The sequence below is a fragment of the Miscanthus floridulus genome, chromosome 10 (genome assembly GCF_019320115.1).
Source record: "Miscanthus floridulus cultivar M001 chromosome 10, ASM1932011v1, whole genome shotgun sequence".
NCBI lineage: Eukaryota > Viridiplantae > Streptophyta > Magnoliopsida > Poales > Poaceae > Miscanthus > Miscanthus floridulus.
This window is the reverse complement of record NC_089589.1, coordinates 114,829,126-114,901,214: the sequence shown is the minus strand read 5'-3', so window position 1 is coordinate 114,901,214 and position 72,089 is coordinate 114,829,126. Positions and strand designations below refer to the sequence as shown.

Sequence of the window (72,089 nt, the reverse complement as noted above, 5' to 3'; positions counted from 1 at the left end):
GACTTAATGGTTATTACCTTTGTGCAGGTTCTTGCAGATGGGTCACCCCCTGGGGCTGGCGCCCAAGAAGAGTCTCGCCCTTCAAGCGGGATAGACGGCGTCGCCCGGAGTCACCCCCATTTTGGGCAGGAGTGGTGCCGACGTCGGGGCCGCGTTGGCCGACCCGACGGCGCCCGTTGTGGCTCCCACGCCCACGGAGGTTACTGAGCGAGCGGCCTCCTCCATGGTGGACGTGGAACAGCCGGCCGAGGGCCGCATATCGCCGGTGGAGGTGGTTGTGACCGCGCCAAGCCAGGATCAGCCGGGCGCGGTCGTGGTGGTGCCCGAGGGCGTAGTGCAATCCGCGTCACCAGGGGCCCAGGTGGATCCGCCTGTGGCGCTCGAAGTGGCCCAGACGGAGGAGGGTCTAGCCAAAGGGTCCTCGAGTGCAGCGCTGGTGCCGCACAGGGTCAGGAGGGAGCCGCCCTCGGCCACTTTGTCGGGAGGAAGCCGCTCCCCTGCGCGGGGGGAGCCGCCGCTCTAGTGGATGGCCGCTTAGGACCCGACGTCGGCTCTTTTCTCGCTCGATGATCATTCTGAGAGCATGGAGCAGGAGGGTCTTGACATCGGGATCTTGACCATACTGAACACCCTGGACCAGGCCAGAGGAGCCCTCCGTGAGATCGTTATCCCTACTACTCAGGTATTTTCTGGGCTTTCCTCTTTCTTTGCATGTTTTTGTGTTTTCGCATTTCTGATACCTGTCTTCTTCCTCTTCAGGTTCTTGTTGCTCGTAGCTAGAATAAATCCCAATTCCTCCGTGAGCAGAAGGTGGAGTGGGATCACCTCTCTGAGGAGGCCCGGCTGTGAGCAGACATGGCCGCCCAGCTTGCTACCACCCAGGAGCGGGAGGCCCAGGCGCGTTAGGACATGGAGGAGGCCCACGGGATGTTCGAGGATCTGCCGGCAAGGTCTAAGCTGGATGGGGAGGAGATTGCCAGGCTCCAAAAAGAGCGAGATGAGCTGCTGCAGAGGAATGCTGCGGCCAATGAGAAGGCCGGCGAAGTCCTGAAGGAGCTGGAGATGGAGCGGGAACTCCGGCGGGAGGCTGAGAGTAGGGCCATGGCCCTCCAGCAGAAGGTGGACGAGGATGTCGAGGTGGTCCGCTCTCTCTAGGCGAAGCTCGGTGACGCGGTGAATCGAAGGTTGAGCGCTGAGAACGTCTCCGTCAAGCTGGAAAAAGAGGCTGCCTATGCGCAAAGGGCCCTTCAGGTTGAGAGCGATGAGCACGATCTTCTACAAGATGTGGTCGGGGTGGTCCTTAATGCCCTGAATGTGACGGAGCCGGTGGAGACCAGCCCGCTCATGGCTCGTGTCACAGGTATCACGGCTCGGGTGGGCCAGCTTGAGGAGAGTGCCTTTCACGCCAGGATTACCCAGGCCTTCACCGTCGCCCACGCTCATTACGAGAAGGAAATCAACCTGAAGGTGATGAGCGAAGGCTTCCTGTCCACCTATGAGGATGAAGAGCTAGAGGAAATGGAGGAGATGGTTGCTCGCCTTATGAAGAACCTAGCAGACAATCTGAAAGAGATGGTTCTCCCTCCACGGGAGTAATTAGTCGAACAATTTTGAGAACAACTTATATGTAATATGTGGACAAGTGTCGGTATTTTTCGAGTCTGGACGCTTTTTCGTGATTTTGCGTCGTAATTTCGTTTTGTTTGATTTTTTGCGATCTTACCAATCTGTTCCCCTGAATTATGCCGCTGGTCATGATGCGAGGAGATTGTTTCGAAAGAAAGAAAGGAGGTAGCCATACCTTAACCAGCCCCCGAGTAAGGTCCGACCCCCTGCATTTGCTAGGGTCGGGGGTTACTGGAGATCGGAACTGTGGTTTTGGTGACAGGGTCGACGAAGTCCATGGATGTCATCGCAATATTCCCCGCCCTGTCTTCCAACAGAAATCCCCAACTAGGGACTCTATGGGCTCGGCAAGGTGGGGCCTTTGAACCTGTGTCCCTGTATTGATTGGCTCGAGCCCTCGAGCCTTGTTAGGGTCTGATAGGGGTCGGCCGTTATTTGCGTGTTACCCCGTCCTCGGTTTTCGCAATCGGAGGGGCTAAGTGAACGACACTTGCCTCGATGGCTCGAGTATCGCGCTCAACGAGCTCACTAACGGGTACGTTTGTGTGGAATCTGGGTCCATCATTTGCTGATGGGGTCGGCAGAGCCCTCTGGTGGCACTCCACTACTTCTTAACTTGCCTCCCGGCATATGCCTGAGCCGTTCGATAGGCTCCGGTGGCCCGATGGCCTCTCCTCGATGGAGATTCTGTGGGTTTGGCTCGGGGTTAGAATCGAACGAGAGAAGGTCGAGACATCCCTGTCTGCTTCTGAGCGGGGTCAGGCAGGGCCGCTGGGGCTTGTCTCGGTTATCTCTCCCTAGCTCTGTTCGGCATGAGGCGGCCTCGAGCCCTTCGTGGGCCGACCTTCGAACCTCGGCCTATGGTCGCCTATATCGAATGAGGCGACGGCCGTTTCGTGATGCGACACGAAGCGTTGGGATGTTTTGCCTATGTATAATATAATCGAAATGAAGGCGGGGTCAGCAACGTTACCTTGGAGGTATGAGTGACGAAAGGCTCCTACCAAATGTGTCCGCGCGGGGTCCTGACAGCTTCTCCTTTTGGAGAGACTCTGTAGGCGGACCCCTCCGAACCCTTCTTGAGAAGGCAGACGTTGAAGTCGGAGATGCGAGGGGCGTTTGAGCATGGTTTTTCTGGTGAACAGAAACACCGTAGCCACCGAGGCGTAGGGTCTACTAGTTCGTCCAGTTTTACTCAAAGTTCTATGCCCGTATTCCGTACTTCTGGTTTCAAGCGTATGGAGGGGTCGGGTGAAGAGGATGTCTAGACTGGTAATCATCCTCAGCAACCCCTGAGTGATGTTCGTGTCCCCACCGTTTGACGGGGTTGGAAACTCGTGAATGAATTTTAATGCATAAAGTAAGAAAGCTGAGATGCTTATCTTTCTTTGGACGTTCGTTCGTCGTGTCTTCTGGGCCGAACGGCCGGCCCAGGAGATCCGAAAGGTCCTGTCATCAGATCGTCCGTGGTCCTACATGGGGAGGTGAAGGGTTGTCTGCCTATGTGGGTGCCTTAATTGCCACGTCCGGAGTGGGTCAGTAGCGGGCCATACCCAGGCAGTGCTCAGTTTGACCAAAGAGGGATGCCTCGTCGACCGGGGTGCGTCCCATCAGTTCCGGTGCGTCCCCTTAGATATCAATCAGCATTGATTCCGTATTTAAAGAGGGGAAGGGAGAGGGTTTTTCGTCCAACCTTTCGTCTTTCCTTAGCTACCGCGCCTCCTCTTTAAATAGGGAGGGGGAGAGGAGTTCTCATCCCACCTCCTCTTCTGCCTCCGAGCCGCTATCTCTCCTTCTTCTTCCTTTCCACCGAACGCGTCCGTGCATTGCGGCAATTCCAGAGTGAGGAAGAGTAATGCTAGAGAGAGAGAGAGAACTCACAAATTTGCTCATGAGTCTGGTGCGTGATGTCGAGCCGGAGGCTATCTAACGTAGATGAGATGGTGTGTGCTGCCCTTGCTGAGGAGTCGCTGCTGTTGAAGGAGAAGAGGCACCGGTGGGCGTCGTATGTCGTCGACTGCGTCGTCGTCCGCTGTGCTCCTCCTTTGGCGGGAGGCGTTTCCTGCCCATACGCCGTTGTCAGGGTTATGGCCGGGGATGATGGCGTAGTCCCCAGACGCCCTGGCGGTGGCGTCGCTGTCGAGGTTGTGGCTGATGACGATGGCGTAGTCCCCGGATGCTCTGGTAGAGGCGTCACAGATGGTGGCGCCTTCGAGGATCTAGCGAAGCGGCGGGATACCGGGATGTTGCCGATGGAGAGCGTGGCATGGCGACTGCAGTAGACGAGCTGGCCCGTGTACATGCCTCGGGCGTCGCCGATGGAGAGCGTGGCACGACGACCGCAGTAGACGAGCTGGCCCGTGTTCATGCCCCGGGCGTCGTCGATGGAGAGCGTGGCGCGGCGACCGCAGTAGTACTTGTAGTAGAGCTAAGCAGAGACTGTAATGAAATAGCTTTGTGGGGAAGCCCCCAAGTAAACAGTCCTCTAAATTTATAAGTATATTGTTCCTTTTTGTAATGAAATTGCTTTGTAAGTGACGAATTTGTGTAAAAAATGAACAAAATTACATCCTTTGCTTATGGCAAGCAATTTTTTATCTTTCTCCTTTCTGTAGGAATGATTTTAGTGCTTTCCGACCCTTCTCATGGTCTAAGTCATAAGAAGCTAGGAACGTGGGTGAACTAATTCTAATTGAACTGGTGAGCAAAGAGGTTGCAGCCGCTGGGGCATGGGTGTCTCGTAGTCCTACCAGTTGTATTCAGAATTGGTTCCCAAAATCTTAGCCCTTGGGACTCGTTTATGAGGCGAATGGAAAACTTAGAGAATGTTTGTAAGTATAACACAGGAGTTTTTTGCAAGCGTAATACTTGTATTACATATGTCATATGTTACGATCAAATGCCAGCCCCTGAGTGAGGTCTGTCCCCTCGCGATTTGCAGGGGTCGAAAGTCACTAAGGATCGGGGTTTTGTTATGACAAAATCTGATAAGGAAGAAGTGTAAGCTTATTTTAAGGATAGAAACGACGTAGCTGCTCGATGTTCCAGGCGTTGGTGAAGACCTCGCCGTTGATGGTTTTCAACCGGTAGGCGCCTGGGCGAAGTACTTCCGCGACGACGTAGGGCCCTTCCCAGGGCAGGGAGAGTTTGTGGCGGTCCTTGTTGCTCTGCACAAGACGGAGGACGAGGTCTTCGACGTTGAAGGCTCGACCCCGCACCCGTCGGCTGTGGTACCGTCGCAGCGCCTGCTGGTACTTAGCTGAACGGAGGAGGGCGATGTCGCGGGCTTCATCTAGCTGGTCCATGGCATCTTGGTGAGATGCTTCGGCCCCCTGTTCGTCGTATGCTCTGATTCTTGGTGCTCCGTAGTCGAGGTCCGTCGGGAGAACGGCCTCGGAACCATAGACCATGAAGAAAGGTGTGTAGCCGGTGGCCCAGCTAGGAGTTGTCCTTAGGCTCTAGAGCACGGCCGGGAGTTCAGCTAGCCAGCGTGCGCCGAATTTGTTCAATCGGTTGAAAATTCTGGGTTTGAGGCCTTGAAGAAGCATGTCGTTTGCGCGCTCGACCTACCCGTTCGTCCGGGGGTGTGCGACGGCTGCCCAATTGATCCGGATGTGTTGTTCATCACAGAATCGAACGAATTTCCTACCGGTGAACTGCGTGCCGTTGTCCGTGATGATGGAGTTTGGTACTCCAAAGCGATGGACGATGTCGAGGAAGAATAGCACGGCTTGCTCGGATTTGATCGTGGATATTGGTCGAGCTTCAATCCATTTTGTAAACTTGTCTATGGTGACTAGCAGGTGGGTAAAGCCCCCGGGCGCCTTTTTGAGTGGCCCAACCAGGTCGAGCCCCCAGACCACGAAGGGCCACGTGATGGGGATCATCTGGAGAGCCTAGGCCGGGAGGTGTGTTTGCCGAGCGTAGTACTGGCACCCTTCGCAGGTGCGTACAATTTGCTCGGCATCGGCTACTGCGGTGGGCCAGTAGAAACCTTGTCGGAATGCATTCCTAACCAAGGTTCTTGGTGCGGCGTGATGACCGCAGACTCCACTGTGGATGTCGCCCAGCAGGAGTTTTCCCTGTTCGCTAGGGATACAGAGTTGCAGAATTCCGATGTGACTTCGTTTGTAGAGTTCGCCCTCTACAAGAACGAAGGACTTCGCGCGTCGTGTGAGTCGTCGGGCTTCCGTCTTGTCTGCCGGTAGCATGTCGTGAAGGAAGTAGTTGAGGTAAAGCGTTCTCCAGTCATCGGGAGGGTCGGACTCCACTGCTGGGTCCTCTTCTAGCTCCATGACCTCGGGGTTGGGCAGAGCAGTCGGTGGATCGGCCCCAGGGGTCGGACTAGAAGGGCCATCGTCGGCTTGTTCCGACCCCGCGTAGCATACCGAGGGTTTGTGTTGATCATCGGCAAAGATGCCTGTTGGGACTGGCTCTCGGCTGGATGCTACTTTTGCAAGCATGTCGACCACTTTGTTGAGGCGCCTGGGGATGTGATTGAGTTCGAGGCCATCGAATTTGTCCTCCAGCCGTTGGACTTCTTGATAGTATGCCTCCATCTTGGCATTGTGGCAGCATGACTCTTTCATGACCTGGTTGACAACCAGCTGAGAGTCGCCCCTGACGTCGAGGCGTCGGATGCCCAGCTCGATGGCGATTCGTAGGCCATTGATGAGCACTTCGTATTCCGCAGTATTGTTTGATGAGGGGAAATGGAGCCGAACCATGTACCTCATGTGGACCCTGAGGGGAGATACAAAGACTAGTCCTGCTTCGGTGCCCTTCTTCATCAGCGATCCGTCGAAGTACATTGTCCAGTACTCTTGATCGACGGCTGCCGGTGGCATCTGGACCTCGGTCCACTCCGTGATGAAGTCAGCCAGTACCTGAGATTTGATCGTTGTTCGGGGGGCATAAGAAATGCCCTGATCCATCAACTCGAGTATCTGGAGAGTATGCTCGGCGACCGGCTTGGAGCCTGGGAGGATCTGGAGAGTATGCTCGGCGACCTCCCTCGGGATGCCCGGCATATCCGAGGGTCTCCACGCAAAGATGTCTTTGTTGGCACGGAGGAAGTCGACGAGCGCGCTTTCCTATTCGGAGGAGAGCACGGTCCCGATACGGACTTTTTTGCCCTCGAAGCTACTGGGATCCAAGAGGACCTCCTTGGAGCCTTCTGCCGATTCGAATGACCCGGTTGATTTCTTTGCGTCGGGTGCCTCTTCGACGACCTTCTCCCTAAGGGTGGCGAGCTCTTCGGAGGCGATGACTGCGGATGCGTGTCCGTAGCATTCGACCTCGCACTCATAAGTGCGCTGGAAGGAGGTGCCGATGGTGATGACCCCGTGGGGGCCCGGCATCTTCAGCTTTAGGTACGTATAATTGGGAACGGCCATGAACTTCGCGTAGCATGGTCGCCCCAAGATGGCGTGGAAAGTCCCCGGGAACCCCACTACATTGAAGGTGAGGGTCTCAGTCCGGTAGTTGGACCATTCCCCAAAAGTGACGGGCAGGTCGATCTGCCCCAGTGGTACAGCTTGCCTCCCAGGCACGACGCCATGGAAAGGTGCTCGGATGGGACGGAGGTTCGTCCGGTCGACGCCCATCTCGTCGAGCGTTTTGGCGTACATGATGTTGAGGCCGCTGCCTCCATCCATCAGTACTTTGGTGAGCCGCTTTGGACCGACGATTGGATCGACGACAAGCAGGTACCTTCCCGGGTGTGGGACGGCATCCGGATGGTCGGTCCGATCGAAGGTTATGGCGGATTCCGACCACCGGAGGAAGGCTGGCGTGGCTGGTCCGGCGGTATAGACCTCGCGGCGTGCGAGCTTCTAGCGACGCTTGGAGTCGTAGACCGTTGATCCTCCGAAGATCACGAGGGCGCCGGTTGGCGTTGGGAAGGCGTCGTCCTTCTCCTCTGTGTCGTCTATGGTGGGAACAGGTTCCTTCCCCTGCTCCCCTTTGTTGAGGCCCCCGGCCAAGTACTTGCGCATGAGGCCGCAATCCTTGTATAGATGCTTGGCCGGGAAGGCGTGGTTTGGGCACGGCCCCTCAAGCATTTTCTTGAAGTGGTTCAGAGTGCCTTCCGTGGGCTTCCGGCCACCTTTGCGGTCGACAGTGGCCACGAGCGAGTTGTCGCGCCATTGCTTCTTATTTTTCTTTTTGGCGGGATGGTTGGAGGCGCCTTCGCCGGCGTCCTCGTCCCGCCTCATCTTTCCGTCGGAGCGATCAAAGATGGCTCTGACCGCCTCCTCTCCAGAGGCGTGACTGGTGGCGATGTCCAGGAGTTCCTTGGTAGTTTGCGGGCCCCTGTGTCCTAACTTGTGGACCAGGGATTCGCAGGTTGTTCCAGACAGAAAGGCTCCTATCACATCAGTGTTGGCGACGTTAGGGAGCTCGTTGCACTGTCGAGAGAAGCACCGAATGTACCCGTGAAGGGTTTCATCGATCTTCTGGCGGCAGTTCTTGAGGTCCCATGGGTTTCCAGGGCGTTTGTACGCGCCCTGGAAGTTGCCCACAAAGATCTCCGTCAGATCCGCCCAACTCTGAATAGCATTGGATGATAGGTGCTTCAGCCATGCTCGCGCCGAGTCGGCCAAGAACAGCGGGAGATTGCGAATAATGGAATTGTCATCACTCGCACCACCAGCCTGACATGCAAGCCGATAGTCTTCGAGCCAAAGCCCGGGATTTGTTTTGCCAGAATATTTAGGGATGTTGGTAGGCGGTCGATACCTTAGGGGGAACGCAGCGTTGAAGATGTGTCGGCCGAAGGCCTGAGGGCCTGGCAGGCCGGGGCTCGGGCTTCGGTCCTCGTTGCTGTCATAGCGTCTGCCACGTCAGGGATGATAGCCATGGCATGTTGCTTCTCCATCGTCGCCATGGGCACATCTCCGAGCGTCGATGATGTTGCGTACGTCGCGGCCATGGCCGAGGCGTTGATGTACTGGGACGACGGAGGGCTGCCCGCCGGCTGGCGGTGTTTGGTGAACAGACGCGTCCTTGGTGGGACGCACTGAGGGCGTGCGCTGGCTGGTGTCGGGTTCGTGTCGTCGAGACAACGAACTTTCCGCCTGCTGCGCCGCTGCACGCTCGAGCAACGTGCGAATCTTCCGGCGAGCGCGGTGATCCTCGGACGTCGCGGCCTCCGGAAGGCCATGCAGCAAGGCGGTTGCTGCGGCGATGTTCTGGCTAGCTCAGGCAAAGTGAGGAAGGGCCCCATCGTCGGTGAGGATCCTTTGATGTATGGTGTGGGCCATGGCGCCCGCGCACCCCTCGTCTTTGCGGCGTTCAATCTCGCGATTGATGTCTGCGTACTCCCGGACGAGCCCTTGCTCGGCCTCATCGATCTCTTGCTGATGGGCCCTCAGCTGCTCCATCCTTAGGCGAGATGGGGTTGTCATCTCTTCCCCGGATCTGCTGTCAGGGTTGTTTGTAGGGGTGACCTCTTCCCTGGAGGCGCTTTCGACGTGACCTTTGGGGGTCTGCGTCATGAAGCACTCCCGGGAAGGGTGGTGGCTCCCCCTACTGGAATCCGAGCTAGAGAATGATCCCAGCTCCTCGTTGAGGAGCTCGTAGAGGGTCTCCGTATCCTGCTCAATCGCCCCCACAAACTCAATGTCCGTGGGTGATTGAACCATACGTAGCGCCAGAAGGCGGCCAGCGGTCGCCGCAGCGTTGCGGAGACCGAACGGAAACGCTGTCGGGGCGCTCCGTACGGACCCTTTCAGACATAGGGTGGCATTGTGAGAGGCCTCCTTTGATGACGGGACTCCCCAGGAGTTGCCCGGCAGGCCCTCAAGCCTAAGACGGCTGAGGTTGATGGAAGAGGGAGATGGGGCGGCTGAGTGAGTCAGCGCCAGCTCTCGTCCTAGTGTGATGATGAAATCTAGGTCGCCGAAATGCACGTGTGCGCCCGGGACCCAGGTGATTACGTGGGTGGCCATCCGAGGCCTGATTTGGAACGCGCAAGCAACCCCTACCTGGCGCGCCAACTGTCGGTGTTTCGTACAAGCACCGGCAAGTAAATTTATAGTAATACGCGTTAGGCTCGGATGGTGCGCTAAAGGACACAAGATTTATACTGGTTCAGGCCGAAAGTCCCTACATCCAGTTTGTTGCTGCTCGTGTTATTAGCACCATGAACGGTTTGTAGTAAGGGGTACAAACGATCGAGAGAGGGACTGGTCCCAAGTCTCTGATGGAAGGGTTGAAGGGAGGTCAAGAGGTTCGAAGCCACTTGACTGTGTGTATCTGAGTGTCGTATTGTTCGGTCTTAAGAGTCCGTCCTTTTGATGGAGGAAGCGCATCCCCTTTTATAGAGGAAGGGGTGGCTTTTACAAGGGCGAGGGTTTAGGATGTATATTCTACTTAGTCTTGTGGCTCACGTCTACCCAATCCTCCTCCTTCATTCTGATGAGTGCGAAGGAAGATAGGCGCCTACAATACTGTTGATGTCTCTGTAGAATGTCAAGTTGATTACAGAATGCTGCCCTGCGCAGGGTGTGGGCTGTAGTACAGTGGTTTTGACTTATTGGCCTCTCCCAGCCTTGCTCCGCACGCCTTCTGGTTCCTGTGAGTCTTCGTCGAAGGGACGAGGGGTTGGGGTCCGGAGCGACAACGTGGTCAAGGCCTTCTGACTTGGCGGACCTGAGGGGTCGAGAAGCGGGTGCCGCTCCCTTGGGTCCATAGCATGGTGACGGAATGTCCGTCGTGCGTGGAGATATTAAGTCCTTTTCTGGAGCGTAGCGGTTGTCATATATCTTCGTCGGGTTACGTGTCCTAGGGCTGAAGGTGGCGCCTACAACTCTACAGGGCGAGGAGCACGCACCTGTACAACCTTTCGGGCTCTGCGGCGCCCGAAAGGGTCTAAAGCACCTGTCCTGTCATCCCCTGGCAGTACTTTTCCTGCCAGGGCGCAGGGTATGGTCCTTGGAGCCATGGTTGACCCGAACGTCTTGTCTTGCCCTGTACTTATCATCTTGAGGGAATGGGGAGAAGTTGTCAGGGAGGATGAATCCAATCTTTAGATATGGAGTAGGGTGAGACTCGTTCCTTGCCGTCGGGCGAAACGGAGACCAATTCCTATCTCTCGGGTGAGACCGACCTCGCCCCTTCGGGGTCGGGCGAGGTGGAATCTATCCCTTAGCCCTCGGGCGAGACCGAGCCTATCCCAATGGCGTCGGGCGAGACGGAGTTTATCCCTTGGCCCTCGGGCGAGACCGAGCCTGTCCCAATGGCGTCGGGCGAGACGGAGTTTATCCCTTGGCCCTTGGGCGAGACCGAGCCTGTCCCAATGGCGTCGGGCGAGACGGAGATTAACCTTGAGCCCTCGGGCGAGGCAGAGTCATCTCCCAAAGGCGTCGGGCGAGGCGGAACCAAACTTCTGTCACCCGAACAAGGGATGAAACGGCACCCTTATGCGTCCAGAAGTTTTTCACGTTCGGTGGTTATTGGTTCCACCTTCTGGGGTACCCCGGTATTAGGTCCCCGACACCATACAAGGCAACACTCATAACATAAATGTAAACTTGTTTTAGTGAATGCATATCAAAGTTTGCAATATGACCAAATGCCTTGTAATGCATATGATGACATGTCAGTTTTAGTATTTAAACACCCGAGGTGTTACAGTACTCCACCTCAAAAATGGGATACAACGGGTGCTGCGTGGGAGGGGTCATCCTATTACAAATTGATAAACAAAGGGTTAGAGTATTCAAATTAACACTATGTAGCATTGTAAAATTTAAACTACTTGTTATGCAATACGAACACAATATAAAAGCACGTGTATATATTCAAAGTAACATTAACAGACGTATTAAACAACTTCACTAGAAAAATAAGCATTGGACGAAACTTCATCAAGTCATCCAAATCGACGTATCACGCACTACTAAATACCGACACTTAAAAACTAGTATCTATACCCAAAATCTCAAACTAAATAACTAAGGCCATGTTTAGTTCCCTCCAATTCCAAACTTTGGCACTATGCAAAAAGAAGATTCCCCGTCACATCAAACTTGCGGTACATGCATGGAGTACTAAATGTTGACGAAATCAAAAACTAATTACACAGTTTGGTTGTACTTTACGAGACGAACGTTTTGAGCCTAATTAGTCAACGATTGAACAATTATTACCAAATAAAAACAAAACGACACTGTAGCTACAGTGTAGCTGCAGTGATTCGGCCGGCGCCAAATCGGCCGAACTAAATGCGGCCTAACTATAAACTAAATAATAAATACCTAATCAATCCCTAAACCTAAAATCATAACTAACAATAACCAAAACTCAAACTACCTAACCAAACCTTAACTATACTACAACACACAACCTCAAACCTAAAAACTACCTACCTAAATCACAAACAAATTCATTAACCTAACTATCCTAAATCACTAACCCTAACTATCCTAAATCACTAACTATCCTACATCACTAACTATCCTAAATCAATAACAAGCATAATAACATAAAATCGAGAGGGAGGTACCTTGGTATGAGCGGGCGGCCGTGACGCGTCGACGTTCGTGGCGCGGCCGGCGCGGGAGTGGGCGGGCGCGGCGGGCGCGTGCGGGCAGGTGGGCATTGCGCGGCGTGCGGGCGGACGGGCTCGCTCGCGATATTTATCTGGTCCTGCCGCGCCATGCACGTGGCGCGTCAGTGCCACGTCAAGATCGGTGGCGTGACAGACACTACCATGTCACCGGTCAGCGGCGCCGGTCGTCGCCTCGTCAGCCTCCTGCCGCGTCACTATGCATGGCACGACACAGGCGTTTCGCCATGCCATGGCAATAGACGAGGCCAAAAATGTTAGTTTTGAAAAAAAAACAGTGTTAGATTTAAAATTACTTTAAAAATTTGTTAAAAATAAAAAAAAAATCTGTAGATGAAAGAAAATATCCGTGGAAAATAGTACTTGTATAGGACTGGACCAGTACAACCAGCAGTGCGGCTGCTTTCAGTCCTTCACGGCTTGTCCAAATGTCTTCCTGTTTTCTTTGACCAAAAACTCGTGTTCACAAGACACTACTGCATTATTAATTACTACTGCTCTGATTAATTAGGTACTCATATCACTCTGTTATTGATTGCTTAATAAATCATGTAATATGAGCAGAGCCCTTTTTTCTTCCCAGATACCTGTGAGGAGTCTTGTATAATCTTGTATTTAGTCTATTTATTTATTTCTGAACGCAAAGGGTTCAGCCGGCTAGGCAAACTCCCAAACTAACATACTTAAAGCCAGTTACAACTGACTACAAAGCACGAATAAGTTCTACAGTCCAGAAATACTGGTTACAAGCCAACAGCTAACAACACACACAGCCTGAAAAAAAAACGCATCCCAGGGAAAGACTCTCAGTTGCCCATCATCTTCATCAGGTTGTAATCCTCAACATTTCCTTCTTGTCCTCCTTATGCCGATGAAATGAGAAAATTAATTTCAGCGCTAAAACCTTCATTATGACAGTACTTGTAGTTCCTTTTTAATGGATAGACATTGTTAAACCCATGTGCACCACCCTGATATTCTCTTCTTGGATTTGTTCATCGTCTTCTTTGAATGGATTTTCACCAAATCTTCTCCCCTTTGTAGCTGATAGTATCTCATATGCAGTTATACTAGTCATTTGGACTACTTTGCTCTTGGGTTCTGAAGAATGCCTTTCTGTATTATCTGTTATTGTAATTAATTGCTCATGCTGGATTCAATTTTTTTTCCAGGAAGAGGCAAACAACCTGGAGGGCAATGCGTACAGGTCCATCATAAGGTGTGTCGAGTCCTGCCAGCTACAATCAGTGTTTCCTATAGAGGTCATGAAGAAGTTAGCGAAGTTGGAGAAAGAGAAGTCTGAGAAGAAGAAAGCAGCTGGCCCGAGCAGATTCCAGAACAAGCGATCCCGGGGCGCAGCTGGACCCTATCCCTTCCCTGCTGCCAAGGCTGCTAGGGGCTCAAACTTTGGTACGCGTTTCCAGAACCCAATCTCACGATCCTTAAACTATGCAGCTCATGCTGGATATATAAACCCAGCAGCTGCACCATCAACAACTTTAGTTGGCAAAATATAGCAAAGGTGCTGCCAAAATTTTGAATATTTCTCAATATTAAATCTGAGTTTAAATAATTACAAGTTGTGTCAAATATGTTTGACCAAATTTAATCAATTGTCAGCATACAATAAAAAAAGTATAATTTCAAATCAGGGTAAAATCACAATTAGGCATAACAAACAGGGGTAAAATCGTATGGGTATTCACGTCCTTTTGTACAAAGTTTAACACAGTTAGGGATGGATGACGGAGCAGGGATAAACTGGTGCTTCGTTTTAAAATCATAGGGATAAATTGACAAAGTAAAAAAAACAAAGACAAAATCACAATTTTAATATAAATCAAGGGTAAAAACACAATAGCCCCAAGAAAATATCCGTGGAAAATAGTACTTGTATAGGACTGAGCTGCTTTCAGTCCTTCACGGCTTGTCCAAATATCTTCCTGTTTTCTTTGACCAAAAACTCGTGTTGACAAGACACTACTGCATTATTAATTACTACTACTCTGATTAATTAGGTACTCATATCTATTCTTATTAAAGCAGGTTAGTTTGACCACCAACCAGACTGTTCACGGTAGCAAAATTATTTTGGTCCGTTTGACAGTAGCTTGACGTCGGATATCTTATTACGTTACCTCCGTACACGCGAGGCTAAAAAGGCTCACTCTCCCGCCCTCTCTCTCTGTCTCCCTCCCTCCCGCCCTCCAGATCTGGCGGCGCACCGGCCGGCCCGGCGCGGGTGAGACTAGCTACAGTGTGATGAAAAATCGATGCTGAAACGAGTGAACTTTTTTCAAGCCTCGGTACATCGTGACATTGCAGAGAATGATGCTCACTTGAAGAAAGCTAGGCACCTAGTCAAGTGCATGCATCGATGATGACTTGAAGTAGGGAGTAACAGGTACAGGTAGGAGAAAAACGGATGGAACGGGAGGAAATTAAAGGGGGTCCCATGTGCACTAGTCGTGTCGAACGCTGTGCCGGTTCATAGTTCCACGCATCTTGTCATGTGGCTAGTATTCGAGATGAAAGAAAATATCCGTGGAAAATAGTACTTGTATAGGACTGGACCAGTACAACCAGCAGTGCAGCTCCTTCACGGCTTGTACAAATATCTTCCTGTTTTCTTTGACCAAAAACTCGTGTTGACAAAACACTACTGCATTATTAATTAGTACTACTCTGATTAATTAGGTACTCATATATATGCTCCATTCCGATCATCTGGATCAGCACCACAGAGACAGAGCTCGTCACGAACCCTCGCTCGTTGAGCAGGCGAGCGACATACATGGCCATGGGCCATGGCGGCCTTCCAGCTTCATAATAGGCCTCCTCCATCTGCTATGCCATGTCGTCAATCCACCGTCCTGCTCCTCTTCTGCTTTCTGCTGTCTTGTTCCCACCCCATATCCTGCACCTGCTTCGGCTCCCAACAGGATCCCCTCAGCAAACTTACCGTGAGCGGCGCCTTCGACCAACTGCCGGGCTACCTGTTCCTCACCAACATGAGTACCTGCAGAACAAACGGGGAGTGGGTGGATTGCCGTGGCCTAGGCTCCTACATGACGAACAACTATCCGGCTTTCGACCTGTTCCAGAAAGGTTGGTTCTTCGTCCGGCAACATATTCTTCTTGTCCAACAAAAGCACGATGATAGACCTGATGAAGCGTCCTTCAGCGTCGTCTTCACCATGAGCATCTACCAGCCAAACAACGAGATGAAGGCAGCAAATGGCGCCAGTCTGGTGTTCGCCGTTGAGCCTTTGTTCGACTCGTGGGCCATTTTCGCCCCACCCAATTGGCAGGTACTTGGCCCCTCCAGCTCCTCCAACCCCTCGTCATCCACCGATAGTGCTGGCGGCCACCTCACCGCTGAGATCGGTACAGCCCAATATAACGGGACGTTGGTGTATCTTGGCGACATAATCTGGGTACAAATTGGCATAGATCCGCCACCGCCAGTCAACTCTTCTGTGGCAGCGGCAAGCAAGTACAGCGTGTGGATCGACTATGATCATGTCAGCCACCGCATGTCAGTCTATGTCGACGCCGGTGAAGACACGCCAAAGCCTGCAAACGCGATAGCCAGCAAGAACCTCACCATCAGTGCGCAATACGCATTGCTAGGCCTTTTCTCCTCCATGGGGCAGCTCCTACAGGTTCACTCATGGAACTCCACGGTCGACGGGCTCCCCGATTTCCAGGACACAACTGGCGTACAAGACAAGACCATCATACTGTCCTCCGTCCTTGGATCGGTGGCTGCGACGACCATCACGACTGCCCTTGTGTTCTTGTACCTCAACTCCAAGTACAGGAGGTGGAAGAAAGAACAGGATGAGCTGACCAAGATCATGCAGGGTATCCCCGGGGTGCCAGCCCACGTTGACTTCACTGAGATAAGGAAGGCCACGAGGAACTTCCATGAGACGACCAAGCTTGGCAAGGGAGGGTTCGGAGCTGTGTACCGATGCAAGCTTCCTCCTGCTGCGGCTTCTTCTAGGAGTAGTAGGCCGGGGCGGCGAGGAGCCATGGACGCGGCAGTCAAGAAGTTCACGCGTGAAGTTGAGGACCACCGCTGTAGTGACTTCATCGCTGAGGTCAGCATCATCAACCGTCTGCGACACAAGAACATTGTCCCAGTTATTGGTGAGTACAATAATTGCCCATGTTCTGTTTCTTTTGAACACCTTAGTACAATATAAAAAGAGCATAGTACTTAGTAGTAGTATTATGTACTGTATTCTTGAATGGGAGTAGTAGTACTTAGATAGTGCACAAAATTTTCAGGATGGTCCTACAACAAAGGTGAGGCACTCCTCATCTACGAGTACATGACCAACGGCAGCCTGGACCAGCATCTCTTCAAGAACGGCAGCGTGCAGCAGCAGCAGCAAGAAGACGGAGACACGTCTCTCCGGCAATGGCACACCCGCTACGGCATCGCCAGAGACATCGCCACAGGCCTGCACTACGTCCACCACGAGCATGAGCCCATGGTGCTGCACCGCGACATCAAGGCCAGCAACATCATGCTCGACTCCGACTTCCGTGCCCGGCTCGGCGACTTCGGCATCGCCTGCACGGTCGCTGTCAACAGGAGCTCCGTCACGGGCATCGCCGGCACGTGGGGCTACATAGCGCCGGACTACGCGATGAGCTACAAGGCCACGCGCCAGACTGACATCTATGCGTTCGGGGTGCTGATCCTCGAGATTGTTACAGGAAAGAAGAACGGGGACATGGTGGACATCCCACCTGAGGACGACGAACACATCACGGACTGGATCTGGCGTCTCCACGGGGAGGGGAGGCTGCTCGATGCCGTCGATGGCAGTGTACTTGTTGCCGCCGGTGGTGGTGGTGATCAGCAGGACGACAGGGTCGCTGACGAGGCCAGACGTCTGCTGCTTCTTGGACTGGCGTGCACCGACCCTAACCCGTTGGATCGTCCCAGCATGGCTGAAGTGCTGCAGGTCATCACCAAGGTTATGCCGCCACCGGACGTGCCACCTAAGAAGCCAGCCTTCGTGTGGCCGCCGCGAGACTGGCGTTCACGCAACTCTGTCTACAGCACGGCCTTGAGTGACTGGGACCGGGACCGGGACCGGGACGGGAGCTTGGCAAGCACGGCGGAGCTGGCGCAGGTCAGCATGGAGCAGCCGTCGACAACCGTCGCTGGAGGACACGCCTCCGTTCGTAGCAGATCGACGCAGACTTGCTTGGGAGGGGGGGGAGACTACACGGAGGCACAGAGCAGACGCAGCCCATGAAGGATGAGCCGAATCTTCCTCTCTGCTCTTGGCCTCGCTCATAACCGGGACGGAGTGCAGCATGTGTATGCACTATGCACCATGCATAGTCTGATCCTAATCCTACCATATACATATTTCATATTTGTAGAAACAGTAATAAATATATTTGTATCCTTAGCCTATCTTTGGGAAGAACTAGCTCGAACTCTCGTGCAATTGCGTGGACTAGGAACTCTGATAATCGTCTAGGCTGGTATATAAACCCTGCTCTGCTCTGTTAAACAGAGCAGCTACATACAGCTCACCTCTGTGCTGTGCTTTTGTCTCTAATGGTTTGAAAATATAAATGGCCACATACAGCTTTTTTCAAGAAATTCTCTAGGTAGAACTTGTGCCAAATTGCATGATTCTGCACCCCCTTGCTACTAGTAAGAGAAGATTCGAGGAATGAGATGAGGAAACAAGAATAGGCGGAATTGGCTTTTGACCAGCTTCTTTGCAATAAACAGATTGTACGTGCTCAATCATAACAAACAGGATCTCAAAAGATATTGTTGTGCACAATCACAGCCTATACCAGAGCAGACCAAAGCTGTTTGGGCTTTTGGCAGGCGCCGATGACGCGTGTGCACGGCGCAACTCAGGCTAGCCATTGATGACTCTAGGGGCGTGCGCGTGCCTCAGCACGGCGGCAGCAGGCCGCATTACAGGGTTACTAATCCCCTGTGAGGTACTGCTGCATCTACCAAAGAATAGAAATATCTCTTAGGAGTTAAATGCTGTAAAAATGTACTAATATTTATGATGTACAGTAAATATCACTAGATTAATCAAGGAACATGTTTCTACAATAAACCTAATTGAAAATATAAATGGCTACTTTTTGTAAATCTAGCCATACTTTGAATTGTTTGACTCTTTAGAAAATGTGATTTTTCATTCTTTTTAGGACGGAGGTACTAACATACGTAGCAACATAAGGATGCACATATATAATTAGCCCATAAAAGTTTTGTTTTGTTTTTCGAGGAGAGCTCATCCACCATAGTTAAGTTACGAAGGCAAAGGGCACGAGGAGCGATATGCTGCTCATATCTTGATGCTGAGCTCAGGTAGCCAAAATGAGCGCTGTGGCGAAATCCTCCTTGTTTTAGCCCAATCCCGCAATGGGCTTCGCCAAGAGCCCAGTGATGGAGAGCGGGCTTCGGAAAGTTGACGAGGAGCTACATGGTCGCGAGGAACCATTGGGAGGCGAAGCATAGGGAGGGAGTTTGGCCGCCATGCGACTACTGCCATCGGTGATGCATAGAAGGTGGACAAAGAACGGAAGGGCACAACAACTCAGGTTTTCTTGACAGCGACCACAAGGAGAAGATGAGGGTGAAGGTGGTGTTGGAGGCAAGCAGGGCAATAGAGGAGTAGGCTAGGAGGCCCTATAGGTCTTGAAGGTCATGCGAGTGCAAGCACGCTAAGCAATATGTTGTGTTTGTCGGTGTGGTGCGGGTGCGTCGTCTTGAGGGACCTTTTGCAAAAAGAACACCGACGAACATCTGAAGGTAACCCTAAGTTGTGTTTGCTGGCAATCTTGCACAAAATTCCCTCTATAAATATTTGCATTGGCCCCGAGATGATAGGTGGGCCTAAGACACCTAAAACCACCCAAAATAGCCTTTGGCGGTCAAAATAAAACGATTTTGATTGTTAAGGTGCTAAAGCTACTTTATTCTATAATTTGGGGTCAAAATCAAACTAGAGGAAGAGATGAAGAGAAAAAATGGACTTAATCCTTGTTATATATTCCCCCGTCCCAAATTAAATCACATTCTAGAGTTGTCCTAAGTCATACTATTTAGAGTTTGACCGAGTTTATAGAAAAAGCACCATTATTGATGACACCAAATTAGTATCACTAGATATATCATCAAATATATTTGTATAATATATTTATTTAGTGTCATACATGTTATTACTTTTTTCTATAAAGTTAGTCAAACTTAATGATAGTTTGACTTTGGGTGATTATAGGAATTGATTTAGTTTTACTTCGGATTTGTTGGCTTCTTTAGACTTCGATATTCATTGAACGAGAGACAGGATGCTTACGTTTCTTTTTTTTCTTGAATACGCAAAATGTTTGCACATTTTTGTATTAAGATCGAGAAATAGTGAAAGTTACAACGACGCGCCATGAACATGGCACACTAGGGTGAGGGTGGTAGTGTTATACAATCGGCTCTGCCCTCCCTAGCATAAGAACATCATGGGCTATTACTCGCTAATCATACTACGTAGCCAACATTGGCGATCAGACGCGCTGGCATGCGCGGTGCCTCAGTCGCTCTCCTTGCAGGTCCTGGAAGAGCTGTCGCATTGCTCAGCATGCGAGGGGTGGAGCTGGTCAACGAAGATGCTGTCGTAGGCGTCCTGGGCTTGGGCCACCGTGGAATGCCTCGTCTGCCCGTCGAGGTAGCCCATCCGCTTCATCACCAGCACCTCTCCCCGTTTCGAAGCCGGGACGCGTGAAAGCGCCTGAGCGGCAATCCTCTTACTACGAGTTGGCAACTTTGGTTGTACCTCCACATCTGGTTGAGGCTGCTGCGGCGACGACACCTTACGCAGGATCTTTGCGGTGAACCGCTTTAACCTCCTGGTGGCGGAGCTCTCGTGTTGCTTGGTAGGTGTGGTCGTGTCTGCGGCTGGGCGGGTGGCACCGGGGCTTTGTGGGCGCTCCTCGTCATCTAGGACAACGGCCTATTCCACTCGCGGTGGTGGCAGGGTGGGGGTGGCCACGCCCTCACTTGCGGGTATGTTGTTGGAGCACGCCTCGGCCTCCAAGGCATGTCCCGCCCGCTGTGGCGTGACTGGTGGCTACCCCAGCACCATCAACAGCGTAGGCGAGCCCGTCGTCCAAGCCTTTGCCGGAGAACTGGTGTCCACCAACCATGCATCCTCATCCGGCAGAGCAGTCGACGTGGTGGGCGGACACCCAGGCGCTGTGCTTCTAGTGGCCGACTTACAACGCGCGAAGCGGCGAACTCCTCCAGCATTGGGTCGAACCCACTCGTGAGGTCCCATGCTCACGCACAGCTCCTGGGCCAGCAGATCTGGCTCGTGGAGGTAGTGGGCATCGGCAGATGTAGTAGCGTTGTCGGCGAAGGCGGCGGGTACATCGATACTGGTGTCGCTCGCCGACTTTCTCCGGCGCCGCCAGCGTCGTCGTGGCCGGCAGAGTCCCTGACCGAACTCGGCAGACCACCGTGGGGCGTGTGCTGGGGGCCGGTGCCTCATGTCCACGAGCAATGTCACCCTTCGCCTTGGCCGTCGCAGCAGAGCTGATCCGCTTGTAGTCCCTAGCGAGGTGGCCAAAGTCGTGGCAGCGCAGACAACGCCCATTTGTGTAAGTAGGAGAGGTAGTTGAAACATCTATCGCGGAGCGATGTAGGGATCCTTCGTGCCGACGGGAGCTGCTCTTGGCGAGGCTCAACTAAGGTGGCCGCAGGTCGCGTCTCTGGCCGGGGGACATACTTACATTTCTCGCACGTACGTACGTCCAAAAAAAATCGTACATCCAAAAATTCACCTCATAAGTCGTTCACAATATACAAACAATATAAAATAGAAAAATACATAATTTCAAAAGATAAACATTGATTATAGCTCCTTCATTATCCGTTGGGCTCAAATCCATCTGACGGCCCAACCCAATCCCCCTTTCTCTCCTCACGCTTCCTCTCGCTTGAAACAATGCAGGCCATCTACTTCCTTCATCTGATTGCGGTCCAGCCCGCAATTCCCTCTCTACTCCTTGGTTCCGTCCGAACCAGCCTATTTGCCCATTTCGGCCCAAAAGCCAATCGATGCCCTTGATGCTGCACGGCGCCGCTTGCCGCGCGTCAATGCCGTGTCGTGAGATCGTCCTGCACTGGTTGGCTTTTGGCCTTTTGGGCGTCTGCTCAACACGCGCAGACACCTTTTGGAATCTCAATATTCATATTCAAATATATCAATGTGATCTCAAGTATTCATCTTCAAATATATCAATTACTGCAACAACAAACCTCCGTAGGCTCTCAATTACGGTACTTTCTTCAATGCGAACGTACTCATTCGTAGCATCAGCTAGAACTCATGTTAGCAACTTAGCATACGGAATGCTACAATAACCTTTTGGAAGCAACTTAATCCTAGGACATTGGCTGCACTCCTTTTAGCATACGGAATGCTACATGAGTGCTTATGTCGTCTAGCATACAGTAGTCTCAGCACTCATGTCGTCTAGCCTGCCTACGAATGATGGCAGCTTGCTCTGTTCAATAGGGAGAGGCTGGCCACCAGCTGTGGCCTCCTGTGGCTGGCTGGGAAGGGCTGCGGCCTCCTATGGCTGCTTGGGAAGGGAAGCAGCCTCATGGGGCCGGCTGGGCCTGGCTAGCGGCCGGTTTGGAGTGCCTAGCGGTCGGCTGCGTGTGGCCGGCGATACACGCGCCCGTGCGATCTCCCGCGAAAAACCCACGTCCTGCCACAAATTTTCATGTGGGACCAAATTTTTGATATTTTAGGATTGATTTATTAGAAACTATTGAAGAAGGCTTTCTTTAGTGCTCCCAAAACTTTGTAACTTAGAAAACTCTATGATTTTGGAAAATATTTTTTGGGTACTCTTGGTAACTAGAGCTACTCAACTATACTAACTAAGCTACTCTAGAGAGCTGCAACTAAACTAGTGGCCACACAAGCACCTAACAAACACAAGCGATAGATATGAATGAAATGAGCAAGCATTGTAGATAGATTAATATACTGAACTAGGCAAGAGAAAGACAACCAATTTATTGCCGAGGTTTGGTTGTTTGCCGGCAACCTACGTCCTCTTTCTGGCGAGTCCCCTACGTCCTCTTTCTGGCGAGTCCCCATGTGATGATTCACGCTCTAACTAGCATGACAAGCTAGACTCACGACTTGGGTGCCACAAGAATCAAGCACAAGGTCCACTCCAACAAGACACAAGCAATCCACTAGAGTTGTTCTTCGCGATCTCCTGCGGGACGAGCACAAGAGCTCCTTACAATTACTTGATTAGAGGAGACAACAATCTTCAACAGCTCCTCAACAATCTCCACCCTACTGAGCCGTCTAGGTGGCAGCAACCACCAAGAGTAACAATACATTAGCGTGTTGGGATAGTGATAGCGTACCACTTATATTTCTCTTATTCATACTCTATAATGTAATTTAAAATTATTTTCAGATTGACTTAAAGCACATGTTACATTTCAATACTATAGTTCCTAACTGAATTTTTATGTTGTATTTTCCAGCACATATATTGAATGAATTTATTTATTTAATCTGCATGGCCCAAAAAAACATACAACTTAAGAAAAATAATCTATATTATTAGTTAGAGCTATTAAACAATAATTAATATTTATGTCTCCTGTCGGTGTTTTGTAAACTGGACTAGTAAATTTATACGATGGCCGCGCTGCTCTAGAAAGGCGATGGTAGCATTCAAAAGACACGAGGATTTATACTGGTTCAGGCCGGAGCCCTATGTCCAGTCTCAGAGATGATCGAGTGCGTGTTCCTCACTTGAATGCTATGAAATTCTTATAATAGGGGGTGCAAGAATGGTGGAAGAGGAAGAAGAGCTAGAGCTAGGAGATGGGCTGCCCGAAGAGAAGCTCCAGGAGCCTTACTACGATGAAGAATGAGTAAAATGGTAGAGGATGTCTGGAGATGGTGCCCTGGCTATCATTATATATTGTTTGGGGCCAGGGCACATACAAGAGAAATTTTTGTATTTGGCCCTAAAAATAATGCTCCTTTCTTATTTGACATCAAAACTGAAAATCTTTCCTATATGTCCTGAACTCGAGTTTTTCTTTCCTATTTGACACTTCCGTCAGTTTGGGTTGTTAATGGTGTCAAGTCCTATGTGAAAAGTCCGTTTTACCCCTAGAGTTTTTTACTAATCCTGGCATTCCATGGTTAATATTGCTATCTTTTATGAATGTTTTTATCTTAAACTATAATGTTTCATAAAAGATAGCAGTATTAACCATGGAATGGCAGGACTAGTAAAAAACTCTAGGGGTAAAATAGACTTTTCACATAGGACTTGACACCGTTAACAACCCAAACTGACGGAAGTGTCAAATAGGAAAGAAAAACTCGAGTTCAGGACATATAGGAAAGATTTTCAGTTTTGATGTCAAATAAGAAAGGAGCATTATTTTTTGGGCCAAATACAAAATTTTCTCCACATACAAAGCAGTAGGTTCTTCCGACCGAAGGGTCGTGAGCCTGAGAGAGGGCCTTGCTAACTTGGCTTGCAAGCTACGCCATCTTGTGGAGCACGTCCGGGTGTGGCTGCCGTCATGGTCTTGTGGCCACATCGCGGCATGGTGCAGCGTGGTGCTACTGTGCTGGCTGTGGCGGCACTGTAGGCACGGTGATGGTTCACCAGCCGTCTTGCGCGACGTGGTCTCCGCAGTGGTCTTCATCATCATCTCCTAGTTTCCTAGGGCATCGTACAGGAGTAGATAGCCGCCCCTTGGTCATTGGTCACCCGGTTGCCTTGAGGAGCTGAGGGCCACGATCCCGATCGTCAGGATCGTGGCTCTCCGCCAGTTTGGATGGCCTCTAAGTCAAGGCCTTCATCATGGATCCTATTGACATAGAAATTTTGTTCGAGATGAGAAATCCCTGAGGACAAGAAATTATCAAGGAAGGTCGAGATCTCCAATCAAATCGGCTAACTAGATTGCCAGATCAGCTAGTGAGGTGATGTCATCAAGGGAATGAGCCCTACCGGCAGAGGCAGCAAGACATGACGTAAGAAGGCATGTCGGGCTCCATAGAAAGAAAAGATTAGGGCCCAAGTTATCTTAAGTTAAGAAGTTTTTGTTTTCTTTTTCGAATTTCTGTGATCGGCCTTGTTCGACCAGGACTCCTAGTCAGGCCTTGGGTATAAATATTGGACCCCGGCCATTGTAATAGACATCTCCAACGATCAATACAATCCAGTACCTTTACTTTTCGGCTTACGCCACCCCTTAGGAGTAGGAGTAGAGTAGATTTCGATGAGTTCTTCAGCAAGCAGGGCTGCCCTCGGTTAGGTCTGATCTTCGGTTTGTTTGTGAGTATTCGTCACAACTTATATTCTGTTTGTAAGGCTACCCTCGGTTAACTTTGATCTCTTACAAGCATTGTATAAGTTAGTTATCGTCAGTTAATTATAAGGCTGCCCTCGGTTAAGTCTGATCTCTTGCAATTGCTGATAGTTATCTTTGATTCTTATCAAAATCCGCACGACTGCCCTCTGTTAAGTCTAATCTCGTATGAATTTTGATATGAATCTCTTGCCCGATTAAGATTTGATATAGATCGGCTTTGTATCTCTTTGAATCGTCATCTTATTGCTTTACATTGTTCACATCTTGCTTTGACGATGGTTCTTGGTAGTCTAGCCATTCTATTCCGATCTTGATCGAAGATAGCGTGTGGTCAAAGACAGGTTTAGCCCTAGGTAAGGCTTGCCAGTTGATGAGATTCGGTCTACAAGTGCTATTATGGATGCATCGGTTAGGTCTGACCCCCACTGTTAGCATCATAGATTGGAAATCGTTAAGTAGTAAGTCTTGCATATGGTCAAGCATAATCTCTGGTTGCATGCTATATCTACATCGGCTATTTAGCCGATCGCCTATGCTTTCACGATAGTAGCGTTCTCTCATGATCCCGTTAAGCATGTATAGATTTATATGCTTTGAAGGTCTAATTCGTTACCTTTATTATGGCTGCATCGGTTATGTCTGACCCCCACTGTTAGTGGTAATAAACAGGATCTGATAGGCACATGGGTTTGTCCACGTGTGTTTACACCAAATTTTGGGAAGAAGAACGTGAGAACTCGAAGCTTCCAGAATTGTGTCATCAAGGAATCGATTACATAAGGATCGATATCAGCTGATTCAGATGCGGCACTGGAATCGGCTCTCTTCGAATGACGTCAGCAAATAACGACAATGAGCTACGGTTGGCGTTGGGAAATACATGTTGGACTCTACAACAAGGGAAAGATTAGGGTCCAAGTTATCTTAAGTTAGGAATGTTTTCTTTTATAAAGATTATAATGAGTCGTACTTGAGTAGGATTCATGCTTAGGCTCCGGGTATAAATATTGGACCCCGGCTATTATAAAAAAGGACATCCAATCAATCAATACAAATTACTTTTTTGGCTTTACGCCAACCCTTAGGAGTAGGAATAGTGTAGATTTCGGCGAGTTCTTCAACAAGCAGGGCTGCATCGGTCCGGCCGACCTCCGGCTTGTCTGTAAGTACCGTCATGGCTTATGCTTGGGTTTGTAAGGCTGCATCGGTTAAGTTCGACCTCCACTATGAGCTCTAGCATAAGCTAGTTATCGATCTTTATCTAGTTCAAGTACGGCTGCATCGATTAAGTTCGACCTTCACTGCTCGAATTAGATTAAGGTCAAGTTATCGGCTCTACCTAAGAGTGGCATCCTTTGGGTAGATTCATTAAGTTACTGATCTTGCTGATGTTCTTATTGCTATTAGTTTCAGCAACATCAATCTGCCCGGTCGAGATCGATCTAGATTGGCTTCATATCCTTTTAGTCCGTCATTTGCTTTATTACAACACGATGTTTCTTACTTTGAGCGACGGGTTATGTTTCATCGGCTATTCTACTTCGATCTTGATCGTGCATAGTACACGGTTAAGGCATGTCTGATCTTGAGGAGGTTTGCTGGCTAGTTAAATCTGGTCTATAGTTCGCTATTATGGCTGTAACGATCTGATCAATCCCCACTGATGGCACTCTAGATTGGAGGATACTAGTTGGTAGATTTATTTTTGATCAGGCATGACCTTGATTGTTTGCTATGCCTGCATCGGCTAAATAGCCGATCGCCTATGTTTTAACGCCTACAGTGTGTCTCCATGATTCTGTTAAATGTGAATAGATCTGTTTACTTTAAAGGTTTAATTTGTTGTCTTTATCACGGCTGCCATCGATCTGGTCGAACCCCACTGTTAGAGATAGCAGGTTAAGTCTGATGAGTCCATAGATTTGTCCATGTTAAATAGTCGATTGTTCACATGCTGTAGCCCCTTTTCCACCTGAATCGGCTATTTCAACCGATCCGCTTGAGCTTTCACACATATAGCATATCTTTCGAAAAGCATGTCAATGTATAGATGGTTTTATGGATTCTTCGATTTTAGTTTGTTATTATCATCATAGCTGCCATCAATCCGGTCGAACCTCACTGTTGATGGTGACAGATTAGATTAAGAGCATTTGTAGATCCATTTGTACTAGACAGTCGATTTGTTTGCATGTTATATTCTTTCTCGTTAGATTCATCAGCTCAATGGTTCACACTAGTAATATCTACCTAGCTGATAATTTTACTTACATCTGCATGCATTATAAAATCAATCGCGACCCACAAGCTTTACAGTCCGTAACAGCCGATTTCTTCGCGTATCGGCTATTTAGTCGATTTTCCTGTCTGGCTGCTCCCGAAACGGCACACTTAGAACTGTCTGGGTAAGACTGGCATGTTCCATTTTAAATTACTGATAAACTTTCTCTCCTTATCAATTGCAGGTCAAATTGACTAGCACGCCTCGAGAGGAATTCGTAGGGTCAACGGGTCCTGCGATTGAAGCCAAGCGGATCTCCGGGCTCATCCTAAGTAGATCCTTCTAGCTTGCTATGTGCTAGGCGCATTGGCATTTTTTTATGTCGACACACATTCTGGCATGCCTGGTGGGACCCCACAATCGTCATGGCGACTTACAACAACAATGACATCCTTATGGTGCCTTATGAAGACCTACCTGATGAAGATAAAGATGTCATCAGCAAAGCTATAGAAGAATTTTAAAATAAGTGTTTGTTATCCTACACCAAGACATGTGACAATAAAGTTGTTCAGAAATATCTACTACCAAGAGTTTTGTTGCATGGACAGTCCGATATAGACGAAGCTGAAGATAGGCGTTTCTTCGTAGAGGCTATAAACAAATCTGTTCATGATGCCATATTAAATCATAATACAGTTTTCTTGAACACATTCCACAACACCATGAAAGAGGTATTTCATGGATATCCAATTGATCAGGCTAGACCGGTTTACTATAATATTCCACATCCGTCGATTCAGGAGACTAATCAAGCCGGTACTAGCCATCAAGAAGCAGCACCAGCTGGTAATGATGATGTCCAGGCAGTTCAGAGCTTATCTGAGCAAGTTCAGGGTGCTACTACTAATCATATGCAATATAATCCTGCATTGTCAGTGCAGCGCGTGCAACAGCCGACGGGGCAAGTTCAGAATCAAATGGTCAATTTTGGCACATCAGACCAAATACCATCGTCGGCTTGAAAAATAGCGCCATCAGTCCAAAGGATTCGTAGAGATACATATCCTAACATTTATAACCAGAGACTTTCAGCAGCGAACCAGCAAAGGACCCAGCAGATAGAGATTCCACAAGGATATCATTATGGCACAGATTACAATACCCTTCACATGATTCCAAATCTGGAGTATCAAGGTACCTGAAATTTTAGTCCACAGATGGGTCAGCAATTGCAGAGAAATCCAAATTCAAATGCTGATGAGTTGTTGCTTAGAGTGACCGAGATGATGAAGAATCAGTTCGGTCTTAAGCCAAAAGGGCAGACCTTCTTGTACAAACGCCCATATCCAGAGTGGTATAATTTGGTCGCTCTTCCAACAAATTACAAGCTCTCGGAGTTTGCTAAGTTCACTAGCCAGCCGCCCCTCCCTCCCTCGCTCCCTCCGTGACCTCCATGCCACTGGAGAAGACGACGACGGCGACGGCTTCCGGCGAGGTAGGTGGGTCCTTCTCTGGATATGAGCCCTCCTCCTCCACATCCTCCTCTGGATCTGAGCTCTCCTCCTACTCCTCCTCCTCCTCCTCCCCATCCTCCTCTGGATGTGGATCTGAGGGACGACGTGGTGGCTAGGGTTCCGGTGAGCTCTGTTGCAGTAGCGTTGTTTTGCTGTTGCAACAAGTATTCTTTTTTGTTGCATTAGTTTTTTTTCTGATGTTGCATCTCGCATTGCGCTTTGTTTATGTTGTTGCAGTAGCTTTGTTTTGATGTTGCAACAAGTATTCTTTTTTGTTGCATTAGTCTTTTTTTCTGATTGTTGCATCTCGCATTGCGCTTTGTTTCTTTGTTGTTGTAGTAGCTTTGTTTTGCTGGTGCAACAAGTAATTTTTTATTGTTGCATTAGTTTTTTTTTCTGATGTTTGATTTCTCATCTTTGCTTTTTGTTCTATTTTTTGTTGCAGTAGCCTTGTTACGGTGTTGCAACAAGTAATATTTTTTGTTGCATTAGTTTCTTTTTTCTGATCTTGCATCTCGCGTTACAGTACCTTTGTTCTGTTGTTGTAGTAGCTTTGTTCTAATATTGCAGTAGACTTTGTTCTGATGTTGCATCTCGTATCATGCTTTGTTTGATGTTGCAAACAAGTAATACTTCTGATGGGAGCGCGGTGAGGATGCGACGCACCTAGCGGAGCGCGGCGGGGGGATGGGACGGGGCGGTGCGGTGGGATGGCGAGATGCGGCGCCTGCGGGACGGAACGAGCCACCACGAGGTGCTCCGTTGTTTGCTCTGTTGTTTTGGTTGAGATCGAGTCTACTATTCTGTGTGGGGGGAGGGGGGCGTTCCGTGCGGGGGGCGGACGGGATCGAGGGATGGGGTGAGGTGCGGTACGAAGGTCCCAGCGTCCGGACGCTAGTGCCCAGATCGGACGTCCGGGCGCTAGCAGTTCCCTGATCCTGGTGAATGGATAAGGTGGGTTTCATTTTTTTATTTACTCATGGGGCCCACTTAACCCTTACCCAAAACCGATTGTAACCAAACAACAGACTGGGCCTCCGATCTTTTTCCCAATCCACAACCCACCTCTCCATATCCTACTATATTTCCATTTCCCTTACCCACCATCTATCCAAATGCCCCCTAAGTCTTTTATAGACGGGCCTATTTGGCAGGGATTCACCACGGAAAAAGTAAATCTCGATCTGGGATTCACCGCGGATTAGATCCACCGTGGATATGAGATCCACCAAAAACTGTTTGGCTAATGCAGCAGCTCCAGATCCACGCAAGGGCATTTTCGTTGAAATGGCCAGAATTGCCCTTGGGCTCTAGTGTTCTCTCTGCCTTACTACTAACCTGGGTTCGCACGTCAGCTCTTCTTTCCTCCTCTTCCTATCGAGTAGAGCAGAGTGCATCGCATGCACGCCTCGCCTGCTCACGACCGTGGACGGCCTCGCCGGCTTGGGTTGGGGCAGCACAGGCACGACCGCCCTGGGGAGGGGGTGGCGCAGGCATGGCTGCCTTGGGGAGGGGCGGCGCTAGCGCAGCCAGGCGCGCAACCCACTTGAGACGAAGGAGCTCGTTGCGGGTGAGGGCGTGGCGGGCGCCATGAAGGAGCTCGAGCAGCCGGCCGTGGAGAAGACGATGGTGAGGGCGTGGAGGAAGAGCAGGAGGAGGCCGCGGCCGGGCGCCCACAGCTGGATCTTGCCAGCCCCACACGCCTGGCCCCCCACCGGCGCGGCTAGAGCTCCTAGGGAGCAGCGGTGTTTTTTTCCACGGGAGAGAGAAAGGCGCGGGAGGAAGAAGAGAAAGAAAAAAGAATGAAGGGGTACGTTTGTGTAATCAGTGACAATGGTGGGTTATTTTTCCCTGAGGAGATCCACAAAATGATGAATCTAGCCTCCAGATCCACCATTTTGCTAAATCCGGATTTAGTGGATCCAAGCTCTTAAATCTAAATCTAATGAATCTGAATCCCTACCAAATAGGCCCTTATATTGACAGTACGCTCAAATACGGTGGACTGCCCCAGAAATCTCGAAACGTGTCTAACGAGCACACATGCACACACATTACCCACATACACGTCGTATGGTTCCCTAGGGGGTAAACCTGGTGCCACACTCGACCGATCCCAAGACTGGAAATTGAACGCGCGCGTGTGGCCTTCGCACTGAGAGGAGTCACTACAGCTCTGTGCAGCACGTTGGCCCCATACGTCTTGAAGTCGCATTCCGTACCATCGTTGGATACAAATCGTTCCGCTTCGGCTGATAGTTTTTGTGGCTGATAAACCTGCTGATGTTGTATTATTGTGAGAGAAAAATATTGTAGCCTGGCTGATAAGCCGGACTGATAAGTTCAAGCGTAAAACATGGCTCTACCAGCACAGGTCATATGTTTATGTCACATACGAAATAATATGAAGGGCACAAGTGTATTTTACAAATAAAAAATGGGTTGGAAGAACTCTTCGCTCAACAATTTTAGTTAGAGGTAAAGATGTACTCATACATTACAAGCTTATCGACAGGCCTGCAGCCCAAGCGCCAGCATCCTTGTGAAGGATGAGGAGGGAGCGCATGATGAACTAGACGGTGGAGGTGGAGGACCAAGGAAGAGGAAGCGCCCAACAGAGTAGATAGCAGAGGAGGGCCAATAGCAAGACTAGAAGCCGCACCGTTCAAATGAACAACAACGACGACGCGAGCATCTCCACGATGAAGGAGGTCTTCACCGATCACCATAGCCGCAACTTCAACCATCGGTAAATTGGCGTTCATGAGGATGAGGTGGGATCAGGGTCGCTGTCGTGCTTGAACGCGGCGTGGGAGCAGGAGCGGTGGCTATGGCGGTCCCCGCTTGTGGAGGCACAGCAGGAGCTCCAGAAGCAATGGGTGCGAGAACAGCCGCGGGGCTGGGAAGTGGTGGGAGTGTGTCGCCCTTGCAAAACCCCTCATCCATGTGTAGGCAAATCCCAAAACCTCTCATCCATGTGTAGTCAAATCCCACACACTTTTGTTTTCTGTTGTAGCAGAAGAAAAAAGAGGTTTTATATTTTATGAAAAAATTAAATGTTGGAGAGATTAAATGTCGATGAAAACGTTGACGAAGTAATATGGATGCGTGGTGCACTACTTAAAGGCCACTTACAAAGAGTTTGTACACCTAACGGGTATATACCATGACAAGTTTACGATCACTAGTACATTAATTTTTTATTTTATTTTTTAGCAATATTTTATTTATTTTATTACCACTCAAAAAAATATACTCGATTATACGAATCTTACATTTTTTTTACCAAAAAAAATCTTCGATTATACGGCCCAACTTTGAAGCGAAGAAAACCCATCTCTTCTGGAGGTCAAGTGGTCAACCCACCCAGACGGAACTTTACACAAGCCGCGTTAATATTCCCGTCACCAGCCCCACACACGCGCTCCCCTCCACCGTCCGCCGCGCCCACCTCCTCACCGGCGGCCACCGCCACCGTCCCACCTCCCTCCGGCACCCGGGCGCTCCTCACCCTCCCCTTCTCCGCGCGATGGCGACTCGCGGCGGCGGTAGCCAGTCCTACGGCTTCCCGATCTACTGCGCCGCCTGGCTCCCGCTCGCCCACATCCTCAAGCCCGACCCTCCCGCCGCCGAGGCGGACGCGGATGCCTCCTCCTCCTCCCCCTCCTCTCCCTCGCCTCCGATGGCTGTGCTCGGGGGCGGCGGCGTGGAGGGCCGGAGCGGCGTGCCGAACAAGATCGTGGTGGCGGCCCTCGCCGCAGGGGAAGAGGCCGCGCCGGCCGCCCTGTCCCCCGAGACGGTGAGCGACCCGTCCTCCCAGATCCCGCTCCGATCTAGGGTGCGGCTGAGTGTCCCGTGCTGATTTGGCGTTCCGTGGTGGTGGGCAGGTGGTTGAGGTGAAGACCCGAGAGGAGGTGCCGTACAGAATGGCCGTCCACCCGCGCGGCGATGGCGTGTTCTGCGCTTTCCCCAACGGCTGCAGGTATGCGCCCTCGCCCCATCGCCCCCTCGGCCCCTCGGATCATATCCTTTGAGTTTGTACCCTGCATTGCGTTTGCTCCTGTAGCCTGGCTAATGTTTTTTTGAAACAAAGTAGCCTGGCTAATGTATTGGTTGGTATTGAATTCTGATCTGCATAAATGATCCGAATGTGATACATTTGTGCCCTCCATTGTCTAGTCTAGATAACCACCTAATGGGTGGTATTCAATATAGACTACTCCATCCGGGAAAATAACATGTAATGTCGAATCTTGCTAGTAACAAGTGACATGGCCTGAAGTTGAAGGTATTTGCAATCTTGCTAGTAACAAGTGACATAGCCTGAAGTGAAGGTATTTGCAAATTGCCTTGTATATAGCCCAAGCCATTTTATTCAAGAAGATAGCTTATATACTGTTGAATCTTGCTAGTAAAAGGTGGTATTATGGGCGTGCTTGATTATTTCCTGTTTCCTTAGTAATTAAATCCCTTACCATCTAATTTTTGCGGTCTAACATGGAGCATATTTGGGCTTTCTTAGTTGTTATCAGTATAGATGTGTTTGTGGTTCAGAAAGTATCAGCTACAAAATGTACCTTATATGCTTCGCCATAATCTTATATTCTAGAAAGGATAATTCTGTCTTGTTTCGTATTCCTGTGAACAGTAAATAAATAATTAAACTTGGTTGAAAAGTTTGCTTTTTCATAATTTTAACTACGAAAACACTCATGTAGGTTGTATCGATGGGAATCACAGGAAGGAGAGGGACCACAGAAGCTGGCTTTGGAGCCAGACCGGGAAGCTTTAGCGGAGCTCAAAGATGTTGGTTTGCAGTTGTCGGTATCCTTCAGTGGAGAAGGTTCAATACTTGCCATCGGTGGTGAGGTAAGTTAATATGGTGTACTTTTTCCATTTTTTTTTGTAATTATTGTTGGTAGGTTTAGTTAGCATCTTTTTATTTTCCTTTCCTATTTGACTTTGTCCCAAGGGAAAACTATAGGCGCTTCGAGTACCTAGATTGGAATGCATTCTAAGTTTCCAACTTTCAACTTTATTTGTTCTTCTGAGTCTGACATCATAAATGGAAAAAAATGCCTAGAAAGATATGTTAGCTTGGTAATTTCTAGGTGTACTAAAATTAATATCCTTCATGGCATCATGCAGAAAAAATGTATACTGCATAGTATGGTCATCATAAGCAACATTTTTTAGTACCGATTAATGTAGCCAAACAATTAGCTCGTTTTGGCAACTTATTAATCATTTGGTACAAGTACAATAGTATGTATGGGGGATTCTGATAGTGAGTTGAGGTATCTGAAGAGGTGGGTGTATATTGTTAATTTTAGGCAAAGAGATTCTTGTTTCGTGGTCAACATGGTACAAAAATCTTTGGCTAGAAAGTACAGCCAGTGCAGTTCTGAATGAAATTGTTTCAGTTTATGTCTGTAACGTATGGAGATACCAAATAACATTAAGTAGTTCTTGAGATGCACTTTTTATGATACGTCCTTGTTTTATTCATGTTTGCGCCATCAGCATAATCAATGTTTTTAAGGCGTCGCTTTGGCGTCGCCTAATCGGCAAGGCGCTACAGGCGGGACGACTTGGCGGACGACTCGCCTCAGATTGGTATGGCGTCCGCCTTACTACCATGGCGTCCGGAAGTCGTCGATTTGGTGTCCGATTCGTCGAAATCGAGCAAGGCGGGCGCCATACGGGGATTCCACACCATGGCGTAAGGCGGTGCGCAGGAGAAACAGAGCGCGCCGGAGGGAGAGAGAGCGGGCGCGCAGGAGATTCACCAGCAGGAGAGCGGGAGGGGAACCAGAAGCCGCAGCTCGCCCGTGCGGACGCGTTCTCCCGCACCGACGGGAGAAGTTGCTGCCCGCCTGCCGCCGAGCCGTGCGGCCGCCTGTGCGGGCTGCGGCCATGTTCCCCCAATCGGCGCTGACCTGCAACATCTTGCCTCCTCTGTTCCTCCATCGAGCTGCAGCGTCCAAAGCCCTTCTGTTCCTCCGTCTATCAAGCAAGAAGAGCAGCACATCTGGAGGAGAGAGGGAAGCAAGAGACAAAGAGGGGCGGAGGCGGAGCGGTAGTGGAGAACGAGAGAGAGAGAGAGGTGCTGGAGAGAGAGGATTGGGAGTTCGAAAGATGGAGCAGGAAGGTCAAAGGTGAGGGGTATATGGGCTGCCTGGTGGGCTGGGCCAGACTACTTGCTCCTTCTCCTTTCTTTTTCCTTTTTCCTTTTTGTTTTTCTTCATTATCTACCACTCTAAGCTGCTCTTTTAAGATTCCCTTAAGATGTTAAGGCGTCGCCTCGCCTCACGCCTTAGTCGCTTAAGCGTAAGGCGGTAGTCAGTCGCCACGCCTCGCCTTACTACCTTGAAAACATTGAGCATAATTTGTCGTTAAAAGCAAAGATATGCTTATCAGTTTCGATAAGTTTTATCTATTAATAGTTGTTTCCTACTGGCAGAACAGTCTTTGAGCACTGATATTTAATCTTGCTTTTACATTATAACAAGGCAAATCTGGTTTGCCTCCATTTAAGTAGATTACTTATCAGTATGGTCTTGCATTTGTGCTTTGAGGTTTTTGTCATGGTTCATATGTGATTTTCTTGTTTCTCTTGGAGCTTCTGTTTTGGTATTGAAATCTTATGGTTATTGACATGTTCGTTTCTTTCTATTCTGTTGTAGGATGGGCATCTAAGAGTCTTCAAGTGGCCTGCCATGGCATCTGTTCTCACAGAAACTGATACTAAAACATCAATTAAGGATCTTACCATCAGGTGAATAAATGACCATTAAACTCTCTTCCCACTTGAATATTGGTTGTGCGATACTGATGGGCTCCTCTGCTTTGGTCCATGCTTTCAGTTCCGACGATAAGTTTCTTGCTGTGAATAGGAGCAGTGGCCCATGTAGAGTGTGGGATTTGCAGTCATCTGAAGTTGTAGCTAGTCTGCCAAGAGAAGCAGTGAGTTCCTTTCTTGGACGAAATGCATTATTTTAATGATTTCGTGTCTTGTTTCAAGAGAGTTTTGATCTGTACATTTCCAGGGGGAAATATTTGGATTCTGCAGATTCTGTAATAAGACTGACAACAGTCACGTCCTATTTATAACAGCGATGCAAGGTGGCATTAAGATGAACTTGACCTAGTTACAAATTGAATTAGGCAACAAGCTTAAGGTCGTACAATACCTGAATAATATTGCTTTTTAGGTGATTATGGAAAAATAGTATCTTGGAATACTACCTCATGGACGAGAATCGGATCAAAGAAAATAACTCGTGAGGCAATTTCAGCTTTTGCTGTGTCACCCAATGGTGCTCTTCTTGCGATGTGAGATTGGAAAGATCCCCTTGGTTTTATTTATTAATCATCTTGTGGAGATACTATTGATGTATTTTCTTGAGAATTTTATTTGTCTGCCTTTTGTTTATAGTGGAACGATCGAAGGAAGCATCATCATAGTTGGCTCAAAAGACATGAGGAGTTGAGGACCCTTGTAACAGTTAAAAAGGCTCATCTTGGTATTGTTACTACACTGGCCTTCTCTCAGGATTCAAGGTTAGTATCTTTAACTTCGAGTTGATGAATCTAAACAAAAAATGAAATTTCTCATTGTAGTTGATTTACATCATTTCAGAACATTGCTGTCAACTTCCTTTGACTCTACTGCAAGGGTGACATATGTTGGGTCCCCAAAGAGCAATGGTATGTTGCATCTTTAATTCATAGATTTGTTTTTTCCAGCCACTCCCTGCAAGCCCTATACTAAAAAAATGGATGGTTGTGTCCTGACAGGAACAAGCGTATGGCCCATGCCACTAGTTATTATTCTTGCAATTTTGGTGTACTACTGTATGCAGCACAAAGAAGACATTTTGGCAATGTTGCCGCGTTGAGATAGATTTCTGTTCAGCCCTGACTGATCTACTCTACTGGACATATTAGTAGTATTGCTTCAGAGATTGAACAAGTTTTGGACTTAGGTCAACTTCATTATTTTTCTCAAGGACAACAACAAAAGGCATTGAGCCCTGTCATGTTTGTAGTAAAAAGGGTCATGTACTCCTGTTGTCAAAGTTTTGTAAGTTGATGGTCGCAAGTGATAGTCATCTGTAACAATGTTTCTTCATGCTGCACTTATGAATTGTAAGGAGATTGTCTCAAGAGTCCAATATGGAGAGTTCAGAAACAATTTATTTTTTTATGCAAAAACAATTCATTAGGTAAGCGCATTAAATATGTACAAAAAATATTTGAAATGCACATAGCTTCTGGGTGCTTATATACATGTGATGACCAATCTTTTGTTTGGATGACAAAAGGGTGTTGTGAGTTGTGACACTATGATCTACACCTCTCTGTGCTGGAATCAAGGAGCAGTTTGCCGGTTTTTCTTGTTCTATGATATGTTTGCTGAACTCAAAGGTGTCACCGTTGTCACTATCCCTAAGTCTAATACTACGCGTGTGCCCAGCAGTGCAGTGCACTACGGTCAGACGATACTCCTGAATGATCTTCTGACGCGGTGAGACCAAAAGGTTGCTTCAAGAACGGACATCTCAAAAGGGTCTGATGTGCGGTGTGCATGACCTTATCCTGAATCAACCTAAAAGAATCGTGAGGTACACCTAAAAGAATTTACAAGAAAAAATTTGTCACTTCTGCACCCCGATGCCAAAAGTTGAAGGTGATTGCTATGTTTCTTACTCCATCCTAGAAGCTTCACGCCTTCACCCACAGCCAGCAGCACAGGCGCACTGCAGCATCCACATCTCATTTGATGACCAACAACGACCTACAACAACCGTCCGGTCCAAATAATTGATGCACACTACTGGCTGCCTTGAGAGGCGACTGGGAAGAACTGCCAACCCTGCCTACTTTAACCTCACACCATTAGCATTGCAAACAGAAGCATCATTTTTAATGAGGTGTTACCCTGACAGAGACATGGCAAGGCAGGTGAGATGGCTTGTCCGATGGAACTTCTCGTCCAGAATCCTGACCTCGGCAGGCAAATTTAACAAGGCCTTCAGGTGCAATGCAATCCTTGGGTTTACTTTCGGTGAATAGGGTTGGGATTTGGGAATTGGGATAGCATCCAATTCATTCTGTATTGGGATGGGAACAGAACAAATTGCCTAGTTGGCATCATCCACAAGTAATTCATCTCCTTTAAAGTTTATCTGGGTGATGCCTGCAATCTGCACCTGAATCTCAACAAGATTGAGACTGATGTTTGGTCCTTATTCCTGCAGGCAGCAGCAGCTTAAAGATCATAGACATACGAGAATTAAAGGTCATGGTGGGTCATGATGGATACAGAGAAACTAGAGATCAGTGGGCCAAATTTGAGCAACATATGCTTTCAGTTCACCCATATCTTTCAGAAATTCTGTACCCAGGACGAACAGGAGTGATCTTTTATATGTTACACATGTATGCGTACTTACTTTCTCTGATTTCGCACACAACTTCTTTTGTCAAGAATTCTTATTTACAATTTCTGACGCTCCGCAGTATATGCACAAACTCACGAGTTATTTACTTGTGATTTTACACGAAACATGGAAAGATGATATTTTTACCTTCCCATGTGCCACACAAAACTTTGCAAACCAACACCAACCTTCAACTCCCAAAGCTGCAACTTTTATCCAATCACCTCATCGTCGGCGTCAACCAGTTCACTGCGACGTCTCGTCAGCGCTGACGCCTGCGGCGACCGAGGGCCCCGACCTTGGCGGCAAGCGCTGGCAGCTCCCGGCGCCAAACGAGACCGACCGCTCGACCCCGATTCCGGCCATCTCCAGCGCGTCCGAGAACTTGAGAAGCCGGCTGATCTTGCCGAGCCCCGTCATGTCCTCCTCGCGGCCGCTGCTCGACGCCGGCGCCCGCATCGAGACGTCCGGCCACGCCCGCCGCGGCAGCGCCACCATGGACGCGGCCCTCCTGACGGCGCGGTCCGGCACGCCGCCGCCGCGCGCGGTCTCCTCTGTCGCCTGAACGCCACCGACGGCGCCAACAAGATTCCTCTCCTGCCGGGCCCCCGGCGTGGCGGCGGGCGCGCCCGGCGCGGCGCTAGGATTGTTGGCGGAGGCGGCGAGGGCGACCTGGACGGGCGCGCGGCAGAGCGGGCAGTTGACGTGGGCGCGGAGCCAGGTGTCGATGCACCCGCGGTGGAACGCGTGGCCGCACCGCGGCAGCAGGCGCAGCGTCTCGCCGTCCCGGAACTCCGCGAGGCACACCGCGCAGCTGCCGTCGTCCCCGTCCCCGTCGTCGCCGTTGGTGCCCCCTCCGCCACCGCCCCGGCGCTGCTTGGCGTCGTACACCACCGCGGCGATGGCCGCGATGTCGCGCTCGTCGAGGCCCTTGGTCCGTATGTACCACACGTGGTGCACGCCGCCGCCGCCGCCGGCCTCCTCCTCCCCCACCTCCTGCGCCACCGCGCCAGCCAGCACCTGGTGGCCCCCTCCTCCCTCCTCGCCGTGGTGAGCCAGCGCCAGCGCCGCGTCCCGCGCCCGCCGCCGCCTGCGCCGCTGCGCCACGAGGCGGTGGATGAGCAGCACGAGCAGGAGGACCGCGGAGACGGCGAGGAGCGACGCCGAGAGCGCGATGAGCGGGGTGGGGAGCCGGCTCGAGCGCAGGTGCAAGGTGGTCCCGCGCGACGACGGCGGGGGCGACGGCTGGCAGTGCGGTAAGTAAGCGCATGCGCCGGAGCAGGTGTCGGCGCAGAAGAGGTCCGCCGGCGGGGACGTGGTGGCGACGACGACGGCGGGGTCCCCGTCCCCGTCCCGCTCAGGCAACGGCCCCGCCGGCTTGGGCTTCGGCGGCTCCGGCACCTTCGGCGGCTTTGGCTCTGGCTCTGGCCGCGGCAGCGGCTTCTCCTCCTCCGGCGGCGGCGCCATGGGTTCGCCTTGACGCGCTTCAATGGCTCAACCGTGTGAGACGCGGTGTGTGTGGTTGCACTGCTCAGCTCGGCCTTGCCTAGTCTTCAATGTGAATGTGTTGTTATTAGCGTGCTGATGATGTGGTAGAAGGGTGACCTGTGAAAAGTGGCAGTGGTTTTTAGTGTAGTGTAGTATATATTTCTCATGATTCGATGGAAATTTGTGTTTGTAAAAAGAACTGATTTTAACGGAGATTGTGACACTGCTGGACTATGCATGTTCGTGCTAGATGTATATGAAAATAATCAAACAACGATTTTTTTTCCAGAGTTCAACTTTCACACAATTATATGACCATATATATACAATCTGGGAAACACTTACACGTAACAAGGCATAATAAAGTTATTTCTCGCATTAATCATATAATTTACAATATGTCTAATTCCTTAAACATATCTTGGAGATCTTCATGGCCATTTCATGCAAACTTCATCCTAAATAATCAAAGATGCCGTACCAAGCTTCTTAAAGTAGATATAGCTTCTTAAAGTAACTCTATAATTCACTGTTGATAAATGAAAGAAAAATTGTATTTAATCTTTTTTTAAATTAAATAGTAGATATAGTCGTAAATATAAGTGTGCAACCGTGATGGATATTTATCTGGTTGTTCCTCGGTTTCTCTCTCCCATCCTGTTTTTCTTTCTTCAGATGATTTTCAGGTATTAGAAAGCTAACTAATGAAAATTATTGGACAAAAGAAAGAAAAGCATTTCTTCTTGACATAGGTCCCGTTCGGCTTACCCATATTCGACTTGTTCGGCTTATTTTTTCAGCCGGAACAGTATTTTTCTCTCACAACAATTCAACCAGAACAGTGTTTTTCAACCAGTTTCAGTCAAGATTCAGACCAGCGAATGGGGCCATAATCAACTGATTTATCAAGTAAGTTTTAAGTACTCCATCTATTTTAAATTATAAGTCGTTCCAGTTTTTCTAGATACATACTTTCTCCATTCCAAATTATAAGTCGCTTTGACTTTTTTTTGTTCATCTATTTTACTATGTATCTAGATATATTATTATATCTAGATGCATAACAAAATGGATGTACCAAAAAAATCAAAACGACTTATAATTTAGAATGGAGAAAGTAGTTTTTACTATGTATATAGACATAATGTATATTTAGGTACATAGCAAAAGCTATATATCTAAAAGTTAGAACAAAATTAATTGTCTCTGGCTTGCGTGTTCTATTTCATAATGGCCTTTTATTTTCATAATCACGTGTCAAGTCGGTTCGTTTATTTTGTAAACTCGGTCGGGGTATGTAGTGTATTACTTTTATAATACAATGGTCTAACTCCTCTCTTTGTAACACAGTGATCTAACTCCTTTCTTGCAAGTGTTTTATCTGAATGTTGCATATGTTTTACAGATATATTACAAGTGTTTGTCCTGATGTTACATCTGTTTTTATACATAAGTTGTATTTATGTGTTTTATGTTGTTAGGAGAGTAAGACTGCATTGTCAGTGATGGTGGCACCGCACAGCCACCAGCGAATGGGTCGCGACGAGCTGGGGGCCAGTGGACGGGCCGGGCGGATGACGTGCCGGTGTCCAGCGGACGGGGCAGGGCGAATGGCCTGGAATCGAGGTGGATAGGGCAGGTTGCGCTTGCGAGGCGAGTAGTCCGAAATCGCGGGTGCTGTGATGGAACGACGTGCGCGTGCAGGGCTGGAAAAAAATCAGCGGAAGGAAGAAGGCTGCGCAGACGTGTGGACGCGTGCATCCGTCAGGACTTCCTGACGCCTGCACTACCGGCATGGACGGCTAATGGCAGACAAATGAAGGTTCGTTTGTAGTTTTTCCCGTGCATTTGTAATAATTCATCTGATCGTTCTCAGGTACTCTATATACGAAGATGCTGTTAACCAAAGCCGTGTGAGCCCGTGACCACCCCCTCTTTCCTGTTTTTGACTAGACTCTCTTGCATTTGTCAACCGTGGTATACTCCATATTTTTACAGAGAGACAACGAAAACAGTAATGGTACAGTGTTTTGTTTTACAACAAAAACAGCCACGGTGGCAGGCTTATCAGCTGTAAATATCATCAGCCGTACAGTCAAACAGACTCCCATACAAGTTACAGCCACTGATAAAACAACAGTAATAACAGCGGTAGGATAGGTAATCTTTGATCGAGTCGAGTGGGCTGGTGAGCAACGAGTTGCGACACTGACTGATGTGGGCATGTGGCTGTAGATTACTGTGAGGTTTAAATTTAAAGGATTCATTGGGAAGGACGTAGACAGGCGTGATGCTGAAATTTGACTTATACTGATGCTTATGCTGAAATATTATAAAAAAAAACACTGTTCTATACTTAAAAAGTAGCTCTGAATAAATTCAAGCGAACAACGCGGAAGCAAATAGTACCGACAGCAGTAGATAGATAAATATGGTTTGGTGTTGGGTGGCTGTTGCCATTACACAACAGCAAGCAATAGCATATATATCCTTGCCGTGCAGGTGCAGCCGAGCCACGGAGTAGCTCCCAGCTGAATTTGCACTCGGACCCTTACATATTCACGTTTTTGGACTCGTAAGCCTTCCGATAGTGTCGTGTATACGCGCACTGTAGTACGTCCATTTTCTTGGACCGTTGCCGCAGTCTACGTACGAGTCTATGTGTACGCATACATGATAGTACATACGTGCCGTATTTGGAGGCGCCACATGCCGTTGCGGAAAAATAATTTAACCGGTGTCGATTTCCGTAGCGGATCTAAAACTAAGATCAGAGTCTATGTAACGGTCAAAATCAAATCGAACAACCTAGAAAGTAAACAGTCATGTCGTGTGGTCACCGGCAGTGACCGCATACGGCGCAAGCGTACGTACCGCGACGATCGCCACCGTTGGCCACGCCACGTACGTCCCCGTGTATGCGGAGGCTCGGAGTCGCAATATCATCACCTCCCGAGCACCTTTCTGAAAAAACATCCGGCCTCGAGGAGTAATCGGTGGTCAACGCAGTTGGTTGGGAGGAAAGGAAAGCAGCAGCAGGCGAGCGGCCGGGCCCCGCACGAGTATGAAAATTTTACAAGTCTCTCTCCTATGCCGTCTATTGTAAATGTCGTAAGGACTGTCGGTCGGTATTGTCCAAACAAACTGTGTAATCTTTTAATCTATAAATAAACCGATTTCTATATTTTAAAAATAAGTATTTTTTTTGAGGTTAACAACTTTGTACAAAATAATGGTACGCATCTATGACAAAAACTGACTTAGGAGAACTTGAGTGAGTATTATATTGGCACATAATTCGTTGAACCACGAGGACTGAGGGCCTTCATTTGTCCTCCAAAGTGTTTCAACGACGCCATACGAGAATAGAAGAGGAAAATTTCTGTTTCAAAAAACTGTTTGTACATAATATGATAATAATATATATACTCCTACTGAAAGTCTGAAACCATATTGACTTTTGATAAAAAGAAGAATAGTACTACCTTGTGGGGATTGGGGAATGGAGACGTACTTGGTGGGGCTGCAAATGTATCGTCACTTCACTACTGATGTGGGCCGTTTTCGGGAGAATGAGGAATACTGATGTGGGCCGGCTCTAGGTGGAATGGTAAGGTAAACGAAGGAGGATAATAAGGAAAGCCCAAAAATAATACTGTTGTGGGCCGGATTCAGGTGCAATGGTAACGAAAGCCCAAAGTATATAATATGACATTTGGGCTGGACAAAAAGTTTTCAATTCGCAAAAACGAAAAAAGCTAGTTGGAGATGCGGGGTATCGATCCCCGTACCTCTCGCATGCTAAGCGAGCGCTCTACCATCTGAGCTACATCCCCATTTGTAATATTCTGGCAAATAGATTTCTTCAAATCCATGTGCTACCGGATCTCTAAGTGACGTCCCTGTTCCCGTGGGCAGCCGTCAATCCAGCACCAAAAAACAAATCGCAAGTGCAGTCGGCTCCTGGAGCTGCACACGTGGTGGCCGGCGGCGCGTTCCTGCACATGTGCGTGGAGCTCTTCTACGCCAGCCCGCTCCGCGTCGTCCTCACCGGCGGCGGCCCACCTCGGCGGCCTCGAGCACGCCGGCATGCTCCTCATGTTCTTCCTCTTCGGCGCGCTGAGCCTGGTGTTGGCGAGCGCATTCACGGCGGAGTTCGTCCCTGCTCTTCCTGTCTTCCACTTCCACTCCACCACGCACACAGGGCAGCTGGAGGGCTACTACCACGCCCTCCCTCCTCCTCGTCCTCCTCGCGCTCTGCATCGCCGCCATCGTCGCCGGCCGGCGCGCTCCTGCCCTGCCTCCCCGCGGACCTCGGCGCCGGCCGGCGTCCTCATCGCCGTCCAGCGCCTGTGGTTCTACCAGACCGCGCTGGCGCTGTACGGGCCAATGCTCCCCACGGGCTGCGCGTCGAGTGTCGCGGCGGCGGCGCCGCGGCGCAGGAGCGCGCCGAGCAGCTGGCGGACTTCCAGCTGTTCGGGATCGTGTTCCTCGCGTTCGTGTACGTGCTCGGGTGCTTCGCCGTCGCCGCGGCAAGGTATGGGAATAACCTGGAGACCTCCGGTGTCCTTACTGGACCTTCGCTTGGGCTTGGAGCTTCGAGAACAGCCACACCTTCATGAGCTGAGGTTAATAACCTTTGTTGGGCTAGAATTTTGAGGCCCGTGGCACCTTCGTGTGGGTCATTTGGACCTCTGCCTGATTTGTGCTTCGTGTGCCCAAGGAGATTGGGCCGGCTGGATGGAGCTTTGCTAGGCCTAGCTCGACAGAAATTCATAGGCTGTTGTCATTTCACACAGACCAGACCTTCCCGAGAACGCGAGATGTGGCGGCGACCCTAGCGGAGCATAGGGGCTACGGCAGACTTCGTCGACGGCTGCGGCGGCGAAGGAGATCCGACGCCAGGCATCCTCCACTGATCTTCCCTTGTCTCTATCCTGTTCGGGCTGACCCAGGGGCTGCTTTACGCATCTTCCCGGCCTTGGCAGGAGGGGATCTAGGGTCTGGTGGTGGTGGTTGGACCGGTGAACCATGGCGGATGAATCAGGCAAATGGAAAGCGAGGAGAAGAGAGCTTGACGTCGGCAAGCTATCGCAGGAGCTTACGCTTAGCGATGCTGAGCGGGATCGTGGATTGTGGTGTTGGCATGTGATGGCGACGACGCCGTCCAGAGGTTTGAGTGTTATGGATGGGATTTTGTTCGTGATCCGAGCGTTCTGTTTGGGAGATTGGAAGCGCATAATGGAAGACGGGGCGGGCTCCCTCGAGGATTGCCGCCATCCCCAATGAGTTGTCTAAGTTGGAACTGTCGCGGCCTCGGCAACGCCGCGACAGTGAAAGAGCTTCACGAGCTGGCGAGGCGTTTTGCCCCATCAATGCTTAAGCCTGTTCGCTTGCTCGTAAACGATCGTAAATTTCCAGTCGGGAACAGTGTTTTTCTCTCACACCAAACCAGCCAGCAGTAAATAATCCACGATACGATACGGCTTCCCGAACAGGCTGTTTACTGCACAAGACGCGGGTGGAGAATTTGAAAAACACTCTGGATTTGGATCATGTTTTTGCTGTAAGCAGTACGGCCGTAGCGGCGAACTAGGTATCTTTTGAAATAATAATATGCGAGTGGAACTGTTACCATACTCACAATATCACATTTAGGTTTGGAGCTAAATAGAAGTGAGAGAGAGAGAGAGGGAGATAATAAGCTAGCTAGGATTTCAATATGTAAGGGAAAACCACCTCTTTACATAGCCCAATGGGCTCTATTTATACAAGAGGGCGACTATCCTACTCCCAAGCTTCCATTACTTTACAAATTACAGACAAGTACGAGCATCTCTAAGAGATAGCCAAAATGGCTAGCCAAATTTACTGGTCGATGTAGCTACTCTCTAAAATAGATTTGATAAAAAATACTAGAGTATTCCAACAGACTTTGTAAAACTAAGAGGCTAGATTACTAGTGAGGCAGGCTTTCTAAAAATAGGGAGCGAATGAGGTGGGATGGAGGGCTACTAAATTTAGAGAGTCATTTACAGAGTCTGTGGAGACGTTTTTTCCTTCAATAATAGCCTAATTTACCTTTAGAAAACGATTTGGCTAATCTCTTGGGAACTTAGACTTTTCTAAATGGTCATTCAAATATAGCCATCTTCTATTCTAGATTTTTAGCTAGCAAAAAATAGAAGACGAAAATGACTCTCTAGAGTGCGCATGAGATGTAGAAAAACTGTTGGAGAGTGAAAAAAATATACGAAGCGATTTTTATACAAATTGCTCTCCAAATGATGATTTAGAGAGTGAGATTGAGAAAGGCTCTGGGAGATGCTTAGGCTTTATAACTGAGACATAACGTCTATTTCGGGCAAAGGCTAGTTGAGTATAGCTGTATAGGATGTCCTGATGACAAAGCAGGGTTCGTTGGGTCACCATATCATATATGCTAATATCTGTTGTCGCAAGTTAATTTTTTTTTGGTGTAGCTTAGTTTGGCAATTGCGGCATGTATGTTCCCTTTCTTTCAACGCTTAGTTGTGCAACTGAATAATTTATATATGATACAGTTGTATAATGTGGATGGCCGGCGCTCTGGGAAATGAAAGGGTCCTGGAGGGATGGACTGATCATTTCGTCTGATGCTTGTGTCCATGGAGGATGCTGTCCATGCATATATGGAGATAACGACGCATTCCACGAATCAACACAATCAGTGAATACTACAGTAGGGAACACACTTTATTCAAAGTTCAAGCTGTACAACAACAACGTGTAAAGGCTACAAAGTACAAAGGTTTGTTCCTTCATTCGTGTCCAAACACTAGGATACAATGTCGATAATGGCATCTGAATTTGCATATAGAACGAATAAATGAATCAATCTCCTTAGATTACTTGCAGGCCATACATGCATGCATACATATATACATACATATACATATTCGAAGTGGTAAGTGATAGCACATTGATAGTGATTCACCTTTTTATGACTTGCTCAAGATCCGTTGGCCTAGTCTAGCATAGACAAGGCAATGGAGATGCCATGGTAATCTTTTTTAGTAAATTGACTAATACTTCCTGTCATTGCTACAAAAAGGGATTTTCATACACAGTAGTCATTTTTTACTTTACAAAAGGTGGGTAGCCCAACTGTCTCTGTCAAATGATCTATATTAACAAGCCATAAACAACAGAGATAGACACGTTAAGAACTTAAGATACCTGCCTCTGTAAATAACATTTATAGATGGCATCTTCAAAGACCCGCCTCTATAATTATTTTTTTAGAACAAAATGGCATGTCATTCTTGCTAGTCCAACTAATTTTAACTAACACTGCATGCTTCCTAGACTGGGACCCGTGACCTATTGCCTCAAACTTCTCATCATTTCACTACACTATACACTCATGTGTCCAGGAATAGGATGCATCTCTGTATATTAGCTTTTAGGAATCTAAATATTTTCGGTCCCCCAAGGCCACGCGACTTGGGGGAACTTGGCATCGCCGACCTGAGACGGCTCGGGGTTGCTTTCCGGGGCAGATGGTTGTGGCTGCATCGGACAGCAGCGCATTCATGTTTGGGCGGACCTGCCAGCAAGGGAGGAAAAGGCGGTTGCCGGCCGCTCTGTTCCGTGTGCGGCCACCTAGTCAACTTTGTTCTGGCATGACGTGTGGATCGGAGACATCATCAGTTTTAAAGAACTGGTTCCAGCCCTGTTCGCCACAGTGTGGAGCGCCGGGCGCCGGCCGCAGCGTGCACTACTACGTAATGGACTGGTGTCCCGGTCGGTAACGGTCTTTAGTCTCGGTTACCGTGCCGGGACAACGATCCCGGGACTAAAGGTGCCACCGTTAATCTCAGGTCATCGAGCCGGGACTAAAGAGGGATCTTTAGTTTCGATTGGTGTTATCAACCGGGACTAAAGGCCCTCCAGCCGAGCAAACGTGGCCATACCCTTTAGTCCCGGTTAGTAACCCTAACCGGGACTAAAGGTTCCTTTTCTTTTTCTTTTTTTTGTTTAATTTGTTTTCAGTTCAGTTACACGTATTTGTTTAATATATAATATGTTTTTATGTACGTATTCTACGCTGCTAATATAAATACACGCACGCATATAATTACATCTAATTCTCATCTCGAGCATTATTATATTCGAATAAAGTATGAACCTATATATATTATAGATATATATATATGTATATATACAACACTTTCATAATCTTGTTCTCGAAAATAACGATATCAATAAATATTTAATTTACATCATTTATTTCTTAGGATCAAAGTAGAACTCGCCGTTGGGATTTAGCACTTTTTCTAGAAGATATCCTGCTATTGACTTTTGAACTGCTTTCAGATGGTCTTTTTGCATGACTCTTCGTTTCAACCATTCAGTCTTGCATTTGAAATAAAAGGAAAAGTATTAATACACATATATATATATATATTCATTTAAAAATAAATAAAAAATTGATATATACGTACTCTGAGGACATCTTTAGGAGTTCTTCTTATGTGCGCAGTGATAAATTCACAAACATAGTATCCACACAAGTTATTACCTGGTTCCTGCCGCAAACACCACTGTACGAGAAGAAGATTATTCTCATCATCTCACACGTAAATTGAAGTACGATATAGTAATTAAACACGTGGGGAAGTGTATATAGTACAACTTACTGGTATTTCAACTACATTAAGTGGTGCCTTGCAATCCTTGCGATGTTACCCAATAAACTCTTTCCAAACCCTATGCGACCAATAATGTACGATCGTTAATAAATTATGGCAAAGTCTATTCAATAATAGTTGTGCGCGAGAGATCGAAATTACCTCTGGATAATGTCTATCATATCTTGGTATAGTGCCCGCTCTTTTCTCAACGAGTCAAAGATTACTAACCGACTTGAGTTTAACTCAATGACAATGAGTATCCAGTGAAACCTGCATTGGTTTATACACACACGTACATGCATATAAGTTGTATTGATATTACATAAAATGTGTAGACTACATTATTATTAACACTTACTCAAAGTTGTACGGGAAAAGTATTGTTGTCTTGTCGTGCTGCTTCACGAAGAACATCATGATATTCTCCTGTGCTTCAGATACCCACCGCTCCTTGACAATAATACCGGTTTTGAATACGATATAAAGATCAATAAAGCCAACACTGGTGTCTTGTATTCTTTAGAGCTCTGACATCTGGAATCTGTATATAAATATAAGTTACATGTGAGGATAATTATATACACGTACGCATGGAAGTGAGTTTATTAAATAAAAGTAAGAATCACTTACAAACAAAAGGAGCTAATGATTGATTTGTCCAGAGCGTCCATGTGGTATAGTTGATGCAATTCTTCGAAACTAATATGTAAGATGTCATCGCCACGGAAGTAATGATGGTCTCTAAATCTGACAAAGATCCACTGCTCACCCCTGCCACACGCCTGCATGTACCACTTGTTGAGCAAGTACATTTGCGTACCCAATTCATTCAGAGCCGCAGGGTTGTACAGACTTTTGCCATATTTATAAGTCTTTCAGGTTTTAGATTGGAGCTTTGCCCGTCAATTGATCCAAGGTTAAACCAGTATCTTCAAAAAAAGCATTAAGGGCTTGAACCGACACTTCTCCAGAGTTGTCTGGTCGATAGACTTCTATGTTGGAACCATATTCATTAGCAACAACAAGATTTTGCATTGGTTGCTTCTGTTGTTCGAGCCTGTGGGACATCCTTCCCTGATGCTCTTTTCCTTTTCTTATCTGCATCATGTGACTTCACGAGGGAGCGGTCATAGTCTGATAGTGGCGAAGGCTTACGAAGTTCAATCATCTTTTTCTTGTGAGCATTGACCTTCTGCCTTAGCACATCTCGTGGTATGTAAAAGTACGGCTTCTCCTTAAGCTTCGCTTGACTCTTGTTTTTTATATCTATAAAAAAATCTTTCACTTTTTTGTCTTCTTCAGCTGCTATTTGCTCATCAGTCTTTTTAGGAAGTATTTCTTAAGAAATAACTCTTTTTCTCGGGGTCTTCTTTGCCGCCGGGACCTTAGACGTCTTTGTAGTGCGTCGTTGTGGAGGGGGTGGGGGCGGTGTTGGAGACCGGCGTGGAGGCGATGAGGCCGGTGTTGGTGGAGACCGGTGTGGAGGCATTGGAGATCGTTGTGGAGGCGGTGGGGCCGGTGTAGGAGTTAGAGATCGTTGTGAAGGCGATGGGGCCGGTGTAGGAGTTGGTGATCGCCGTGGGGATGAAGTCGTCTCGCCCCCCGCGACGCTGTGATGAGATGGGGAATGAATGATTAGGCTAGGCTGGGGGGAGACCCTGCTACAAAAACAAGTTGTGTGTCAATTATTTTTGAAGCCAATAGAAAATTAATGGAAAATAATATTTCATTCACTTTCATTCGTACCTAGGGTGAGGTAGGGGAAGCGCTGGCGCTCTAGGAATGATGATGAAGCATTTGCGCCATTGAATAAATGTCTTCTCTGCTTCTCCTAGTGTTTTCTCCCCATCACCGCCTTCAATGTCAAGAGGAACATTACTGTAACCTTTGAGCACTCTATCGACCGAGATGCTAGCATATCCAGGTTGAATAACTGACCCATGGATTCTTGGTGTCTTCATTCGGTCTATTGGAGATACAACCCCGACAACCACCATGATTGATGCATTATTACCATCTGGAATGTGCAGCTCACATGTTGTTAGAGGCTCGGTAATGTCATCAACAGGGAAGCGCAACCCAGTGTCGTCTTGAATAACTGGCAGCTCCGTAGAAGCACAACTACTTTTCATCTGACCAACGGGGCTAATGGTGACTCCCGACGTTGATTGCGATTGCATTTGACTCATTGCTAGCTGCACTTGCCTCTTGATCTCCTCCTGCATTCTTGCCTCAAGAGATTTTTCTCATTCACGTGATTCAAGCAATGCTTGTCGTGACTCATCAACAAATTGCTCCAATGCACGGATTCATTCTGCCTCCTCATCCTTCTTTCTCTGGCGGCTTTTGTAGGTATCCTTGTCTGCTGGGAATGCGTGTAGCCACAGAACCGCCCCATAGCCTCTTGTTCGACCACCGTGTTCGGGATTCTCTAGGGCATATGTCAATTCATCATTCTCTCTGTTGGGCTTGAAAACACCACTATCAGCTTCTTCCCTAGCACGAGCTAGTCTCTGTGTTGCTCTCTCAATTTTTTGGCCGAAAATTAGCTTGCCAGTGTCTGGGTCTAGGCTTCCCCCATGAGCGTAGAACCAATTCTTCACGCGTTGAGGCCAGTTCTTCTCTATTGTTTTAGGTATGATTCCCTTGGCAGTAATCTCTGCTTCTAGGTTCTGCCACTTGGGAATAGCACTCCTATAACCACCTGATCCCATGCGATGATGGTATTGCTTCTGTCGGGCATTCTGCTGATTCCTCATCACACGTTCCTCACTGTCTTAAGATGTCTTGTATTCTACGAAGGCATCCCAATGGGACTCCAACTTGACAAACGCCTTAGCATTGAAATTCGGCGTAGCATTCTTCAAGATAAACTTTTTATACAATGTCTTCTTCCAACTCTAGAACAATGTTGCCATCTTCTTCATTGTCCAATCCCTCACTAGCTCCTTCAAAGCATCATCTGCTTGTAATGTGAAATGCTGAGTGATATATCTCCAAGCTAGGTTCTTGTCACGATCAGATACAAAACTAACATTAGGAGCGGATATCTTCTGCTTCCATTCACGAGCACTAACTGGGATCCTATCCCTTACAATGAACCCACATTGATTGACATATGTCTGAGCATGTGGTCCCAATGGTTTGCCAGTGTCGGTGTCGAATTCTGATATTATGAAACGGCCCTCTAATGGCTTTTTTGGCCCTCGGACTTTCCTACTTTTGTCGGTGGTTGATGTAGATCCAGAGACCGGCTATATGAGTAGAAATACAACGATTAACAACAAATATACGTACGCATGCATTTATAAGAGATGATAGATAATTGAATATACCTCACCAGTATTTTCTTGCGCGACAATTTGTTGATCTTCAACCACCGGCATATTCAGGATATCCTCATAATCAGCAAAGTACTGACTCGTATCATCTACATCCACATTGGTGTCAGCGTTGATAATATCCGCCATTATGTCATCACTCAAGTTATCATCCGGAGCAACCATTTGTATCTTCAAGATAACACATAGATAGAATTACTATGGTACATAACATAAGTACATGTGATAACACATATAGAATTACTAAATCCAATTAAATATAATAACACATAATATTTCATAAGGATAAACAATAATAAGGTATAGGCTTTGGAATCGAATCAAAAACACTTTCGATCCAAAAACATGGAAATAAGTACATGTATATATATACACATAGAATGATACAATATATTTTCTCTCTCTCTCAACACATAGAAATAAGTGCATATGTCTATATCTCTAGATATGCATGTGATAACACATAGAATGTCTCTCTAGATACAATTTTCTCTCTCTCTCAACACATGAAAATAAGTACATGTATATATACATATAGAAATAATTAAGTACATATGTATACATATAGAATCTCTCTCTAGATATATATAGAGAGATAGAATATATAATTACTAAATCCAATTAAATAAATCCAACATGAAATCAGATAAACTAGTAATAGATAATACATTTTAATCTAACATATATCAAAAACTATAATAAAAAACTATCTAAAAAAACTATCTAAATAAAATACTAATTAAATTTTAATACATTTAAATCTAACATATATAAAAAACTATCTAAAAAATAACTAAAAAACTAACAATAAACTACTAATTAAAATTTAATACATTTTAATCTAACATACAGCCGAGACTTTGTAAAAAAAATCTAAAAAACATGGCCGATCGAGAGCAGCAGATCAAGAGTTCGACGGAGGGTACGGTGGGCGCGCGGGAAGCATCGGCGACGGAGGGTGGGGTCAGGTGCGGCGGCGGAGACGGGATGCGGCGCGTGATGCGGGCCGGGGGAATGGCGCGGCCGGGCAGGGGTAGACGACGACGGCGGCGCGGCAGAGACGAGCTCGACGACGGCGGATGGCGCGGCCGGGCGGGGATGAGGGACGGAGGCGAGATCGAAGATGAACAGAACAGACGTTCGATATATATAGGCCGGGACCCTTTAGTCCCGGCTGGTAACACCAGCCGGGACAGTTGGTCTTACCAGCCGGGACTAAATGTCCTTTAGTCCCGGCTGGTGTTACCAGCCGGGACTAAAGGTATTTTTGGGCGGGCACCGAAATTGCCGCCCACCCTTTAGTCCCGGTTCTTGGCCTGGGCCGGGACTGAAGGCCTGAAATTTTGGCAACCCGCCAGCGTAATTGAAAAGGCCTGGTATTTTAATTTTGTTTAATACTAGGTTAATCAATTAATTCCATAGCAACTTCAATACTTTGCAATATTTATTTTAAAAAATACTATTGATTAACTAATTATTTATTGTAAATAGGAAAATTTTGTAACCTAAAGTTTTTAATTTCTTTTATGAATATAGAATATAAATGTTACTAATACTAAGTATTTTGTTAATGCAAAAATATATTTGTAACTTAAAATTAATAAAACTAGCATTATTCGATAGGAAATTTATTATCACATTATTGTAACATTAATGTTTCAATTTTTTCTCGGTTTTTGACCAAAATTGACAGGAATTTTTTGTTGAACCTATAAAAATAAAGAAAATGTAGTATTTTTTGTTCTACAACTTTTTCAAATGAAAAAATGGCCTATATAAGGATTGTATATATTGATGAGCTTAACAAACTTGGTATTCAAAAATTTTCAATTTGAGACAATCTAGGGTTCCGAAAACTAGTTTGTAGGCGTCGAAATTTAAAAATCACAAATTTGAACCGTCCAAACTTTCTCAAATGGAAAGTTGACCAAAACAATAATTGTAGATCTTTTTGAGTTTAACAAACTTGGTATTCAAAACTTTTCAATTAGAAGTAATTTAGAGTTCATAATACTAGAGTCAAAGTGTTATTTTTTTATTTGACCAAATTTGACTTGGTCAAACTTGCTCAAATGAGACACTAAATGACCTCAGATGAAAAAACTCTGAATACCAAGTTTGATCATCTCAGCAAGATCTACAATTGTTACATAGCTCATTTTCCTATTTGAGAATTTTTTATCAAACACTAGTCACAACTTCTTGAATCTCATATAGACTTTCTAAAACTATGTCACACACTTGTGAAATTTAAACTATATTTTATTCAAGCTTTCTCAAATGAAAAAATAGCCTATATAAGGATTGTAGATATTGATGAGATTAACAAACTTGGTATTCAAAACTTTTCAATTTGAGACAATTTAGGGTCCCGAAAACTAGTTTGTAGGCGTCAAAATTTAAAAATCATAAATTTGAACCGTCCAAACTTTCTCAAATGGAAAGTTGACCAAAACAACAATTGTAGATCTTTTTGAGTTTAATAAACTTGGTATTCAAAACTTTTCAATTTGAAGTCATTTAGAGTTCATAATACTAGAGTCAAAGTGTTGTTTTTTTATTTGACCAAATTTGACTTGGTCAAACTTGCTCAAATGAGACACTAAATGACCTCAGATGAAAAAACTCTGAATACCAAGTTTGATCATCTCAGCAAGATCTACAATTATTACATAGCTCATTTTCCCATTTGAGAAATTTTTATCAAACACTAGTCACAACTTCTTGAATCTCATATAGACTTTCTAAAACTATGTCACACACTTGTGAAATTTGAACTACATTTTATTGAAGCTTTCTCAAATGAAAAAATGGCCTATATAAGGATTGTAGATATTGATGAGCTTAACAAACTTGGTATTCAAAACTTTTCAATTTGAGACAATCTAGGGTCCCGAAAACTAGTTTGTAGGCGTTGAAATTTAAAAATCACAAATTTGAACCATCCAAACTTTCTCAAATGGAAAGTTGACCAAAACAACAATTGTAGATATTGATGAGTTTAATAAATTTGGTATTCAAAACTTTTCAATTTGAAGTCATTTAGAGTTCATAATACTAGAGTCAAAGTGTTGTTTTTTTATTTGACCAAATTTGACTTGGTCAAACTTGCTCAAATGAGACACTAAATGACCTCAGATGAAAAAACTCTGAATACCAAGTTTGATCATCTCAGCAAGATCTACAATTGTGAAGTCATAACATATTACATAATATCTGTCTCTAAAACATAATATATTAAACATGCATCGTTGTATCATGCGGGCACAACAGTGAATTTCTTCTTGACGTATGACCCTTGGTTATGATCTTGTCGTAACCATGGAGTGTCTTCATCATTTAACATGATGCTTGGATCTTTCTTCACTATGAAGGGTGGAATTCGGACATTTCTTTCGTAATCTTCTGACATGTCTGACTTGTCTTCAATTCCCACTACATTTATTTTCCTAAAAAGAATTATGTGGCGCTTTGGCTCATTGATCATTGAGTTGATGTCTTTGTTTTTTCCTCTCTTTGATTTTGTAGACATATCTTTCACATAGAACACCTGACTCACATCGGCAGCAAGGATGAATGGTTCCTCTTTGTACCCAATATTGTTGAGGTCCACTGTTGTCATTCCATACTCTTTGTCGACTGTTACCCCTCCTCCGGTCAGCTTCACCCATTAGCACCGGAACAAAGGGACTTTAAAATTAGGTGCGTAGTCTAGTTCCCATATCTCTTCTATGCAGCCATAATATGTTTGTATATTCCCATTTGGATCTGTGCCATCTATGCGAACACCACTATTTTGATTGGTGCTCCTTTTATCTTGGGCAACTGTGTAAAATGTATTCTCATTTATCTCGTACCCTTGGTATGTGAGGATATGCCATGATGGCTGCCTAGCCAACAAATACAGTTGCTCATCAATATTGTCATCGCCTTGACATTCTTTTCGCAACCAACCACTGAAACTTTCCATGTGTTGACTCCTAATCCAAGCTTCAGTCTTCCCTGGAAACTTGGATCGTAAGAACTTCTTATGTATCTCGATGTACGGATGCACCAATGATGAGTTCTAAAGAACTGTGTAGTGTGCTTTATTGAAATAATCATCTTCCATGCCGATATATGTTTTCTTCCCTAAAGTTCCTTTACCACTGAGTCTCTCCTCGTGTCGTGATTCGGGAACGCCAATCGGGGCAAGGTCAGGAATAAAGTCAACACAGAACTCAATGACCTCCTCTGTTCCATAGCCCTAGGCGATGCTTCCTTTAGGCTTAGAACGGACTTTCACATATTTCTTTAAGACTCCCATAAACCTCTCGAAGGGGAACATGTTATGTAAGAACACAGGTCCAAGAATACTAATCTCCTTCACCAAATGAACTAGGATGTGTGTCATGATATTAAAGAAGGATGGAGGGAACACCAACTCAAAGCTGACAAGACATTGAACCACATCATTCTGTAGAGTAGCTAGTTCCACTGGATTGATTGCCTTCTGAGAAATTGCATTGAGGAATGCACATAGCTTCACGGTGGCTAGACGTACATGTGGAGGTAGAATTCCTCTTAAAGCAACTGGAAGCAATTGCGTCATAAGCACGTGGCAGTCGTGGGACTTTAAGTTTAGGAATTTCTTATCTGGCACATTTATTATACCCTTTATATTGGAGGAGAATCCCAATGGGACCTTGATGCTGCTTAGACATTTGAACATGATGTCCCTCTCTTCTTTGCTAAGCGTGTAGCTAGCAGGACTTAAGTAATGACGTCCATCATCTGTCTTCTCTGGATGAAGGTTGTCTCGTTCTTTCATGCCCTACAAGTCCTGGCGTGCTTCAAGTGAATCCTTTGGCTTCCCGTACACACCCATGAATCCTAACAGGTTCACACAAAGATTCTTTGTCAGGTGCATCACGTCGATTGCGTTGCGGACCTCTATGACTTGCCAATAGGGTAGCTCCCAAAAGATGGACTTCTTCTTCCACATGGGTGCGTGTCCCTTAGCATCTTTGGGAACAGATTCACTGCCTTATCCCTTTCCAAATACTACTTTCACATCCTTGACCATTGCGAGTATATCTTCCCCGGTTTGGTTATGAGGCTTCTTCCGGTGGTTTGGCTTACCTTTAAAATGCTTCCCTTTCTTTCTTACTTGGTGATTCAAAGGAAGGAATCGACGATGGCCAAGGTACATGACCTTTCGACATCTTTTCAAATATATACTGTCAAGGTCATCAAAACAATGTGTGCATGCATTATATCCTTTGTTTGTCTGACCTAAAAGATTACTTAAAGCAGGCCAATCATTGATTGTTACGAACAACATTGCTCGTAGGTCAAAGTGTTCTTGTTTGTACTCATCCCAGACACGTACACCTGGTTTGTTCCATAAAACTAGAAGTTCTTCAACTAATGGCTTCAGATAGACATCAATATCGTTGTCAGGTTGCCTCGGACCTTGGATGAGGATCGGCATCATAATGAACTTCCGCTTCATGCATAACCATGGAGGAAGGTTGTAGATACATAGAGTAACTGGCCAAGTGCTATGACTAGTGCTCTGCTCTCTAAAAGGATTCATACCATCTATACTTAAGGTGAACCTTAAGTTTTTAGCCTCATTTGCAAACTCTGGAAATTCCCTGTCTATCGCTCTCCACTAGGACCCATCAGCTGGGTGTCTCAGCATATTGTCTACCTTACGGTCTTCTTTATACCACCGCAACAACTTTGCATGGTCTTTATTTCTGAACAAACGTTTTAAGCGTGGTATTATAGGAGCATACCACATAACCTTGGTAGAGATTTTCTTTCTAGGACGTTGTTCACCCTCGACGTCACCAGGATCATCGCGCCTGATCTTATACCGCGATGCTTTACATACTAGGCATTCATCCAAATTCTCGTATTCATTGCCATGGTAGAGGATGCAGTCATTAGGACATGCATGTATCATCTGGATTTTTAATTCAAAAGGGCAGACAACCTTTTTTGCTTCGTACATAGTGGTGGACAATTCATTTGGCTTCGGAAGCATCTTCTTTATGAGGTTCAATAAATTCCCAAATGCCTTGTCGGATACACCATTCTTTGCCTTCCACTGTAGCAATTCCAATGTTGTACCCAACTTTTTTTGTCCCTCTTTGGCCGTCGGGTATAGCAACTTCCTATGATCCTCAAGCATGCGCTCGAACTTAACTTTCTCTTTTTCACTTTCCCATTCTTGTGCATCACGAATGGCATCGCCAAGAGCATCACCGAGATCATCTTCTACCACTACCTCTTCTTCATCTCCCCCCATTGTAGTATCATCAAAGGCACCATACTGAGCAATAATGTCATCAATGTCTAAATCTTCTCCTTCACCTTCTTCCATCAAGACCCCGCTTTCTCCATGCTTAGTCCAACATGTATAGTTTGACATGAAATCTGACTTAAGCAAATGTGAATGAAGACTCATTGAGCTTGAATATTCCTTTAAATTCTTACATAGGGCACATGGACAACACATGAAACCATCCCGCTTATTTGCCTCAGCCACATCTAAGAAATAGTGCAAGCCCTCAATAAAGTCTTGGGAGCGGCGATCGGCATTGTACATCCAATGGCGTGACATAATCTGTATTACACGACAAATTATGAAAACCTTGAACATAATTAAGTATTTTATTACACAACATAAATGACACACACACGGTTGATTAATTAACTAAGCCTGGCTACAACGTAAGCAATCCCAACTATCACTAAACAAACTAAAACTACAATGTACTTCAGTAACATAATTATTTCGTGATCGTACGCAACTAAAACAGACAAATCATTCTTCTGTTGAATATCAATAAGCTTCTCCTGCTGGCTCACTGCCTCATCAGCAGCAGCCGCTACCTCAAGCGCACCCAAATTCTGCACGTATGTAGCATAATCTTCCTCCCAGTACTAACCATCGCATCCATTGCCCTCCCACTGAAATTAAAGCCAAAAAATATTTAGTCAAAAATATTCAAGAAAAGCAGGTCAATTAGCCATAATTATAAAATGCGTAAGAAACTCACATCGCGATCCGGGCACTTGTAGAAAACACGACCCTTGTTGGGTCCCTGTCTCTTGACTCGGTACTCCATCACAATCTTCTGCTTACACTTGCCGCAGATAATGAGAGGGAGTTCTGGCCTCAGTCGTTTCGCAACCGAACGAGAGGCCGAGGATCCGGTACCAGTTGTCATCTACTTTCTATACTTATTTTTGCAAACTAGTGTAAATTTCATATTTTCTAAAATGATATATTTAAACAAAACTAGTACAGATTTCACATGTTTCAATAAATAACCATTCGTACTAGTTGACCTTGCTTACGTGATCATCTCGGCCAGCATTTCTCCACCGGATGGCACCGTACTTGGCCAAGGAAGAGCTCCGATTCTATGAGAAAGGGAACACGGTCTTCCACGACCGTTGTCGCTCTCCCTCGTAGAATCAAAGCTCCTCCTTGATGTCCATTACCGCTCGGTAGAGAACATGTTGGCCGAGCTGAACACGGTCCGCAAGTTCAACTAGTACATATTTTCTATAATTTTCTAACTATTTACTAAGTTTTTCATTTCATGGAAAATTTAATTCTAAAAAAAAGGCATGATTTCTAAGTAGTTCATTTCATGGAAAAAATAATTCTAAGTGACCTGCTCGATATCGGCGAGCTCACGGACGTTTAGGTTGCCGAGGATAGTAACATTTGTAGATGACATTTATAGGTCTGAAGTTATCAAATATCCATCAAATTATAGCTCAAAAACATGTTTTAATAAATAACCATCCGTACTAGTTGACCTTGCTTACGTGATCAACTCGGCGAGCATTTCTCCACCGGACGGCACCGTACTTGGCTAAGGAAGAGCTCTGATTCTACGAGAAAGGGAACACGGTCTTCCACGACCGTTGCCGCTCTCCCTCGTAGAATCAAAGCTCCTCCTTGACGTCTGTTACCGCTCGGTAGAGAACATGCTCGCCGATCTGAACACGGTCCGCAAGTTCAACTAGTACGGATTTTCTACAATTTTCTAACTATTTTCTAAGTTTTTCATTTCATGGAAAATTTAATTCTAAAAAATAAAAGGCATGATTTCTAAGTATTTCATTTCATGGAAAAAATAATTCTAAGTGACCTACTCGATATCGGCAAGCTCGTGGGCGTTTAGGTTGCCGAGGATAGTAACATTTGTAGATGACATTTGTAGGTCTGAAGTTATCAAATATCCATCAAATTATAGCTCAAAAAACATGTGATTTTGAGCTAAAAATGACATATAAAATCATAATAAAGTCCAACATATAAAGTTACACATGCATCTACATCGCAAAATGAGATAAGCTACTGATAAAACATAAGAGGATTAAGTTTGTTACCTCCAAAATCGAAGAGCAACACCAATGGAGGGGGAGAGAGCAAGAACAACAGCAAGCTGAAGAACAGAGGCAGTGAGTTTGAATGGAATGGCTTGGGCTCGGGGAGAAAGAAATGAGCTGAATTATAGGCTGGGATAATTAGTCCCGGTTAGGGGTCCAAACCGGGACTAAAGATTAATCTTTATTCCCGGGGCATCACCCAAACCGGGACTAAAAGCTTTAGTCCCGGTTGGTATTACCAACCGGGACTAAAAGTAATACCAGTCGGAACTAAAGATCCCTGCCCCGCGGACGACCGTTGGGCAGGGACCTTTAGTCCCGGTTGGTATTACCAACCGGGACTAAAGGGTCCTTTAGTCCCGGGGGCAAAAAATGCCGAGGCTAATGCCAAATTGGGACATCGTTCTAAAGTCTGTTCTCTAGTAGTGGTGCATGGGTGCGTGACATCACTGGAGCGTTAACGGCACAGGTGCTACTGGATTACATCCGTGTTTGGGAGATCACTGAAAACACTCAGCTCAGTTCGGGGTCCCAGACAAGCTCTGTTGGTGATGGTCAAGCGATGGCCTATTGTTGGGGATTTGACTTCGTCAAACAACATAGCCCTAGAACTTTGAAGTTGCACTAATAATTTTTATAACAAAGTTTGCTTGCAGTTGCAGGTGACAAAGGCAAAGATAACAAGTTTGACTTCGCTAAAAAGAATCAAGCTTGGCTACAAGCGAACAAGTTTGGAGCGAAGACGGAGTCCCGACTTCGTTCAATAGGCGAAGTCAAAGAGGATTCAATATAGAAAGTTGTTCAAGAATTGGAAGTAGAGACAGAATGAGTTGATATAATCCTAAAGAATGAAGACTACGAAGAGTAAAAAGACAACTTCGCCCCTATAGTTTAAAGGGGTTGTATTGATTTAAGAGAGGGGTATAATGGTCATTTGTATACATATGACGAAGGCTAAGACCTCTATAAATACCCTCTCTGACATGAACAATACAATCATGAAATGAATACAACTTTTCGTCTGTGTTCGAATTCGATGCTTGTGTAATTGTTTTACCCAATACCCATACTCATCGGCATCGGCTTATGCTTCAATGTTCATCGGCTTGTCGAGGCCGCTTGGAGCTAAACAACTGTGGAAGACCAGGGCGCCACCAAAAGTCAAGCACTTCTTCTGGCTTGGGCTTCATGGGCGCTACTGGACAGCGGAAAGGAGACATAGGCATGGCCTGCAAGACTCGGATACATGTGTTCTCTGTGATCAGTCACTACCGGAGACAGCTTTTTGTCGAGTGCCTCAGGCACTCGGCAAATCCTTTGCCGAGTGTTACGCTCAGCAAAGGACGCTAAGTAAACAGTTTATCGGCAAATACCTCTTTCCCGAGTGCACTTTATCGGGCACTTGGCAAAGACTTTGCCGAGTGCCAATCCGACACTCGGCAAAGAAAAGTGGCCATGACGGCGAGCGCCACCGTGACGGTGGCTTTGCCGAGTGCCAAGGTCAAGCACTCGGCAAAGGTCCTCGCTTTGCCGAGTGTCATTGACTTAGACACTTAGCAAAGGTGGTCACTTTGCCGAGTGCCACCGGCAAGACACTCGACAAAGTATGTAATGTTTGCTGAGTGCCTGTCCTATGGCACTCGGCAAATCTCTGATGTTTGCCGAGTGCAAGCCGAGTGCAACGGCCTTTGCACTCGGCAAAGCATGTTCCCAGATAGTTCCCAGGTAGTCACTTTGCCGAGTGTCATGGCCATTGCACTCGGCAAAGTGACTAAAACAACCTTTTTATTTGTTTTTTACATCCCATCCAAACAAACAGAAGATATATAACAAACATCACCAACATCACATATATATCATCAACAGCACATATATATCACCAACACCACATATATATCACAAACGTCACGTATATATCACAAACGTCTCATGTCTCACAATATATCACAAATAAGTTCACAAGTAATCCAAGTGCTCCATCATCTTCAACCACAATTGGAAATAAAAGTATCATTAACAACCACAAGTATCATCACTGATTTAGTGAAGGATTCACTGAGCATGAGGATCGTTCGATGCCGCCAATTGATTCTGCACAAAGGAGAAGAGATTGCATGTGTGAGACAAGATAAATATATACCATACATGAATAAAACTTTCATACTCCACTAGGTTTGACCAAAAGCATGAATAGTGAGGAGGTGGAGGTGGAGGTGGAGCGAATAGCGAAGGTGGCGGAGCTACACCCTTAGCGGCGCCAAGACTTTGCATGTACTGAAGAATCTTTGCCATCCTCCGCTACTCGGCCTCCCGCTCGGCCTCCACCCTCTCCATCTTCACCTGCATCTGCTCCCGTATCCTCCTCTCTTGTTCCAGCTGGGCCTATAATATATTCACCCCAATGTTACAATAATGCAAAGGAAAGGTATGAAAAAACCAATGAACGACGAATAAACCAGGAATAATCTCGAGTGCCTCCACCCAGTGGTGTGAAGTGTCCTACCGAGGTCGTATGGCCGGGCTCTTGCTCGTGCTGCTTACTCGAATCTAGGAGAGACTAGGAGTAGCGGCCGAGTCGATTGCGCCATCGCCAATCTAGTACCGCCCATGCTTCTTGCCTCCTCCCACCCTCATGACGACTTCTCCATCAAGGTCCTCGGTGCTTGGATCATACTCTGACCCATGGACCTCCCTTGGCATCGATATGTACTCACTAAGGTGGTTGTGGACGGTCGCATTGTTGTATGCCTCGGGCCCATCCTCTGGGTTGTAGTCGACGTCGGACGTCACCTTGCCCTTGTGGGCCATAGCAAATGCCTTGAAGATGGAGCAAGGCTGGCCACCATGTGACGCCGACTGCGAGAAAAAATGCCAGATGATTAGAAATCATGTAGAATTGAGCGTTAGAATAAATAAATGAATTTGCGTACCCATGTTTCTACGTATCCGCTAAGGCTGTGGCTGCCTTGTTGGTGTGCTACACCTGGTATCATCAAACGCCGCTCCTGGCACAAGTTGTGCGTCTCCTCCCACTCACGTGAGCACCACCTGTCCACCATCTGTTCCCAGCATTGGGGATGTGCGGCGCACCAATAAGGAATCATCTATAGGCCATCAAGTACATGACATATCAGAAGATGAAATTATGCCTACTTAATCTCAAAAGGAATCAGTATTAATGTTCTGTATTTACCTGCAGGTACTGGTCCTGGGTCAGCGTCATGGATCTTGCGTCCCTTTTGGTGACCTTCATTCCAAGGACGATCCCGTGGTAAGTTACGACGGCCTGGATGCGCGCCTTGTAATGCATGTCCACGATGAGTTTTTTGCAGCATTTGGTAGCCACCGCATCCGCCCTGGCCTCATGTCCGTCCTAGCATCTAAAGAAATCATGCATACAAACACGATGTATCCATTCATTATTTCAAGAATGTATTGAGCAATGTAGTGTGAGGAAGACTTACCCATAGCTCTTGCTTCACCCGCTCCGCCTTGTTGTTGAATACCCTACGGGCCCGATCTATAGCATCAGGGGCGGCGGCGTAGTGGTCAAATGAGTAGGCCGGCCCCGTCACTCTGGCATACTCAACCAGACCAGGGGAGTGCTCCTTGCATAGAAGACCGAGGATGCCATTGACTTGGTGTGTGTAACCACCTCCACTAGCCACAATCGTCTAGTTCCTGCCCAAGTGATTAAGAAAAAATATTAATTTCTATTTTGATTTTCAACATATCATATAGGCCCTATTCGGCTTATCCCATATTCGGCTTATTCGGCTTCTTTTTTCAGCCAGAATAGTGTTTTCTCTCACAACAATTCAGCCAGAACAGTATTTTTTAGCCAGTTTCAGCCAAGTTTTAGACCAGCGAATGGGGCCATAAAGTAGTGATAACATCCAAAGTTACTTACTTTTCCCCCTTGGGTCAAATCAGCGGGCGTCTCTAACGAGGTATCGGTCGCTGAGGGAGGCTCATGGGACCTCGCAAGTAGACGCTCGACGAACTAGAGGAAGCGGAACCCCCCGCTGTCGCCTCGTCCTCGTCGTCCTCCTACGCGTCCTCCTGTGCCTCCTCGGTGTCCTCCTAGGGCACCTGCTCCCCCTCCTCCTTCTCATGCGATAGGGCGGCAGACGACGACTCCCTCCTACGGCTGCTCCTCCTCCTACTCTCCCCCAGTGTAGTGGTCCTTGTCCTTCAGTACAAGGACGTTAGCTTCCTCATCCCACCACCCACCATCTTTGTTCAATCACCTGCAATTAAAAGAGTATTACAAGAAGTACTTAGAAATAGATGCAAAATAAACAAAATGTAATTACAAAATAACATAGTATTACATATATTAGAAATAATCTTCATGATCGGGATTAGCTGGATCATAAGTCTCATCATCACTATCAATCATGTCGAAATGATCAACACTATCCGAATGAGCAATGTTGTCATTGTCATTGTCTAAATGTAATCGCTCAAGCATTTGTAAGTCCTTCACATTTTGCACCTCATCTCCAGCGTCCTCTTCAATAACCGTTTCATTGTCTACTTCCATTCCGATCGCTTCAGTTAAGTCTATCTCAAACCTCCCTTCTAGTCCCTCTTCTTGAAAGAACTCTCCATCATATGTGTTTGGGTCTAAGTTGTAATCTTCATCATTTGGGACAGACACTTTACCGTGTGGCGATACCCTGTGCATAATATCCCAACCCTTAAGATGCCTTATGGTTTGACACGCATATGGGAGATAATAAACTTGCGTGGCCTGTTGGGCCACAATATAGACATCGTCTCCTAGTAAGATGGAATCCTATCGAATTTCGACTAGCCCAAGATTAGAATATGTCCGTCTCATTACTTCAGGATCAAACCAATGACATTTGAATATGACGGGATTAAAAGGTTTGGAACCATGAAACTTGAGTTCATATATTTCTTCAATTCTTCCATAATACTCGACCTCATCAACGCCGGGCGTAAAAACTCCGGAGCTTGTGGTTCTTTGATTGGGCCGACTCTGCACGTAGCTTGTTGTGCGAAAGCGATATCCATTCATGTCATAACTAGAAAATGACCTGACCCTATAGGCAAAGCCATCGGCAACCTATCTCAACTCGGCACGCATAGACACATCCCTCTAGCCCTGCAAGCTCAAGCAGGATACATCGTTATATTATTCGCATGTACGATTAACTTGGAATGTCAAACTAAGTACGAGCTAAATTGGACGGTACCTTCCATTTGAACCAAGAAATGAAACCAGGCATTCCATTTCTCGCACCCTATCTAAGAAGGGTATCTACCTGCTGCGGGGTAGGATCCCTTGATTGATGCCAGAATTCATGAAGAAATTCCCTGTACCAACAAGAAACAAGGGGGTTGGATGCAGAATAGTGACGATATATTTAACAAGTTCGTTGAGAACTTACTGCATGTATGGCACCACTTCATCAAGGTTGGTCAACACGTATAGCATGATATGGCGCCACTCTTCATGATTCAAGGTCTTGGGGGTCGATGCACTTGCGCTTCCGAGTTGCCCTCGGAAAAAGCTGAGGTTCGATTCATTTTCGCCAGCATTGTAATGAGGGGGTGGATTATGCATGCTAGGGAGGTTGTCACCATAGTATGTTGTTGTGAAGTTCACCACCTCCTCCAGAATGTATGCCTCTGCAATAGAAGCCTCGATTTTGCATTTATTTCTACATTTCTTTTGAAGAACCTTTAGACATCTCTCGATTGGATAGCACCAACGGCCCTGCACGGCCCCCCATTCGTGCCTCATACGGGAGGTGCAAAATCAAATGCTACATCGGATTGAAGAAGCCGGGTGGAAAGATCTTCTCCAACTTACAGAGCAACACAGGTGCCATTCTTTCCAAGTCAGTAATCATAGTCCGAGATAACTCCTTGGCACAAAGCTGGCGAAAGAAATAGCTCAACTCTGCCAGCACTAGCTAGACATTCTCAGGGACATAGCCTCGAACCATCATCGGAAGAAGCCGCTCAATCCATATGTGGTAGTCATGACTCTTCATCCCTAAGACTCGCATAGTAGATAAGTTCACTCCCCTCCTCAGATTAGCTGCATACCCATCAGGGAACATTAACGTCTGCATCCATTCTAGTACTTCCATCCTTTGGGGCTTGCTCAAGACAAAATCGGCCTTAGGCCTTCTCCATGTCTTACCGCGACTAGGAGGCTTCATATGTTGGTTTGGTCTATCACATAACATTGCTAGATCCACTTTAGCCTTAACGTTGTCCTTTGACTTGTCAGGAATGTCCATGATTGTTGCCCAAAGTGCCTCGACGACATTCTTTTCAGTGTGCATTACATCAATGTTGTGTGGAAGGAGAAGGTCATCAAAATAGGGGAGCCAAGTCAAGCCCGACTTATGAGTCCACATATGTTGCTCTCCATATCCCACAAAACCACCTTCTAGATTGACCACGAGACCATCTATCTATTCATGAACCACGGCACCAGTCATTATCGATGGTGCAGGGTCTGTCACTACGACACCTTTCGTAAAGTTCTTGATGTCTCGTCTGAATGTATGGTCAAGAGGGAGGAATTGCCGATGTTTGTCGAACGATGAATACTTACCACCCTTCTGCAACCAAATGAACCTCAGACCTTCCTTGCATACTGGACATGGAAACTTCCCATGAACACACTAGGCGCAGAATATCCCATACGTCAGGAAGTCATGCAGGGAGTAGTGGTACCAAACATACATTTTGAAGTTTTTCTTTGTAGCTCGGTCATATGTCCATACCCCTTCCTCCCAAGCACGGACCAATTCTTCAATCACAGGCTCCATGAACACACCCATATTATTCCCCGGGTGTCTAGAAATTATCGACGATAAGAATACGTTCTGTCGTTGAAAGCATACGTCGGGGGGGGGGGAGATTGAGGGGGATAACGAACATGGGCCAACATGTGTATGGGGCAGCCATCATTCCATAAGTATTGAACCCATCTGTTGCCAGCGCAACACGTACATTACGAGCCTCTTTAGCTTTCTCATGATGAATGCCATCAAAGTGGGTCCATGCTTCACCATCGGATGCATGTACCATCCTGTCAGGATTGTATTGTTTGCCATTTTTTGTGCCATGTCATCTGTTTCATGGATTCCTCGGTCATGTATAGCCGTTGGATCCTCGGTATGAACGGAAGGTGCCGTAGGATTGTCATGGGAATGTCGAGCTACCTCTTCTAGCCATCACCAAAATCTACCTCCAGGAACCTAGAGGATTTACACTTTGGACAGTACTTTGCTTCCACATATTCTTTCCTAAATAGGACGCACCCCTTCGGGCAAGCATGTATCTGCTCATACGGCATCTTAAGTGCACGAAGGAGTTTCTGTGACTCGTGCATGCTCTTTGGCAGAAGGTGACCCTTTGGAAGCAGGCTGCCAATAACTGTCAACATACCATCGAAGGCATCTCGACTCAGGCTATACTGGGACTTTAACGCCATTATGCGTCCAATGGCATCTAGTTGAGTAACCTTTGTCTGGCCATGAAGGGGTTTCTGTGCCGCGGCAAACATGTCATAGAACGCCTTTGCGGTTGCCTCTGGCTCCTCCTTCGTACATCCTTTAGCGAACTGTGCCTCGTGATAGTCATTTAATATGTCTGCTACCCCGTCATCAGCATCATAATCCTCGATGCGTGGTCTCACCACCTCCTCTCTCATATGATCGGCTTCACCATGGTAGACCCACCTGGTATAGTATGCCGAAAATCCATTCTTCTAAAGATGTTCCCCCATGACCTTCTTCGTTTGTCTTTTCCTGTTTGCACATTTGCTGTAGGGACAACAAATTTTACTCGCTCCTTTAGCAGCCACGCCAAATGCGCGTTCCAAGAAAGCATCGGTCTCGTTGATCCATTCATTGTTGACCTGACCCTGACTTGCGCGTCCCGTGTACATCCACTCACAGTCCTCCATCCTCTAACATATATAGCGGCGAGTAATATAAACATCAATTGCATCTACACGACGTTCCTACTATCTAATATGTGAGGATATGTCCTAATCCCACACGAGGATGCGTAGGTGGGGTTAGTTTCCATGCTCTACTCCTATCCAAGACAGAATTTCGGCAGCACCTCCCTGCTGTTCTCCAAATACACATCCTGCCAGGGAGAGTGTGTATCCAGAGAACAACAGGGAGATGATGCCAAAACTCTGTCTCGGATTGGAGCAGACCATGGAAACTAACCACACCTATGCATCCGCGGGCTGTCCAAAAAATATGGACAATTCGAAACAGATACGTTTTTAGATATGGAAATATCTACATATTTGCAACCGTATCTCTTTTGAAACGGGAGATGCCTAACTGGGTTACGTGATCTACGACCATGATACGGAAAGAGGGGTTATACCTAGGGTGGCGGAGGAGTCAGGCTAGCAGGGCCATGGCAGGTCGGTGCAGTGGCGAGGCGACGCGGTGCAGGCAGACTCGCAGCGGCGAGAAAGGCGATTGGGATCGCCGAGGTACTCCGGCTCCGCTCCGACGGGCTCTTCTCTACAAAAAAGAAACATAAAACTGTCAATACAAAATTTTGGCAGCACCTCCCCTGCACGGTAAGGTTTCCAAAACCTGCAAGAAAACCAACGGCATGATGACCGACATGCACATATATATGAACGGCACGATGGCCGACATGCACAAGATTATATCCAACCACATATATATAACAATGTCACAACCACTCCTACGACTACCACCACTGCTACTCTACCACTACTACTACCGTAACTACTAGTAATACTACGATGATGACGACTGTAGGGCATACCTAGTGGGCGTTGTAGGGCGGCGGTGGTGAAGGGGCCAGGGCGCCGGTGGACAAGGCGACAGCTAGGGAAGCGCCAGGGATGGCGCGGGCGCGGGTGCGGGCGGCGGCGGGGCTGGCGCCTCCTCCTTCTTCCTTCTTCCTCCTCCTCCTTCTCTTCCTCCTTCTTCGTCCTCTCCTCCTCTCCTCCTCCTCTCTTTCTCCTCCTCCGGCGGCGCGGGCGGGGGCGGCGGCGGGGCTGGCGCGGGCCGACTTCGGTTTGCAAGCATCGTACGTGACAACTTGCGCGAAACCTCCTCATATTTTTATCACAGCCTCCACATATGATATCTTGACATCTTGACAAGTTTCATGATTTTCGGACTTCGTTTGCTTTTTATAGAATTTAAAAACAACTCAACCGCAAGTTCGTGGTCATGTTTCGTGAACAAGATGCTCGAAATTGGTGGTCTGTTCCTGGATACGGCCTCACATTATACTAAATAACATGAATATCATTTTTTCCATTTATTTTTTTCATTATTCGAATGACTAGCAGTTATAATTTGAATTATCCAAGAAAATTCAATTAAATGAAATAAATATAGAAAAAGTCCGAGAAATGTGCCACATTGGAATATGGAGTACCAGGTATTGTCTGAGGACTGCAGAAATAGTTTAGAGGTCAAAAGTGAAAAAAATATTGTTTGCCGAGTGTCAAAAAATGACACTCGGCAAATGAGCCTCTTTGCCGAGTGTCAGGAGAAGACACTCGGCAAAGGATTAACGGCGGCTGCCGGCCGTTAACGGCGGCTGCCGGCCGTTAACGGCGGCGGACCTTTGCCGAGTGTTATTGTTTGACACTCGACAAACCTGGTCTTTGCCGAGTGTTCAGTACTCGGCAAACCACCTTTTTGCCGAGTGTCAGTTGTTTGCCGAGTGTTTTCTCTCTGGAACTCGGCAAACAACCTCTTTACCGAGTGCCCGATAAAAAACACTCGGCAAAGTCTGGAACACTGGGTAAAGAAGCCGTCTCCGGTAGTGAGTGCTGCGAAACCTGGAGCATCTGCTGCTTGGGTGCGTCTACACCAAAGAACTGTGGTCGGCAGTACTCAGGAAGCTCAATTTGCAGCACACTACAGCATGACAACATCTTTGCCTGGTGGCTGCGCGAGAGGAAGTCGGTGCCGAAGATTGCCAGGGCCGGCTTTGACTCCTTGTTCTTCCTGATTAGCTGGTCCATTTGGAAAGAACGCAATGCCAGATCGTTCGGCAAACCAGGAACCCTGCGATGAGTCCTGTCTTCAACCTGGAGGAAGCGTGGGAATGGACGTTCGCTGGTTACAGGTCGCTGAGTTCGCTGTCGATGCTCATGTAGTTCTTGGGTACTCTCACAATGTGTCGCAAGACTAGTTTGCAATATTGCAAAAACGCTATTTTAGTGCGCGGCAACCGATGGTAATGCTCATTACCTTCAGTGGGCCGTAGTTGTAACAAAAAAAATTATACTTCCTCTTAATGAAATACGTGCAATCGCACGGTCTCGAAAAAAAGGTGTTAACTATGAAGTTTTAGATCATTGAGCACAACAATTTTGGTATAGGGTGTGTCTCCATGAGAAATTGTTTGAAAATTTGTATCTCAAAATCTAATAAAAGCAAATGAGTATTTTGGGCTCTAATTGTTTTTAAATAAAAAACTTGTCAACTATAAAATTGTATCACATTGACAACTACAACTTATAGATCATGTCAATGCCTGAAGTGGTTTAAAAATTCTAAATTTTGAATTTCAAAATATGAGAATATAAAACTAGTATTTGGGACTCTAATGACTTCTCGTAAAAAAAAAATAACAACTACAAAGTTATAGATAACGTTTGATAACTACCATGTCAACATCCTAGGTCATTAGAAAATTCTAAATTTTGAATATCAAAACCTGATAACTTAAAATAAAATTTTGGTGCTCTAATAGTTTTAAATTAAAACTTATCAACTACAAAGCTGCCTATCTCGTTCAGTTCTATAATTTAGATATAAACTTCGTCTTTATCTAGCTTCACATGTAAAAATTATGAATTCTCGTAGACAACTATTTATACAAACCTAGCCCCTTAAGTGTGCCGCTTGAGATGGCACTCTTAAGAGATTTGCCTCTAAAAATTTATTTACAGATATAATTGTATTCTTTTTTAAAAATTGACTCCATAAAACTCAATAGGCATATATTTGGTTTACGGACAACATGGAATGTGATGTTCCCGTCCTGATCTTTGGAGATGGGATCATCCCACTCTTTGTTAGGTTCGAGGGACATAGTTGACCTTCTTTTGTTTGGTCGAGCGATGAAGTGAGATAGAATTATCCATCTATTGTTTGGTTTGAGGGGATATGGTTAGAGAAAATCTCCAACATATCACCAACCATCAACTACCCTAATAAAGTTGTATTGGGATACACCAATATTATCTTTTAGATTTATTAGAGATGTTTTTGCGTATCACCAATGCGGCAGTCAATGGAACGGAGGAGTTACCAGGGAGGTCCATGTTCTCCTATATTTTGGGTGTAAGAAAAAGTACCGGTGATCACTATTAAAAAGGGATGTGAAGTGGGATTTGTTGGAGTAAGGAAAAACCTCAACTTTACAATTAATAGTTTTTTTTGGAAAAGGAATATGCTAGACAACTCAACCAGACTGACTAATCAGTCCTATTTCCATATATAACAAGCAACAATGTGAATTAGTTAGGTGTAAAAAGTGAGCTCCGATAGATCCCTTTAATTTCCGATCCAATTTTCATATGAAAATTCTCAACTCCTCAAAATCTCTCTTCTCTCCCTCGAAGAAAGAGGAAACACCAGTGATTTTTTCTTAATCCCCTTCTCTTTCGTCTACTCGCAATCGCCATTGCTCGGGTTGCCACTGGCTGGAGTACTTGCTGCTGCCAAACTTGTTTGATTGTGTCATCCTATCCCAAAACTTGTAAATCACCCGTTTAGGTCCTCAAAATTGTTCAGTTGTGTCATCCTGCTCCCTAAATTCGCAAGTTGCTCATTTAGATCATCAATCTGTGTTCGGATCTTAGAGCTAGTCTAAACACAAGACTACATCCATGCTGGTACGCTGATGTGGTATGCTTACATGTGGGGCCCACATGCCAGCTTCATCTTCCTTCATCCTCTCTTTCCCTTGAACTCCGTCTCTTCTCTAGTGAGTTCACCGCTCAGGGACCAACACAGCTTGAGAGACACGGCTGGGTTTGGTAGTGACACAGCTGGAGTTGGCACGACTGAAGGCTTGGGGTGGTACGACCATGTAGCCCGTGAGGTGTCCTTGCATACGCACATGGGTCTAGACCCGTTTAGGCAGGCTCTGAGACCCGAACATAGGTTGAGGATCTGAACTGGCGATTTACGAATTTAGGGATCAGAATGACATAACTGAACAAGTTTGAGGATCTAAATGGGTGATTTGCATATTTAGGGACTAGGATGACACGTCCGAACAAGTTTGAGGGCCTAAACGCACAATTTATAATTTTAGGAACCGGGATGACATAAATGAACTTGG

At 46.8% G+C, this 72,089-nt stretch overlaps 2 protein-coding genes, 1 non-coding gene and 2 pseudogenes across 4 annotated transcripts; 3 read left to right on the top strand and 2 right to left on the bottom strand.

Annotated features, from left to right (window-relative positions):
• The first annotated feature begins 14,830 nt into the window (after positions 1–14,830).
• LOC136485398 (probable L-type lectin-domain containing receptor kinase S.5) lies at positions 14,831–17,836 on the top strand. Of its 2 annotated transcripts, XM_066482294.1 has the most exons (3): positions 14,831–15,304; positions 15,381–16,351; positions 16,493–17,836. In XM_066482294.1, the coding sequence occupies exons 1-3, from the start codon at positions 15,051–15,053 to the stop codon at positions 17,473–17,475; spliced, it is 2,208 nt and encodes a 735-aa protein (XP_066338391.1). In that variant the 5' UTR covers positions 14,831–15,050; the 3' UTR covers positions 17,476–17,836. The 2 variants fall into 2 exon arrangements, with proteins under 2 accessions (XP_066338391.1, XP_066338390.1); XM_066482293.1 differs by having other exon boundaries at positions 14,832–16,351.
• Positions 17,837–31,746: 13,910 nt separating this feature from the next.
• On the top strand, positions 31,747–36,638 carry LOC136487009 (SEC12-like protein 2; annotated as a pseudogene).
• Positions 36,639–37,897: 1,259 nt separating this feature from the next.
• Positions 37,898–39,458, bottom strand: LOC136487008 (E3 ubiquitin-protein ligase EL5-like). The gene has a single exon (XM_066484107.1). It carries the CDS (start codon positions 39,281–39,283, stop codon positions 38,063–38,065), a length of 1,221 nt encoding a protein of 406 aa, XP_066340204.1. The 5' UTR covers positions 39,284–39,458; the 3' UTR covers positions 37,898–38,062.
• A 3,526-nt stretch (positions 39,459–42,984) lies between these two features.
• Positions 42,985–43,926, top strand: LOC136489350 (uncharacterized; annotated as a pseudogene).
• TRNAA-AGC (transfer RNA alanine (anticodon AGC)) lies at positions 43,068–43,140 on the bottom strand. The gene has a single exon. It is a non-coding gene; the product is annotated as a tRNA-Ala (tRNA).
• Positions 43,927–72,089: the final 28,163 nt, after the last annotated feature.

What these genes read in the sequence shown, in the direction of transcription:
- LOC136485398 (XM_066482293.1), top strand. Translation starts at nt 15,004, where the DNA reads ATGGCGGCCTTCCAGCTTCATAATAGGCCTCCTCCATCTGCTATGCCA. An exon ending in GAACATTGTCCCAGTTATTG is followed by an intron (nt 16,352 to 16,492) that starts GTGAGTACAATA and finishes CAAAATTTTCAG; the next exon opens with GATGGTCCTACAACAAAGGT.
- LOC136487008 (XM_066484107.1), bottom strand. Translation starts at nt 39,283, where the DNA reads ATGGCGCCGCCGCCGGAGGAGGAGAAGCCGCTGCCGCGGCCAGAGCCA.